A 72089-nucleotide genomic window follows, 5' to 3' on the forward strand; every position below is an offset into this window, starting at 1 on the left:
TACTTTATCTGAATTCCGTGCAAGCGGCTGATCAATAGGGCAGGCAGCAGTCACACAACAAGTCCAGTCACCTATTAATCTCCGCCACCGCTCTGACTTTGCATCTCGGCCACCGAGTTCGAGTCCTTGTTGCAATGACAGACGGGTTTCTCTGTTTCTTTTCTAATCCACAATATGATTTTATCTTTCTATAATTTCAGAGGAGATTAATGGAGTAATCCTTTTTATGAAGTCAGATTTAAATATAAAATTAAAATGACATTGGCATTAGCATAATATAGAAAACCACCAGAGCTAGAAGTTGTATGAGATTATAAAAACATGGCTGATTGCTTCCAGAAACAGCGCCACGCTTGTCCACAAGTTGTGTCCGGTATTGTAGTCCAACTCCATTGTTGTGAAAACTGCAACACCAGACACAGCCTGTGGAGAAGGGTGGCGCTGTTCTGGAAGAAATCAGCCATGTTTTTTATTTTTGTTACATATCATGCAGCCCTTTGAAATCTGGATGCTTTAACTTATTCTAAGTTTAATATGGGGCCCAAAAGATTAAAGGGAACCTGTCACCGGGATTTTGTGTATAGAGCTGAGGACATGGGTTGCTAGATGGCCGCTAGCACATCCGCAATACCCAGTCCCCATAGCTCTGTGTGCTTTTATTGTGTAAATTTTTTTTATTCATAGACATTGGTGGTTAGTCATTAAATGGGGTTGTCTCATCTGGGATATAGGTGGCATATTGCTAGAATATGCCACCAATGTCAGATAGGTGTAGGTACCACCTCTAAGACCCGCACCTATCTCTAGAATGGAACCCCCGAAGTGCACGACTGCCCTCCATTTATTTATATGGGCCTGCCGAAAATAGCCAAACTTCCATAGAAATGAATGGAAAGAACCCCGTACATGCTTGTGTGCTCTCCTTCAATTTTGAGGACGATACTGGAGCTGCTGGTCTACATGGTGGGAACCACACCTATCTTACATTGGTGGTATGTCCTAGCGATATGCCACCAAGGTCTCAGATGAGACAACCTCTTTACAAGACACGTCCACCATTGAACACTATTTTGTGATATATCTACTATATCATGTTAGTCTATGTATATATACATTATTTATCCTGTACTGATCCTGAGCTACATCCTGTATTATACTCCAGAGCTGCACTCACTATTCTGCTGGTGGAGTCACTGAGTACATACATTACATTATTTATCCTGTACTGATCCTGAGCTACATCCGGTATTATACTCCAGAGCTGCACTTAGTATTCTGCTGGTGGGGTCACTGTGTACATACATACATTACATTACTTATCCTGTACTGATCCTGAGCTACATCTGGTATTATACTCCAGAGCTGCATTCAGTATTCTGCTGGTGGAGTCACTGTGTACATACATTACTTATCCTGTACTGATCCTGAGTTACATCCTGCATTATACTCCAGAGCTGCACTCTCTATTCTGCTGGTGGAGTCACTGTGTACATACATTACATTACTTATCCTGTACTGATCCGGAGTTACATCCTGTATTATACTCCAGAGCTGCACTCACTATTCTGCTGGTGGAGTCACTGTGTACATACACTATATTACTTATCCTGTACTGATCCTGAGTTACACCCAGTATTATACTCCAGAGCTGCACTCACTGGTCTGCCAGTGGAGTCATTGTGTACATACATTACGTTACTTATCCTGTACTGATCCTGAGTTACATCCTTTATTATTCTCCAGAGCTGCACTCACTATTCTGCTGGTGGAGTCACTGTGTACATACATTACATTACTTATACTGTACTGATCCTGAGTTACATCCTGTATTATACTCCAGAGCTGCACTCTCTATTCTGCTGGTGGAGTCACTGTATACATACATTATATTAAATATATATCTGCCCACCCGCGCTCCCGTGGCCACTTGACACTCCTTACACATGAGGGAATCGCTGCTAGGTTCACTGGCACAGTCTGTTGCTTTAACTGTTAAATTTGAACACACATATCAAAGGAGTCTGATTTCTAAAAGAATCAGAATAGGAACCTGCGCTGATTGCGGTGTAATCAAGGGTTAAAGAGATATGTATGTAAAGTACTCTGAGTAAATACCTTCTTTGAGAGGACGATGTATCTATCCGTGGAGTATCCTCCTTGTTATATCAGGGAAGCAGATGTCCGGATGGCTTCAGGTTCAACCTTCTATTTATCCTGTACTGATCCTGAGTATTATACTCCATAGCTGTACTCACTATTCTGCTGGTGGAGTCACTGTGTACATACATTACATTACTTATCCTGTACTGATCCGGAGTTACATCCTGTATTATACTCCAGAGCTGCACTCACTATTCTGCTGGTGGAGTCACTGTGTACATACACTATATTACTTATCCTGTACTGATCCTGAGTTACACCCAGTATTATACTCCAGAGCTGCACTCACTGGTCTGCCAGTGGAGTCATTGTGTACATACATTACGTTACTTATCCTGTACTGATCCTGAGTTACATCCTTTATTATTCTCCAGAGCTGCACTCACTATTCTGCTGGTGGAGTCACTGTGTACATACATTACATTACTTATACTGTACTGATCCTGAGTTACATCCTGTATTATACTCCAGAGCTGCACTCTCTATTCTGCTGGTGGAGTCACTGTATACATACATTATATTAAATATATATCTGCCCACCCGCGCTCCCGTGGCCACTTGACACTCCTTACACATGAGGGAATCGCTGCTAGGTTCACTGGCACAGTCTGTTGCTTTAACTGTTAAATTTGAACACACATATCAAAGGAGTCTGATTTCTAAAAGAATCAGAATAGGAACCTGCGCTGATTGCGGTGTAATCAAGGGTTAAAGAGATATGTATGTAAAGTACTCTGAGTAAATACCTTCTTTGAGAGGACGATGTATCTATCCGTGGAGTATCCTCCTTGTTATATCAGGGAAGCAGATGTCCGGATGGCTTCAGGTTCAACCTTCTAGCGTGAGTGATGCTCCGGCCGGCAGCAAGTCACTCGTGTGAGGGAACCAACAGTTTTAAGTCCGGGAATTTCGGCGTGTGACGTCAACGCACTGTGTATGGATGCCTTCAGGGGACAAAAACTATCCTAAGCGTTTCTGAGCCAGTCGGGCTCCTTCGTCAGAGTACTTTACATACATATCTCTTTAACCCTTGATTACACCGCAATCAGCGCAGGTTCCTATTCTGATTCTTTTAGAAATCAGACTCCTTTGATACATTATATTACTTATCCTGTACTGATCCTGAGTTACACCCAGTATTCTACTCCAGAGCTGCACTCACTAGTCTGCTGGAGGAGTCATTGTGTACATACATTACCAATCCTGTTCTGATCCTGAGTTGCATCCTGCATTATACTTCAGAGCTGAACTCACTATTCTGCTGGTGGAGTCACTGTGTACATACATTACATTACGTATACTGTACTGATCCTAAGTTATACCTTTTATTTTACTCCAGAGCTGCACTCACTATTCTGCCGGAAGAGTCACTGTGTTCATACATTACATTACTTATCCTGTATTGATCCTCAGTTACATCCAGTATTATACTCCAGAGCTGCACTCACTTCTGCTGGTGAAGTCACTGTGTACAGTCGTGGCCAAAAGTTTTGAGAATTACATAAATATTGGAAATTGGAAAAGTTGCTGCTTAAGTTTTTATAATAGCAATTTGCATATACTCCAGAATGTTATGAAGAGTGATCAGATGAAATGCATAGTCCTTCTTTGCCATGAAAATTAACTTAATCCCAAAAAAACCTTTCCACTGCATTTCATTGCTGTCATTAAAGGACCTGCTGAGATCATTTCAGTAATCGTCTTGTTAACTCAGGTGAGAATGTTGACGAGCACAAGGCTGGAGATCATTATGTCAGGCTGATTGGGTTAAAATGGCAGACTTGACATGTTAAAAGGAGGGTGATGCTTGAAATCATTGTTCTTCCATTGTTAACCATGGTGACCTGCAAAGAAACGCGTGCAGCCATCATTGCGTTGCATAAAAATGGCTTCACAGGCAAGGATATTGTGGCTACTAAGATTGCACCTCAATCATCAATTTATAGGATCATCAAGAACTTCAAGGAAAGAGGTTCAATTCTTGTTAAGAAGGCTTCAGGGCGTCCAAGAAAGTCCAGCAAGCGCCAGGATGGTCTCCTAAAGAGGATTCAGCTGCAGGATCGGAGTGCCACCAGTGCAGAGCTTGCTCAGGAATGGCAGCAGGCAGGTGTGAGCGCATCTGCACGCACAGTGAGGCAAAGACTTTTGGAAGATGGCCTGGTGTCAAGAAGGGCAGCAAAGAAGCCACTTCTCTCCAAAAAAAACACCAGGGACAGATTGATCTTCTGCAGAAAGAATGGTGAATGGACTGCTGAGGACTGGGGCAAAGTCATATTCTCCGATGAAGCCTCTTTCCGATTGTTTGGGGCATCTGGAAAAAGGCTTGTCCGGAGAAGAAAAGGTGAACGCTACCATCAGTCCTGTGTCATGCCAACAGTAAAGCATCCTGAGACCATTCATGTGTGGTGTTGCTTCTCACCCAAGGGAGTGGGCTCACTCACAATTTTGCCCAAAAACACAGCCATGAATAAAGAATGGTACCAAAACACCCTCCAACAGCAACTTCTTCCAACAATCCAACAACAGTTTGGTGAAGAACAATGCATTTTCCAGCACGATGGAGCACCGTGCCATAAGGCAAAAGTGATAACTAAGTGGCTCGGGGACCAAAACGTTGACATTTTGGGTCCATGGCCTGGAAACTCCCCAGATCTTAATCCCGTTGAGAACTTGTGGTCAATCCTCAAGAGGCGGGTGGACAAACAAAAACCCACTAAGGCTTATTGCACACGACCGTATGGCTTTTTCAGTGTTTTGCGGTCCGTTTTTCACGGATCCGTTGTTCCGTTTTTTGTTCCCGTTGTGTTTCCGTTTTTGTTCCGTTTTTCCGTTCCGTTTTTCCGTATGGCATATACAGTATACAGTAATTACATAGATAAAATTGGGCTGGGCATAACATTTTCAATAGATGGTTCAGCAAAAAACGGAACGGAAACGGAAGACATACGGATGCATTTCCGTATGTGTTCCGTTTTTTTTGCGGACCCATTGACTTGAATGGAGCCACGGACTGTGATTTGCGGGCAATAATAGGACATGTTCTATGTTAAAACGGAACGGAAAAACGGAAATACGGAAACGGAATGCATACGGAGTACATTCCGTTTTTTTTTGCGGAACCATTGAAATGAATGGTTCCGTATACGGACCGTATACGGAACGCAAAAAACGGCCAGTAAACGGGGGAAAAAAACGGCCGTGTGCATGAGGCCTAATTCTGACAAACTCCAAGAAGTGATTATGAAAGAATGGGTTGCTATCAGTCAGGAATTGGCACAGAAGTTGATTGAGAGCATGCCCAGTCGAATTGCAGAGGTCCTGAAAAAGAAGGGCCAACACTGCAAATACTGACTCTTTGCATAAATGTCATGTAATTGTCGATTAAAGCCTTTGAAACGTATGAAGTGCGTGTAATTATATTTCACTACATCACAGAAACAACTGAAACAAAGATCTAAAAGCAGTTTAGCAGCAAACTTTGTGAAAACTAATATTTGTGTCATTCTCAAAACTTTTGTCCACGACTGTATATACTTATCTTGTATTGGTCCTGAGTTACATCCTGTGTTTTAGACCAGAGCTGCATTCACAATTGTGCCTGAAGTCACATAAAATACAAACGTGTTGCTCGACACCCCTCCCATCTTAGTGGCTCTCCTACAATGCATTGGGGCAGTATGTTACATTAGATACAGTTCCTGACCTGAAAACCCCAGTATGAGCTCTTAGCAGACACGGAGACAGCAGGAAATGCTAATAAATTTGAGCTCTGAGGCCAGCAGAATCCTGATTGCAGCTCCAGGGTGTAATATTAGATCAGTACAAGTCATTTAATGTAGTAATAATAATCTTTATTTGTACAGTCCCAACATATTCCGCAGCGCTTTACAATCAGAGATAACTTCATGTAGATACATTTTAGATGTATATGCAGAGGTGAATATATACCTTCCCCTCCCCCCCGTCCTCCTAGATCCATGGAAAGTTAGAAGCTATTTTAAGTGGTTGTCCAGGATTAGGGCTCATGCACACGAGCGTATTATTTTTTCCGTTTCCATTTTTTTTTTTTTTTTTTACAAGTCTGTATGCAGATACATTCACTTTAGTGGGGCTTGAACAAAAAAAAACGTAAATGACTCAGTATGCATTCTGTGTCCGTATGTCCGTTCTGCAAAAAAAATAGAACATGTTCTATTCTTGTCCGTTTTGCGGATAAGGACAGGCATTATTACAATGGATCCGCAAAAAAAACTGATGCAATCCGGACGTCATACGATTGCACACCGGTCGTGTGCATGAGCCCTTAGGAAAAGGGTCTGCTTATTGCCATAAACAGCGCCACTCTTGTCCATAGGCCGTTTCTGGTATTGCTCTTCATCCACATTCACTATAATTGGGGGAGAGCTGCAATACCAGACACAGACTATGGTCACATGTGGCGCTGTTTTTTGCAAAAAGCCATGCTTCCCCCCCATCTCACATGACCCCTTAAATACTACATCAATTTACACGTTACAGCATGTGCAAAGCAAAGAGCCCCCGCGATACCAACATCAATGTGAATTATTAGGTTTTCTTCACCCACTATGGAAAATATGACATTTACGGAGCCGATCATATGTGTGCGGTGCACTGAAATGTCGTCACGTCTTAGCTCGCTGAGATGGATGATCTGGTACACGGAGGTTTTAAAGAGCTATTCCTTGAGCCCCTCAAGAATTACTGCCGCATATGTCAGCTTCTCTCTGATGCTAATCATGTTTTAGTTCCCATAAAATATTCATCTCCCCATTTCAATTAGTTTATATCTGTCTTCCGGCACTTTTACGTGCTACAGTAGTTCCATATAGTCACCGATTTAGAAGTGGCTGTTCATCCTGGGCTTCCTGGTTCTTCAACAGGAAGCAAATCGTCAGTGACGTATGAAACGTACACAGGCAGAGCAGTTTGCAAAGCTTGGTATACATTATGTGGGTCATTTATGATGCTGAAATACGCCCATATTAGGCGTATTTCTGGTGCAGATGTTGGCACAATGGTTAGTTGCGCCCCTATCTACAACTTTTCCCCGCTCACGCCAGGTCTAAAATTGTGGGCATGGGCGGGGAAGGGAAGCTGGCTTATATTTCGAACTGGCGCTGGATGGGCCAAAGTTATGGAGAGGCCGTCACCTCTTCATAATTTCTGCAGATCCACTACCAGTGCAGGGCTTTATTAAGACAGGCGTTGCAAAGAGAGCAGATCCTCTAGGTGTAACAGTAACGCCCCCGTTGCTCCTAGAGGCTCATTTGCATATATTAAAAGATCATTTTTCTCAGCAATGCGGGCACACATGAACATGGGACCGATACAGATACCCTCAGCTGCCAAGCCAAACTGAAAAGTGGACTCTCTGGAGGACATATAAAAGGGTGTCTTTCGATCATTCTAACCTTGAGTAACAAAATTCACTTAATTCTGCAGAGCTGGTGGTGGGCTTGTGCTGACACACAAGTCCAGTCTGAACAAACAGAGCCTGAATAGGCATGGAACAGACTACCCTGATCCCTATGAGGCAGCAGATTTCGGACTATACTAGAAAGTGTAGACTGGGGATCAGCAACCTTCAGCACTACAGCTGCTGTGAAACTACAACTCCCAGCATGCAAACATGCTTGGCTGTTCTCACAACTCCCATAGAGGTGAATGGAGCATTCTGGGAGTTGTAGTTTCAGAACTTCTGGACTGCCGAAGGTTGCTGATCCCTGGTATAGGTTATCTGCAGTCATTTTCTAACCAGAGAACCAGAGGGGATTTTCCTGTTGTCTCGTCTTCTCCTGTCTACTAGTATTGTTTAGGGCACTTGACATGCAGCTACCTTACACCTGATCTACGAGCATGGGCTATCGAATCACTTTGCTCAGCTTGGTTATTTTAAGTAGGAGTTCCTGATTGGTAAACTTTCCTTTAAATGGTTATGCTTTTTGCATTGTAGGTGCGGAGTATAGAGTGAGCTCTTTTGTCTCTAGAAGTATTTCTATTTCTTGTGTTTTTCTCCTAGCCTAGATCTGTGGTGTGTCAACATAAGCTACTTTCACATCTGCAATTTTCTTTCCAGTTTTGAGATCCAGCAGAGGACAATACATTGGGACAAAACTGAAGGGTTTTCCTCCGGTTTTGAGATCCTCTGCCGGATCTCAAAGCCAGAAAGAAAATTGCCTTTGTGAAAATATCATTAGCTTGGTACCTGTAGTCCTTCTGTTCTTACCTTGCTTCTAGCCTTGAAGTTTTGCTGTTTTCCTGAGGAATATGTTAATTTCTGTTAATTGTTAGTTTTTTTTATTTTTATGTCTCTGGGTTCTAAATCCTTCTTGATAGCTTATGGATCAGGATCAGTTTCTGCTCACCATCCTTCTCTAGCCGTATGACATCACCATCATCCATCTTCTCTGTTACCTGACTGATATTTCCTTCATCCATTTCCAATCATCATTCGGTTCCTGTCACCTGTCGATGAATTTACTTCAGAATGGTTTATTTTATAATATATCGATATAGGGAAGCTCTGTTTAGATGACTTGATATACTGACCTCCTAAGGCCATCACTAGGGGAAGCTCACTGTCTGTGGATTTATATAGTAAAAGTGTAACCGCCATATTTTCATCAAAAAATCTATTTCAGCATATGTTACTGCTGCTACAGCATTATGCATGAAGCGATCTTTAGTTTCTTCACATACCACTGTTTTCTCTGAGTTTTTTCCTTAGTTATGGCTGTTTTAACCTCTACAATATAAGGACCTTCTCAAGATGGCTCCTCTGCCAGTTCTCTGAGGCCAAAACTGCTTCCCATACACACTTGCTGTAGCCAGCAGCTCCCTGCCAGCCAATCAGATTAGATTACTGAGAGACACGCCTCCTCACTCTGAAGCCTAATGCAGGCATGCAGTGTGGAGGGCCGCCCCTCTGTCTTCTGTTTACACTAAAGGGAAGACAGACAAGCCCTAGCAACTGTCTTTAAAAGGGAGCAGTGGAAAGGGACAGAGGACATTAATGAAAGCTGTTATTATAAGGTAATTACAGAACTTTTGACAGTCATTGACAGACTAACTCAGGTATACATGCCTAGCTCTAATAAACTGGCAAGTAAAAAAAAGTTAGACTTTAAAGATGACTCATCATCTCTCCTTTTTTTTAGTTAATACTTGCATTCATCATAAGGGCTCATGCACACGATCGTATGTATTTTGGGGTCCACAAAAAACGTCCGTGTGCATTCTGTATTTTGCAGAACTAAACAGTTGGCCCCATAATAGAACAGTACTATCCTTGTTCGTAATACGGACAATAATAGGACATGTTCTATTTTTTTGCAGAACGGAAAAATAGACATACGGAAATGGAATGCACTCGTTTTTTTTGCGGACCCATCGAAATAAATGGTTCCGCATACAGTCCGCAAAAACCCCCGGAACGGACACGGAAAAAAAATACGTTTGTGTGCATGAGCCCTACTATTGTGGAGCAAACTCTGCGTTGTGTCATTCCTCTATTCTTCCTTCTAAAAACGTATCAATAAATTGACACCTGAGCTTTACCATTGGTGTCCCTACATAAGAAAAACTGATTGTAAAGTGTCAGACTAGTACCACCAAGTTGTCAATTCAGAGGAACTGCCTGGTAATGCAGCAAAAGTTGAAGTCAGTGGGAGCTGTGTGAATCTGTATGCAGTGAGCTCCCTCTAGTGGAGGCTGCGGCTAACTCCTATGACAGTAACATGCCAAGAAGAGCAAGTAACTCACTTCTCAACCCTCAGCCGCGATGTGTCCCTCAGCCGCCATGTGTCCCATAAAAATCACACGTCCGGCCTCTAAGGTAGGTACACCACCAGTTGCTGCAGATCTTTCTGCATTCTACTGTCATATTCTGGTGTAAATTAAGTTTATTCGTCCATCAACAACATAAAACTTCCGAGTGATTTCTTCAATGCAGATACTAAATATACAATATATATTTTGGGTAAAGGGGGGGGGGGGGGGGGGGGAATATGAAAAGGCTAAAGAAATTTACTTCCCCCACAAATGTGGGGCTGTCATATATTGGGGGTTATAAAATCCCACCCTAGTTCATTACTACCCAGGAGCTGGATGTTGAATATTCATTACACACCAAGGCAATTTTGTCTTGTGATTTATGCTGCCATCTGTTCATGGCTACCGCCCGTATACTGGTGGAGCGAGTATTTTCATGGTAAATGAAAACAAACCGTTTCATGTCATCAAGTCAGTAGACACATTTTAATAGCGGTATAACGGCATACATGCCTGGATTCAATTGAGTTACACCAGCATTTAAATAAGGTATAAAAATCCATCAAGAAAATCTATGGAATTGTCAGCATCACTTAGAAATGCAAAAAAAAAAAATGCTTTACGACTGAGTATGGGAACCCCCAAGCGGAAATATGTGAAAAAATACATCTTTTCATTTTATTTATTTTCATCACAGTTTTGGTGGTGTCCTTGTCATCAGCATCTTTGGCATATGCAGTTGTTACAGGGTCCCACAGCAAAACTGGAATAGGGTCCCACTTCACCATGACCATCTTTAACAGCAAGTTCAGACCATAGAAAGGTTAATGATTATGGTTATTTTGGCCTCCTGGACCGAAATGATGGAACATTATAGTGATGTCACAGTACAGGGATAATAAACACAGTGATGTCACAGTCCAGAGATAATAGGCACAGCGACAATAAACACAGTGATGTCACAGTACAGTGTGTGACACAGAGAGGGGTTGTGTCTGGCAAGGCAGGTATTTTCCTCCCAGCATGTGTGGCTGGGCTGGTTTCCAGCCAGGTGAGGTAAAATACCGGACTGGAGTTTAAGTGCAGATCTGGGTTTTGGCAACACCTGGCTGTCCTTAAATAGGCAGCTGGGCTCAGCAGAGAGGTCTCTGTTTTTGGGATCTGAGGCTTTGTGCCGTGCTGGAGGGCTGAGAGACGCATGCTGGGGAAACAGGCCCCCTAAGGCTGGGTTCACACCTGAGCATATTCGATAAGCACTTTTTACAGGCGTTTTTATCGGGCATTTGTATCGGGCGTTTTTAATGGGCGGAAACAAGCAAACGCCCATTTAGGTGCGTTCCCGCTGAAGTCTATAGGTGGGAAAGCGCGACAATACGCCCCAAAGAAGCTCCTGTACTTCTTGGGGCGTAGGGCGTTTTACAGCGCGTTCGTACGCACTGTAAAACGCTCAGGTGAGAACCATGCCCATAGGGAAACATTGGTTTTTGCCTGTTGAGCGTTTTACAGCGCGTAGGAACGCGCTGTAAAACGCTCAAGTGTGAACCTAGCCTAAAGCTTGCTGTGGACTTCTGGCAATAGAACTGCCAACAAGTTGATTTTTGTTATGTTGACTTTCTATTGTGTGTGAACTAACACCAAGACTGCAAAGTGACGTTTTGTTTTTTCCTTATGTGTGAATAAACACGGAAGTTTGATTTAAGAACTGGTAATTTGCCTTTGTACTACGTCCGCATACCCTATCTACTAGAGCGAATCCCCACAAGTGATAATAAACACAGTGATGTCACAGTACAGAGATAATAAACACAGTGATGTCACAGTACAGGGATAATACACACAGTGATGTCACAGTACAGAGATAATAAACACAGTGATGTCACAGTACAGGGATAATAAACACAGTGATGTCACAGTACAGGGATAATAAACACAGTGATGTCACAGTACAGAGATAATAAACACAGTGATGTCACAGTACAGGGATAATACACACAGTGATGTCACAGTACAGAGATAATAAACACAGTGATGTCACAGTACAGGGATAATATACACAGTGATGTCACAGTACAGGGATAATAAACACAGTGATGTCACATTACAGGGATGATAAACACAGTGATGTCACAACACAGAGATAATAAACACAGTGATGTCACAGTACAGGGATAATAAACACAGTGATGTCACAGTACAGGGATAATAAACACAGTGATGTCACAACACAGAGATAATAAACACAGTGATGTCACAGTACAGGGATAATACACACAGTGATGTCACAGTACAGGGATAATAAACACAGTGATGTCACAGTAAAGGGATAATAAACACAGTGATGTCAAAGTACAGACATAATACACACAGTGATGTCACAACACAGAGATAATAAACACAGTGATGTCACAGTACAGAGATAATAAACACAGTGATGTTACAGTACAGAGATAATAAACACAGTGATGTCACAGTACAGAGATAATAAACACAGTGATGTCACAGTACAGGGATAATAAACAGTGATGTCACAGTACAGGGATAATAAACACAGTGATGTCACAGTACAGGGATAATAAACACAGTGATGTCACAGTACAGGGATAATAAACACAGTGATGTCACAGTACAGGGATAATAAACACAGTGATGTCACAGTACAGGGATAATAAACACAGTGATGTCACAGTACAAAGATAATAAACACAGTGATGTCACAGTACAAAGATAATAAACACAGTGATGTCACAGTACAAAGATAATAAACACAGTGATGTCACAGTACAGGGATAATAAACACAGTGATGTCACAGTGCAGGGATAATAAACACAGTGATGTCACAGTGCAGGGATAATAAACACAGTGATGTCACAGTACAGAGATAATAAACAGTGATGTCACAGTACAGGGATAATAAACACAGTGATGTCACAGTACAGAGATAATAAACACAGTGATGTTACAGTACAGGGATAATAAACACAGGGATGTCACAGTAAAGGGATAATAAACACAGGGATGTCACAGCACAGCGATAATAAACACAGTGATGTCACAGTACAGAGATAATAAACACAGTGATGTCACAGTACAGGGATAATAAACACAGGGATGTCACAGTACAGGGATAATAAACACAGTGATGTCACAGTACAGGGATAATAAACAGTGATGTCACAGTACAGGGATAATAAACACAGTGATGTCACAGTACAGAGATAATAAACAGTGATGTCACAGTACAGGGATAATAAACACAGGGATGTCACAGTACAGATAAACACAGTGATGTCACAGTACAGGGATAATAAACACAGTGATGTCACAGTACAGAAATAATAAACACAGGGATGTCACAGTACAGGGATAATAAACACAGGGATGTCACAGTACAGATAAACACAGGGATGTCACAGTACAGGGATAATAAACACAGTGATGTCACAGTACAGGGATAATAAACACAGTGATGTCACAGTACAGGGATAATAAACACAGTGATGTCACAGTACAGATAAACACAGGGATGTCACAGTACAGGGATAATAAACACAGTGATGTCACAGTACAGGGATAATAAACACAGGGATGTCACAGTACAGAGATAATAAGCACAGTGATGTCACAGTACAGAGATAATAAACACAGTGATGTCACAGTACAGATAAACACAGTGATGTCACAGTACAGGGATAATAAACACAGTGATGTCACAGTGCAGGGATAATAAACACAGTGATGTCACAGTACAGGGATAATAAACACAGTGATGTCACAGTACAGAGATAATAAGCACAGTGATGTCACAGTACAGAGATAATAAACACAGTGATGTCACATAATAAATCCTGCACCTGCACTTTTACATAATAAGAAAAACTTTCATTGCATAAGAACAGCACAACCAATTTACTAATCAAATGCATGCTTTTACTCAGCAGGATCGACCCTACTATGTTAGGTGCTCCATAAGCACCTTTGACAAGATGACTTGGTGTTTTGCCCCATCTCTTTCTCTATAATCCTTGGGTCAGTTCCGACGGATTAGGCTTCTTTCACATTTGCGGAACAGCCTTCCAACAACAAACTGGACAAACAAAAAACGTTGCTTGCAATGTTTTTATTTTTTGGCCCATTCCCGGGTAGCGGCTGGATCTCAGCCAGTCCTTATTATAGTTAATGGGGCCGCGGGCATTCCGTTAACATCCACCATTGCCGATCCGGAGAACTCCAGCAGACTGTTCTCTGACAGAATGCTCTGCCGCAAATGTTAAACTAGACTTTACTGCGGTGAGGCGAAACTTGTGCAGGTTCTTGGGTCAACTGAAGGATTACTGAGGAGATGGGAAACTTGAACAGGTTCTTTGGTCAGGATTACTGCGGGTAGTACTACAAGGAGGCAAAACTTGCGCAGGTTCTCAGCACCTGTACAGTACCTGTAGATGTGTGGGGCTAGTTCAAATTGGCTAAAAAGAGGCAGCTCTAGGTTGTTTTGGGCATTCCTGGACACAATAAGGATGGGGCCTAAAATATCCTGCACTTCGGGATTCAAATTTTAGAAGACGTCAATTTTTTTTTTGCTTGAAGAGTTACGGGAACCACATCATCCACAGGTAAATGCTGAAGTTTTTGTTTTTGCCCCGAGATTGACTTCAATGTTGGTTAAATGGGATTTGCCCAGGCAGCAAATATGCATATTTGTAAGGAGAAAAAGAAAGTTGAAAATGCTGAATTTCCTCTGCGTCTGACTTCACAGAATTCCTACCTGAAAATATTGCTTCATGTTTGGCCAAAACCTCCATTGCTTTGAAGCAGCAATCTTCCAATTACTTCAAAAAAATCAGGAATTTGTGTAGACGTGCGCTTTTAACAAGGCTTTTCATGTCCTTCTGCATTATTCACTGCTTTACGTTTTCCATTGCTTGCACTTTGCGATTTTTCACAACAAAAGGTTTCTTAGTTAATTTTAAGTGCTTTCCAAACCAGCATTTTTCTCTCTAGCCAGAGAGTTTGCACTTTTAATACTTTGTCTCAGGTTTCTTAATAAAATAATGATTCCGTTAAAGGGGTTGTGAAAAGTTGTTAAATTGTTCTGTGGATAGGGGACAACTTACAAACTTGGCACAACCGCTTTAAATCAAAGCCAAGTAATTGAGGGCTTTAAAGGCGGAATTCCAATCATCTATCAAAAAGTTACATAAAGTGCACTAAAATTATGGACAATCTATCGTATTCTGCTTGTATTTGTTTACAGTCCTTTTTAACCTCTTAAAGGAATTGTCCATGTAAAAAAAAAAACGGCTGGTGCTTTTTTTTTTTTTTTGCAATGTTTTTGAAATTATGGATAATATCTTTAAGGCCTCCTGCACACGACCGTTGTGTGCACCCGTGGCCGTTGTGCCGTTTTCCGTTTTTTTGGAAAAAACGGAAAATGCACCGTTTTGCAGCCGCATCCGTGATCCGTGTTTCCTGGCCGTGAAAAAAAATATGACCTGTCCTATTTTTTTCACGGCCAACGGTTCACGGACCCATTCAAGTCAATGGGTCCGTGAAAGAACACGGATGCACACAAGATTGGCATCCGTGTCCGTGATCCGTGGCCGTAGGTTACTTTTTATACAGACGGATCCGAAGATCCGTCTGCATAAAAGCTTTTTCATAGCTGAGTTTTCACTTCGTGAAAACTCAGAACTGACAGTATATTCTAACACAGAGGCGTTCCCATGGTGATGGGAACGCTTCAGGTTAGAATATACTAAAAGAACTGTGTACATGACTGCCCCCTGCTGCCTGGCAGGTGCTGCCAGGCAGCAGGGGGCAGCCCCCCCCCCCTGTAGTTAACACATTAGTGGCCAGTGGGCCCCCCCCCTGTAGTTAACACATTGGTGGCCAGTGCGGCCGGCCCCCCCTCCCCTGTAGTTAACTCGTTGGTGGCCAGTGGGCCCCCCTCCCTCCCCTGTAGTTAACTCGTTGGTGGCCAGTGGGCCCCCCTCCCTCCCCTGTAGTTAACTCGTTGGTGGCCAGTGGGCCCTCTCCCCTCCCTCCCCCTCCTAATTAAAATCTCCCCCCCTATCATTGGTGGCAGCGGAGTGTACCGATCGGAGTCCCAGTTTAATCGCTGGGGCTCCGATCGGTAACCATGGCAACCAGGACGCTACTGCTGTCCCGATTGCCATGGTTACTTAGCAATTTGTAGAACCATTATACTTACCTGCGAGCTGCGATCTCTGCGTCCGGCCGGGAGCTCCTCCTACTGGTAAGTGACAGGTCCGGCCGGGAGCTCCTCCTACTGGTAAGTGACATGACCTGTCACTTACCAGTAGGAGGAGCTGTCGGCCGGACCTGTCACTTACCAGTAGGAGGAGCTCCCGACCGGACGCAGACCATCGCAGCTCGCAGGTAAGTATAATGGTTCTACAAATTGCTAAGTAACCATGGCAACCGGGACTGCAGTAGCGTCCTGGTTGCCATGGTTACCGATCGGAGCCCCAGCGATTAAACTGGGACTCCGATCGGTACACTCCGCTGCCACCAATGATAGGGGGGAGATTTTAATTAGGAGGGGGAGGGAGGGGAGAAGGCCCACTGGCCACCAACGAGTTAACTACAGGGGAGGGAGGGGGGGCCGGCCACACTGGCCACCAATGTGTTAACTACAGGGGGGGTGGCGGGGGGGGGTCTGCACCCTGCTGCCTGGCAGCACCTGCCAGGCAGCAGGGGGCAGTCATGTACACAGTTATTTTAGTATATTCTAACCTGAAGCGTCCCCATCACAATGGGAACGCCTCTGTGTTAGAATATACTGTCGGATTTGAGTTTCACGATGTAACTCAAATCCGACGGAATATTCTAACATAGAGGCGTTCCCATGGTGATGGGGACGCTTCAAGTTAAAATATACCATCGGATTGGAGAAAACTCCGATCCGATGGTATATTAACTCCTGACTTTACATTGAAAGTCAATGGGGGACGGATCCGTTTGAAATTGCACCATATTGTGTCAACGTCAAACGGATCCGTCCCCATTGACTTGCATTGTAATTCAGGACGGATCCGTTTGGCTCCGCACGGCCAGGCGGACACCAAAACGACTTTTTTTTCATGTCCGTGGATCCTCCAAAAATCAAGGAAGACCCACGGACGAAAAAACGGTCACGGATCACGGAAAAACGGGATCCGTTTTTGTGGACCGCAAAAAAATACGTTCGTGTGCAGGAAGCCTAAAGCTGTCCCTTCTCCTGACATGTCTGTTTTAGTAACTACTTGCATTCCCCATGTAATAACAATTCTGGATCATCTTTTTATACGACTCTGTGGTTTGCCATTCTTTGATTATTCCTACTAGAAGACTGTGAATGAATCGAATAGAGTACATCAAATTGCTACCAGTTGGGAGTGTGTCCCTACACAGCCTTAGGGCTCGTTCACACGAACGTGTGCTGCCCGTTGCCATATTGCGGACCGCATTAGCGGATCCGAAATACACGGGCGCCGTTCCGTGTGCATTTCGCATCACAGATGCGGACCCATTCACTTCAATGGGTCCGCAAATCCGGAGATGCGGAACGAAAGCACAGAACCGAACACTACGGAAGCACTACGGAGTGCTTCCTGCGGTTCCGTTCCGTGCCTCCGCACTGCAAAAAGATAGAACATGCTCTATCTTTTTGCGAACGGAGGGATCGCGGACCCATTCAAGTGAATGGGTCCACGATCCCCATGCGGCTGCCCCACCGACGGTGCCCGTACATTGCGGACCGCAACTTGCGGTCCACAGCACAGGCTTCACATGTTCGTGTGAACGAGCCCTTACACTGTCCAATCAGTGCCGCCAGTGGTACACTGTGCAGGGTTAAACCCAGTTGTATATTGCATTGCAGACTCTTCATAAACTTCTATTAGTTTACCAAGAGCTGGAGTGCCAGACGTTGCTGATCCCTGGTCTAAAATAACAGCCACTTATCAGGGCTATGTTAAAGTACTAAGGAAATTAATAATGCCCATTGGTCGATAGGTTGTAATACGTAATTAAAAAAAAAACTAAGACGTAAAATTATATTAATAAACGATTTAAAAGCCCTAAAATGACACATCTTTCATTGAAATCAATGGACGGTTGATGAAATTTTAATTAATAGATGAGGGCCTGGATTAATGATAGCAGTGCCCTGACAGGGTGTTGGAAAATTTGGTTTCTATACCAAACAGACCAAAAATACACCTCTTAAAGGGGTTCTCAGAGACCGGGAACCCCTTTTTTTATATGGTGAGACATATTTTTCATCACTGAGCTCCTTTCTCTTCCACTTCTGGTCCCTGACCTGCCGTCCAATCAATGGCCTCAGATGTGCCAAGACTATACACGTCACCGGGGCGTTGCTAGGGTCTCAAAAGCTCCGGGGCCCAAGCACCAATGCATATGGCCCAATTCTCTAAGTTGAACAACTGCATTCCGCACCCCCCCCCCTCTCTTCAAACACTAGCACTGAAGACATTTTACTGTAGTTGCTATACAGCAGCACATACCTCTCACATCCAGGGCCTCCGGGTGACGTCTCCTCTGATGTAGATCTTCTCTGTCATCATCTTCTCCATTCGGTCCGGACACTTCTCTCAGCCGCCTCGTCTCTGCAGAGTGTGACGCACAGACATATTAGCTTCCTTACTTTTCTGTACCCCCAAATACTATCCTGAAGAAAAATGAGTGCCCCCATAGTAACAGTACTCCTCATAGTCCCACCAATAGTAATTCCCTTCTAGAATGCTCTCATTAGTAATACTGCCTCCTACAGTGCCCCCAACAGTGATAATGCTCCACAAGAGTGCCTCCATTAGTAGAAGAGCCCTCCAGAATTAATAATACCCTTACAGAGTCCCCAGTATAAATAAAGCCCCCTATTATTCCCCCAGTGGTAATAAAGCTCTCTACAGACCTTTCAGCAGTAATAAGGCCCCCATAGTGATCTTAGTGTAACGGTCACGTACACACACACACAGGGGGGAGGATAGTGACCACTGTGCTCCACCCTCACCCCTGGCCCTGCCTACTTGCCTCACAAGTCCTGATGACAGGGGACAACTGGACGGTAGTCCCTAACTTAGGATACGTGCGGGAAGGTCAGACAACACAAATAACGGATAGCGAACGGACCGGGTCAAAACCAAGAGGACAACGCAGTACAGAGGGATAAGCAAAGAATGGTCAGGAGAAGCCGGGGTCATAAATACCAGGAGAGTCGAGAAGTACCAAAGGAGTCCGCAAAGAATAGTCAGGTGGAAGCCGAGGTTAAAATACCAGAAGGGATGCGCAGTACAGGAGGAGCAGGCAAAGGATCGTCAGGGAACAAGATCAGGTAAGTATACAGGTATCCAACAAACACCAGGAACCTAAATGAACAGGCAACCTGTGACCAGCAGGCTGCCTGTATTTATAGTGGGGAGTGAGGGTCATGTGACGTGGCCAGCGTCACATGACTGACAGACCGACCAGTCGAGCACCGAGTGATCAGCTCGATGCTCAAGGCAGACTTAGGAGCAGGGAGCCTCCCAGCTAGCAAAGCCACCCTGGGAACGAGCTCAAACACAGATCCTTGCTCCCAAAGCTAAGCAACAGGTATGCGGCTGATGGGAGACCGAGTGCGCCTTTGTCACCCCGTGACACTTAGTAGAAATAATCCTGATCCCTCCTATAGAGCCATTATTAGTCCCATGTAAATAACTTCACTCCCTTGAGCCCTAACATACAGTCCCAGTTAAATAACTACAACTCCCAACATTGCTCTGCCTCTCACACTGAGTAATCTACCGCTTCACTTACCTCTCCTCATATAGCAGACCTGACCACAGCTTCTTCCCAGGACTTCTCTTCACTGCTGAGCCACACTCTCCTGCACTGGTCACAAGATGGTGACATTATCCCAGGTCCTTTTCAGCTACTGCATTTATGCAGTGCGGTGCAGCATACTCAAGTTGTGTTTAGAAGTGTTCCTGGGTGATGTAGTGCAATAGACACTAACCTGAGACGCTGACTCTCTGCAAGGGCAGGTGATGGTGGAAAATGTTCGTGACGCCAGTGCCAATTAAACGGTGGCACGCCGTTTGCTGATAGTAGGAATAACTGAGGAACACGTGAGGTTAAAGCAGAACTCCAACTTTAGTAGTCATCATCAATATAGGGACAATAGTGGAATCGCAGTTCCTTTGCATACAGTCGATTTTGCAATACGGTTGATGCAGGCAATTCAGTTACAGCAAGGTTATTTCAGAGTGTTAAACACAGGACTTGAAGTACAGGCAGCTTGCACTCTATTCCTGTCTGATCCTGGAACATAGAAATTCTTCTCCAAGGTCCAATGCCCTGCTCTGGCGTATATCCTTGGTTTTATTCTATTAAAGTACCTCCTCTGTGGACTTAAGTACCTCTTGCTTTCCTTGACTTGCCTCTGTCCCTCTCAGCTTCCTCAGGCTCTAGAAACTTCTGAACTCTAGACTAGACTGACTTTCCCTTCCTTGACTGGGCCTTATATAAACTAGGGCTCCCTAGCTCCCTCTAGTGACTAAGAGCTGGCATGACACCCCTAGCAGGCCTGTACATGCAAGTTTCACAGTGACAGGGAAATACATAACATTACATTACATGACATTTTATAAAGATGACATATACCAACTTCCCCATAAATAAGGAGGGACGACAGCACACCAAGTGACCTTTGGTAGTGACGGGTATTACAGTCCCCGTACACTACATACCCCACTGCTTTAAGCTGAGTATGACCTCGTACTCCATCAGGGCTCGCCCAACTGGAATCTCTACCTGAAACAGAAAATAGAGACATGCAGGCATACATATATGCAATTCATCTGCATTTACATTCAGATCAGGTCCAATTAATAAAGGTGCAGGGTAGTGACAAGGGGCGTCGTTCTCTTCTTCTCAGGATAATGAATGGAACTGGGGCGCTGACCTGGCACAGCGTAACATTATAACCAGGATAGTCCATGACAATGAAAAAGTCCATAATAGAACAGTAAAATAGATAAAACAGTATAAAAGTTTTTGGAGGCTCAAAGAACAAACATGAGTCCGTACCCAGGTTATTTTCCTATAAATCACAGAGGCTCTCATGCGGTGGAGTCCATCTCTGGGCACATTTCCTTTTAAAAGAGCAAAAATCTCAGAGGCTCAGGTTCTTTTGAGTCTGTCTCCGGGCACGGTTCCTTAGTCTCAAGTTGCACAATAAAATGACAGCAAGACAAGTGCTGTAATACCCCTGATCAACCTGAAAAGGGGGTGAAGGGTAAAAGGTGCAACTCAGGAACAGGCACAACTTGGCGTGGGGTAGCAAAAGCAGGCAGGAGGTCCTGGAAACAAACTTGGCTTTGTTGACTTTGTAATTTCAGTGGTTAACACCTACCACTGAGCCGTGGATGAACTGGCAGCAGCAACAAAGGACCAGGGAAACATAGGACTCCTGTCCTGGAAGGGTTAATAACATCATTCTCTGATGAAATAAATCAAAAGGCCTAGCAGGCTGATTCACAGTGGCATATCATAATTACCCGGCTCTGCTGGCAAATATGGCCTGTAGTAGTCCTCTACAGGAGGATGTGCCCACATCACGGTGTTAGGGGGCAGCTGCAGGGTAAAGGGGCCCCTAATAGGTATTGGCCCCATGGGCCTAGGGGTAAACCTTTGGGTGGACCGCACCGGTCCCGGCATGATAATTGTGGGATGAAGTGGAGTTGATACTGCCGCCGCAAGCGGTACGGTGGGTTCTGGGCAGCAACTCCCAGCAACAGGGGGTCTTCTTTGGGGCACAGACGGAGCGGTGGTAGCAGAAGATGGCCTACGGGTGGTGACAGGCACCCTTACCTCGTCCTTCTTTGGCGGCGTCTGGATCCTGGCGGTCGCGATCTTGTGCAGCTCCCGCAACTTCTCCTCCAGCCGGACAATCTGCTCACCGATGCTCTCTGTGTCAGAGTCGCTGTCATCTGCTGGCGCCGCCGGCGCAGGTACAGTCACCGATGGCGCGGACTCGGCCTCTGCAGGTTCTGGCGATGCGTCGGGTCTCTGACCTCTCCGGATGTTCTCAAAGGTATTTTGAAGTCCTTTTAAACTTTCCATCTCTCTCATGGTCTTCTCCCGACGAGGCAGCTCGGGGGAAGGGTAGGGGCTCACCCATTTTTCCAACACGGTTGGCTGCCAGAAGACGTTAGGCCCAATGAAGGAGCTCCGCTCCTGGAAGGCGTGATGGGCCGACTCTGGAGAGCGTTCCGGTTCCCGCTCGCAGCCAGAGTAGTCTTCTTCTTCTTCTGCTTCCCATTCCTCAGGTCCTCGCTTGGGACGGGTCACGGCCGTTGCATAAGGCCCTCTTAGGCTCTCGGCAGGGGTGAACTCCACTTCCTCTCCCTCGCGGAGGCTGTGTTGATAGGAAGGGAGGTAGTCTCTCTTGACAGACCTTCTATTAACATACAGGTCTCTTCCAGTCACATAATCTTGGATGAACCCGTAGCCACGGGTTTTGTCAAAGGACACCACCACTCCCTTTCTCCTTTCCAGGCGGGGTTGGGTGTCGGTGTGTCGTTCATGGATTGTCTTGGTCAACTCTTCATAGTAGATCTTGGTCTTTGTGTTCCGCTTTATAGCGGCCTCCCGGATCTCCGCCATTAGTGAGGACCATTTGAAAGAGGGCTGAAAGAAGTCTCTCCAAGAGCCATAGCAGGGCTCTGGTTCTTTCTCCCGTGGGCGGCAGGCGGGTTTCTCCGGTCCCGGAGAGTAGGCCGGTGGAGCCTCCTCTGGCTCTACACCAATGTCATACATCCTTGGGATTTCAGGCGCGGACGCTGCAGCAACGCTCTGCTCACTTTCCAACATGCTCGATCCTTCTGACGAGAGCGATAGGTTCACGTCCATTACATCAGCCAGCTCCTCCCCTTGCACTGGGAGGCCGCCCCCCAGGTATTCCAGTATATGGAAGGCGGTGTCCAGGCTGGCAGACATGCAAATGTTCAGATAAGCAGTGGCGCCTGACCTTGAACTTCTTCCCGCTATTTCCTCAGAAAGGCGCCAATTTTTCCCGCCTTTTCGGGATGAAGATGACGCAGCAGCTATTTCAGCAGCCTCAGCGGCCATCTTTGAGTAGAAACGCTGTCTATTCACTGACAGCAAGCAGGATGATAAAAAGTCCATAAAACCACACTCCAATGTGGCGATTTTCTTCCTCTGTGTAGCGCAACACTGCACAGCGCTTTTTAGGGGTTTTTGGTACACTTTGGGTATGATTTTCAGTCCACAAAGTCCACTTGAATAAAACAGGCAAATTGTCACTTTGGTCACAGGGCAACTGTATAAGGCACAAAGTTCACGCTTCTTGCACTAGAAAGCGTGCGTATCCTGTTCGTGACGCCAAAAGAGAGCGTTGCTGCGTACTCAAGTTGTGTTTAGAAGTGTTCCTGGGTGATGTAGTGCAATAGACACTAACCTGAGACGCTGACTCTCTGCAAGGGCAGGTGATGGTGGAAAATGTTCGTGACGCCAGTGCCAATTAAACGGTGGCACGCCGTTTGCTGATAGTAGGAATAACTGAGGAACACGTGAGGTTAAAGCAGAACTCCAACTTTAGTAGTCATCATCAATATAGGGACAATAGTGGAATCGCAGTTCCTTTGCATACAGTCGATTTTGCAATACGGTTGATGCAGGCAATTCAGTTACAGCAAGGTTATTTCAGAGTGTTAAACACAGGACTTGCAGTACAGGCAGCTTGCACTCTATTCCTGTCTGATCCTGGAACATAGAAATTCTTCTCCAAGGTCCAATGCCCTGCTCTGGCGTATATCCTTGGTTTTATTCTATTAAAGTACCTCCTCTGTGGACTTAAGTACCTCTTGCTTTCCTTGACTTGCCTCTGTCCCTCTCAGCTTCCTCAGGCTCTAGAAACTTCTGAACTCTAGACTAGACTGACTTTCCCTTCCTTGACTGGGCCTTATATAAACTAGGGCTCCCTAGCTCCCTCTAGTGACTAAGAGCTGGCATGACACCCCTAGCAGGCCTGTACATGCAAGTTTCACAGTGACAGGGAAATACATAACATTACATTACATGACATTTTATAAAGATGACATATACCAACTTCCCCATAAATAAGGAGGGACGACAGCACACCAAGTGACCTTTGGTAGTGACGGGTATTACAGTCCCCGTACACTACATATGTCTAACCGGCAGCCAGGACATTAGAGGCCTGGGACAAAACATCAGGGGCTCAGGCCCCGAATGTTTTGACCTAGCAACGCCCCTGCACGTCACCATGGAGGCCATTGATTGGCTGGTAGGGATGACATGCAGAGAGAGGCTACATCACGCTTCCAGTCTAGCACTGGAACTGGAGTGCCAGTGACAGGTGAGTCTTTTTCTTTTTTGGCCATACAAAAAAAGGGGTTCCCAGTCTCGGAGAACCCCTTTAAGGGGTCAATCGAGTTATAACTAACCCCCGGGTCACATGTGCAATGCTCCACCCCCCGAGGCGCCTATTGCGTCCCAGGTGTAGTAGGAATGCCAAGTGGAGTAGTACGGCCTAAATGTCTCTTTATGTGTCACGGTGCTCCTACCTGGATACAGCAGGACCCCAGGCTTTGGCTCTGTGGCATTAAAAAAGGGAATAATTGAGGGATGTCCAGTCTTTATTGTGAAATTCAACGGCAGCTTTACTTGAATAAACTTTCATCCAAACGATTGGCAGTCTTTCTCTTGGTTCCAGCACGCTTTCACATAAACTGGCAGGCAAACTTGAGTACTCTGCTTTCTGTCTTTCTCTGTTTTACTGACAGGCTTGCTTAAATGCTTTGCTTTATTTCTCTGTGCTGCACTAAACTTTGCTTAAGTCTGGTTTCTGTACTTTTGGTCTGTTCTGGTATCCTTGGTATCTTGGTATCTTTTGCTGTTATTTCTCTCCTGACACTCAGCAAATAACTTATTTTCCACCGAAGAACAATTTCCACTGACTGCTACTTCTTTCAGGTATTCTTAGCTCCAACATGGAGTCTAAACTGGAATAAACTAGAACTGCCACCCTTCCTTCTGGTAGGAAGCAGGACTGGCCCACTTCTGCCCAAAGGGGGAAGAATGGAATGGTCAGTTCCATTCTATCTAAGGATAGCTCTGCCATTTGCACTGCCACCTACTGGTAAACCAGGCACATTACATGAACAAAACAGTTTCATAAAAATCATATCATTGCACAATGTAGAGGTCCTAGACAGAAATACACAGATGACATTCAGGTTAGCCCGTTAAAAACAGTAGGAGTGTTACACACGGACTCATCCAGGGTCAATATCTATCTACTAGGATAACAGTAGATTACAGGATAACAGGCTGAACTGGATGGACAGATGTCTTTTTTCAGCCTTTTAAACTATGTTACTATGTTACTAACAATGAATAACAGCATAAAGTATTTTCCTTGTAGGAATGGGGGAACCTTTTATTTTAACAGTCTCACCGTATCACCATCCCTCACGAGGACTGAAATTAATCAGCTTCATTTACTTCTCCGTCAGCTTTTTTTTTTCCATTAAGATGGGAGGATTTAAAAAAAAAAAAAAATTCCGAAGTGCTTACAAGATCACCCAGAAGAATCCAAAACCTCGGGGACACGGCGGCTGTAATCTGTAGCCCGGTAAGAGGTCAATGATACTGTGTCCGAGACATCTCCTTAGATTTCACCTTGCTTTGTGCTATTCTTTTATTCATAGTTTCTGCCTTTTGCTCTCGATACAATTTAAGGCTCCTTAATAACATAAGTTACTCGGGGCCACATGTGTCACGGGGGCTCGGAGCAATAATACAGAGAGTGTGATTCCCTGCCGTGGGGCTTATAGTACTTTTTATTATGTTGCTTGGAGGCTAAAGGTGCCATGGTCCCTGGGGGGGAGTGATATAGGAGAGGTTCCTTTACATAGCTTTTCTCATAACTTTGTCCAATTAGCTCAGGAGCTGTAGTTCTCAGGCTGGAGCGCAAGGTGACCTCTCCCCATAAAGAAGTGAAAAAATAAAATAAAGGAGACGTACGGTTTTCTAATGCTCTTTGATGTTGGAGCTTTACTAAACCAACCAAAAAAGAAAAAAAATACAGTAAACACTTTACCTCATTAGACAAGCACCATCATAGAGGACATGGGAAATGCAAAGCTTAGCACAATTTAAAAGGCATATGTCAACGCCTACCAGGACGTAAAACGGTCGGCCGCTGTAGATGGGTGCTTGTCTGCAGAGTGTCATGATATCTGTGGCACTAATCCAGAGAAAAAAAACTTTTTTGTGCTATGCAAATTATCCCCTAGGTGCCACAAGGGTTGTACCGTTGCACCTCATTGCTCCGTTTCGGCTATTCCGCTCCCCCAGACAGACCAGACAGTGAAAACATATTCATGCCTGGTCCAAATTTCTGGAAAAATCAAATTCGCTGCAAATTAATTTAAACTGAAATAGTGTAAAAAAAAATAATGCTTACCATTTTCTCGCGTTGGGCCGGTCGCATCATCTTGCTTGAAGTTCTCGGCCGAAATCCCTGTCGCGGTGACGCGGCCTGTCGTGAGCAAACATATCATGTAATTATTATTTAGTTTATTTTTATTTTTTGACTCTCTGTTATTACTATCAGATGCCGCGATCATGTATGAACGCAGCATCTAAGGTCTACAATGGCATTCGCCACTCCCTGTCATTGAACCCACTACTTACAAAGAAAGAAGTAATTCATCACAAAGCAGATTTTTTTGTAAAATTCGGCAAAGCTGGCGAATCTAATTTTTTAATACTGCGTTCATCTCTAGTACTGCTTTTCTGTCTAAAAGCCAGCATTTCGTCAGAAAGCGTCCGCATTGTCTCCGGATTCCGTTATAGTCAATGGGGTCTGGCAGGGGTCGGCAGTAAAAGGTAAACTGCAGCAGGCCGAATCAGTTAACTGGAGGCGCGAACCTACCGAGTCAAAAATCTGAACTCCCAGTCTGGTTCTCACGAAATTCTCCTAGTGTATACACATGGTTAAATTTGGTTAATAAGATCAAGAGATATGAAAATATTCTATATAAGCAAAGAAATACCGAGGAGAAATGCAATAGGATATGGGGGTTTTGGAAGCTTTAAGCTTCCCTGCCTCCACCTCATCATTATCCCTTCTCCGTCTTGTTGATGGAAGGGATAGGAGACGCATTGCAACGGGGAGGGAGGGTAGGGGGAAAAGAAGAAAAGTAATAATGTTGATGATAAACTTTTGTATTGTAATTATGGTAATAATTGTCTGTTTTATCTTTTTCTTCTAATAAAAATTTTGGGGGAAAAAAAATCTGAACTCCCAATAAGTCCAATAAATCTGGCTCCGAGAACCTTCAAATACGCCTAATATAAAAGTCAAAAACATTCCTTGAATCTCACGCCACGTAAATGAGTCGACAGATACTTAAAGAATAAAACGAGCCACTGCAACAAATTCATTAATTACATACGGGAAGAGGATTTATTTCAAAGCCGGTGAAGGAGATGAGAGCGCGGTGCCTCCTCGAGACTCGGCTCGCGCTGAATTCATTTGCTGCAGACTCGGGGACTATCTCCTGTCGCTGCTCTTCACCAGAAACCACTAAATTGGATAAAGTTAGATTTGAAAATACAGTCTGCTTTGCTTTCAAACAAAATCATCCGACACAGACATCCTTTTCAGAAATGTTTTTTTTTTTCCTTTTTTCCTTTTTTTTTTTCCTCACGGCGTGGTAAACATATCAGACTGACAGATTTGTCAAAGCGGATCCCTCTGTGAGCACTAATAGAAGCGTAAGACTGACACGGAGGGTGGAAATCTGCTAAGGCTGCAGTAATGCCAAAAAAATCCCTTCTTCGCTGTTCGCGCAGGGTTAAAACAAAGTTCATTTCCATCCTGTGGGTGAAGTGGGTAAATGACAGCCCAGGCAATCTAGTTAGATGTATATAAGTGTCTACATTGTGACCATAGAGGATAAAGAATTAAAGTGGAATGTATAGGCTTCCAGATGGTACAGAATAATTATAGGTACCAGCAAGATGTAAAAAAAAAATATATAAAAATCTACTTTTCCGGCATTTATTCTAATGTTGTTATTGTGTCTATCCACCTCGATGCCTGTCAGGAATATTATGATCAGTAATAATGTCCTGACGTGAGCTACTAATTATATACTCCTTTATATGTGGAGCCCCAATGATCGGTACCAAATATATAAAAAAATAAAATACAAGCCTCAAAAGATTTGACATGTATCTATTAGACTGTAGGATACATTTAGACTTAATTTTAGATTTGCATCCAAATTGTGTGGACCTCCACAAGGCTGGAAAGGGCTATGGGGCAATTGCCAAGCAGCTTGGTGAAAATAGATCAACTGTTGGAGCAATTAGAAGAGGCTAAAGACGACGACTGTCAGTCTCTTTCGGACTAGGGCTCCATGCAAGATCTCACCCCGTGGGGTATCCCTGATGATAAGAAAGGTGAGGAATCCGCCCAGAACTACAAGGGAGGAGCTGGTCAATGACATGAAGAGAGCTGGGACCACAGTTTCAAAGGTCACTGTCGGTAGAACACTACGCCGTCATGGTTTCAAATCATGCATTGCACGGAATGTTCCCCTGCTCAAGTCATCACATGTCCAGGCCGTTCTGAAATTTGCCAATGACCATCTGGATGATCCAGAGGAGGCATGGGAGAAAGTCATTTGGTCAGATGTGACCAAAGTAGAACTTTTTGGTCTAAACTTCACTCGTCGTATTTGGAGCAAAAAGAAGGATGAGTTGCATCCCAAGAACACCATCCCTACTGTGAAGCATGGGGGTGGTAACATCATGCTTTGGGGGTGCTTTTCTGCAAAGGGGACAAGACGACTTCACTGTATTAAGGAGAGGATGAATTGGGCCAATTATTGTGAGATTTTGAGCAACAACCTCCTTCCCTCAGTCAGAGCATTGAAGATGGGTTGTGGCTGGGTCTTCCAACATGACAGCGACACGAAGCACACAGCCAGGATAACCTGGAGAGGCTCCGTAAGAAGCATATCAAGGTTCTGGAGTGGCCTAGCCAGTCTCCAGACCTAAATCCAATAGAACATCTTTGGAGGGAGCTGAAACTCCGTGTTGCTCAGCAACAGCCTCGAAACCTGACAGATCTAGAGGAGATCTGTGTGGAGGAGTGGGCCAAAATCACTGTTGCAGTGTGTGCAAACCTGGTCAAGAACTACAGGAAACGTTTGACCTCTGTAATTGCAAACAAATATTAACTGATTTTCTCAGGTGTTCAAATACTTATGTTCAGCAGTGCAAGACAAATAAATTCTTTAAAAATCATACAATATGATTTCCAGAATTTTTTTTAAATTCTTTCTCTCAGAGTGGGAATGCACCTATACCGAATTTCAGACCCTTCATAAGTTCTAAGTGGGAGAACTTGAAAAATCGCAGGGTGTTCAAATATGTCTGTTCCTCAGTGTATATACAATCCCCTAAGAGGAATCCTAGGGATATTTGAAGTATCGCAAAGAAATTTCGCAAAGATCAAAATGACAAAAAAATATATAAAATCCTGTTAGTGATCCTCTTGTGAAAGTAATTAAAACGTAACTTTTATTTAAAAAATTATTATAAAATGCCACCAGTAGGAATAGAGTGCTCCCCAAATACTCCGTAAGTGGAGTAAATATCTTAAAACCATCAGCAATTTTTTTAACTTTTATTTTGAGAAATGTGGCCTAAACTAAAAGCTTACTTTTCCTCTCATTTTCCACTTGTGGGGAGCAATGAGAAAATCATAAATCTGAAAGGGATTATCCCATGACTAATGTAAAAAAATAAAAATCAGACATCATATGGTACATGACAATCTCTTTCTAACAAAACTAGAACCAGCCCTGCACCTCACATGGATCCAGAGATCTCCCCATTCATTGCTCTGCTAGATTTATATCAAGCTGACAGCTCAAGGGGAGTGTCATTTCTGCTGCAGATAAGGGGGCGTGTCCATGCTCTGTCCTATCACAGCTCAGGAGGCGGTTGAAGGATGAAACTGAGCATGTGCGGCCTTCTCAGTGAGCTGGACAATAAATTAAATTAAAAAAACATTAGGTGGCACTATATGGATACATTTTATTGAATAACTCACGGGCTATGCTATATTTTTAATTACCAGTACATGCAGTTACAAAAGCATTCAGATCCAAATTTGAAAACTGTAGAATATTTTTCTTGGGACAACCCCTTTATTATAAATTTTTGCATGTCATCATTCCTGACTTAAAAATAAATAAATAAACTGTATAATAAAAACGTGGTGCTAGAATTAAACAAAAAAGTCAAAAATTCTGTAGCGATTTTTTTAATGTAACTTTTTCTAAAACAAAACTCCAAATACCCTGCATAGAGATCTTACAGCATACATCTGTACATTGAATTAAATAACAAAATAGCAAAATAACAAAATAGCAATTAAATAGTGTACAGTAAGCTCCCCCTAGTGGTGGCGGCAGGTACACTTATTTTCATGTAACAGTATGTGTATGCAGCTGATTCGGAGCTCTGTATCTGACTTCTTACTGTTATTTTGGATCTATTTAGAAAAGATAAGCACAGGATAAAATGAAAATTTAAAATTATTCAGCTTACATTCAGAAGTATAACTTGAATATCCTAGGCCCCAATGCACAATGTGTAGCCAGAACTCCAAACATCACATGCCTTTCATAGTATAGCCGCTATAAAATGGACGGAGATGTGGTTGGAAAGCTGTGAGGAGGCCGCAACGCTCACGGGAACACTGTAGCCTCCACTAACAGCTGAACGTTGTGAGCCCCAGGTGTCGGACCCCTGCCGATCTGATTACCTATCCTGAAAATAGGTCATCAATTTCATAATCTCGGACAACCCCTTTAAAAGCCCCTCCCAGCAATTACTAGACCAGGGATCATCAACCTCTGGCACTCCAGCTGTTCTGAAACTAAAACTCCCAGAATCCCAGTTTCACTTCTATGGGAGTTGCAAGAACAGCCGAGTAATTGTGCATGATGGGAGTTGTAGTTTCACAGCACCTGGAGTGCCGAAGGTTGCTGATCCCAGCACTAGACCAAGGAAGCTGAACCTGATTCAGGTGTAATGCAGATACATAGCAAGTGCCTCAAACAAAGTTAGTGTCACAATGTAGGGGGAGGGGGATAAACACCAGAATGACAACAGAAGGAAAATCACCAGGAACTAGGCCTCAAGGCTAAGGAAAGGGAACGTGTGACCTCCTAGGAAACCCTAGACCTAGAACTGACTCCTCTCAGTGTGAATAGACCCTGAAGGTGGGGATATTCATACACTGTAAACCTAGGCCCTAGTAACCCTGAAAATCCCTAGGAGTAGTGACAGGGTCTGAGACTACTGGTTCCTTCCCAGATCAATGAAGCATCGTCTCCCTACACTATATAATAATGAGCAACAGGCACAGTTCTTGGGGGGTATGGCATGCTGTAAATTATATGGAGCAAGCAAAGTTTATGGGGGGGGGGGGGGATAGTATGGTACACTATATAGTAAGCTGCAGCAAGCAACCAGGCACAGTTCATCAGGGGGGTATGGCACACTCTTTATTATACGGTATGCAGTAGTAGGCACGGTTCATGGATGGTATGGCACACTATATATTATAAGTAAGTAAAAGGTATAGTTGATGGGATGGTATGGCACACTATAAATTATATGCAGAAACAGGTATAGTTTATGAGGGGTATGGCACACTATATATTATACTCAGCAACAGGCATAGTTCATGGAGGGTATGGCGCCCACTTAATTTTATGCTCAGTATCGGGCATAGTTCATGGGGGGTATGGCACACCATATATTATATGCAACAGCAGGCACAGTTCATCAGGGGGGTATGGCACACTATAAATTATAAGCAGCAACAGGCACAATTTATAGGAGGTGAGGTATGGCACATTATATAGTAAGCAGCTGCAGGCAGCCAGTCATGATTCATGCTTGCAGGTATTGCATGCTGTATATTATACGAAGTAGGCACAGTTCATGGGAGTATGGCACACTATATATTATACGCAGCAACAGCCACAGTTCATAGGGGATATGGCGCACTATATAATATGCAGCATCAGGCACAATTCATGGGCCAGGGGGTGGAACCAGGGACAGGTAGTGTTCTGGACTAGGGATGGGTCATGAGGGCCCAAATTAGATCCTTGCTATAGGGCCCAATGATTTCTATGTACACCCCTGCTTCACAGGGCCCTGCTAATGAGACAAATCAATTCGTTGGAATCAATTCACTCATCTCTGGTGCATTGCCTTAAATTTAAGTCTCCATACACTGCCGAGTCTCTTCAGTGAGAACCAGAACCCTTGAGCTGCATCTAAGGCATCCCACAAGGCTAACCTGCTCTATACTGATGAGGGGCAAGAAGATCGAAACAGATGTCTACAGTATAGATGGCGTCTCTGCCGGTTTAGCTGCAAAGACTTCATTTGCAATCCTGCAGTAATATTACATTATAATTTTTTTTAGCATTACAGTTAGAATAATGGATGTGGAAGTGTCACCATAAAGATATCCCCTGGCAAGCCGGTTGGTATTCTTATTTGTCACGATGGATATCACAGAGCAGAATCTGAGATTTATTAGCCCTCCAGCCCCCACCCTGCATCTTCACTTACAGCAGCTCCTTGCAATGAGGATTAACTGTATTGAAAAAAAAAAAAAGAGCAAGGAGCAGTCAGGAATATTAACTGGCTTCTTTAATCTGTGCTCATTTTGTGTAGAACTCAGCAAGCACGGGAGTCGAGAGACAAACTAGCTGAATTTCAATTCCTGTTAAGTCCCCAGATAACCAGATGATTCAGAGACGGCTGCACTTATTCAGTCTCTCCAGAGCTGAACAAAACAGCCCATCAGTATCTGCAATGCATTGTATTGTAATTACACTTCTCGCTGTGCTGGGATTAATTCATGGACTGGACAACATAAAATCAAATGTAGATCAATAGATGGTGAGCAGGCGGCATGGTACAGTGTTTCTGATGCCTCCAGGAGATCAGTGTTTCAAAAAGTGCCTTCAATATCAGAGTTTGGAGATATGTCCTCATCAGTTTCGACCATGTTTAACTGCCAACAGCACTGGGTAAGAGCTGGGGAAAGGGTCACAAACATACCCTTTGTAAAGTTTTTATAAAGAGTAGTGTGAATATGAAGTTTTATTCTGCCAGGTTCTGCTCCTGCAAGTGCCCAGGGTGGAGCTTCATTGAGCTGCTACAAAGCCCCTCCCTCTGCTTTGAGTGGTAGCTTTAGAATCTAATCAGGAGATCATCACAGCTGTCACGTAGAGCAGAGGGAAGAGTCTGTGAAGCATCTCAATGCAGAGATCACTTCTTAATAAAGTTCCACCCTGGGCACCCACAGGAGTAGAACCTGGCAGAATAAAACTTCATATTCACACATCACCTGATAATAAAAGCTCCATGAAAAGTTATGCTTGTCCTGCTCTACTAGCACAAACCTATTGCGTCAGCAGTTTAGTATGGTCAAAACTGCTGATAGACTCCTTTTAAATATGAACTCCTGAGGATAGGTCAGGAATATCAGATTGGAGGGGGTCTGATACTGCGCACCTCTGCCAATTAGCTTGTAGGGGCCAAAGCACTCAGGAGAGTGCTGTCGCCTTTGCATGGTATACCAAGCACAGCACTATTCATTGTATAGTATATTTGTATCCTGGGTGGGAACCTCTTTAAGATAAATTGGCATTGTGCTATGTTCTGTTTTTTTTTTTATTGTTGACATGTACATCCATGTATTTTCTGTACCCCGGGTAGGGGGCACTACAAATGAACACCTTGTCATTGTTTTTTATAATTAGCTTTCCATGTTCCTGTTTAGTAAATGTCCTCCTTACCAAGTACTGTATTTATGCAACTGTTAACTTATATTGCATTTGATGCTATGTGCATAGTTTCCAGCAGGTGGCATACGTCTGGCAGAATCGTACAGACACAAATGGAACTTGCAGGGGCTCCTCAGGGTGTATGTTTCATACCTGTTTATCTTTTTTGTGTCTTTTTTGTCTTCAACAGATATAGTACTTGAGATGTTAGTGTATGCTTTCAATAGGATGGTCATGTAAGGGCGGCCTATCTCCCGTATACAGGCCAAGATATCCTTTCATCACTGACAACCACTCACAATAAACTCCACTCCACTGTGTTAGTGAAGCTGGATATAAAATTATGTGACTGGATGGACCAGGGTTAGACTGGCCCACCAGAGAACCAGAAGATCCTTCGATCGGCCCAGAAAAAATATTTGACTGCCTTTGGAGCTAATCACTTGCCACTGGGGTCAAGTTAATTGATTTAAATGGTATTGCAGCCCAAGTCCATTCACTTGAATGGGACTGAGCTGCAAATAGGTCATTTTACTGACATACATGATGTCAGGCATAGGAGGAGGCCTCATCGTTTACTGGCCTCCTCAAACAGCTGATCGTGGGGGGGGGGGGGCATGAGTCTGAACCCCACTGATCAGATATTGATTGGGCATCCTGAGGACGGGCCATCAATATTGTACTCCTAGAAAACCCTTTAAGGCTATATGCACACGGATGCTGGCTGTCTTGCAGAAATTCTGTACGAATTTCCATGTGGAATTATGTGCATTCCTGCATCAAATCCCCACCAAAAAACACGTGTGACTTGCGGTTTTGGTGCAGATTTGATGTGGTTCTGCTGCAGATCTCACCCTAGCAATAAAAAGGGTGAATGTCTCACCATGTGAATTCTTTGTTCGGATTTCAGCCATATGGCAGGTCAATTTCCACACGTAACGAAAAAGTAAAGTTTACATAAAATTTGTCTAATCTCATACATTCTGCCGGCACTGTATTAGGTCGCGGGTTTTCTGCACGAGAATTCGTGTCAGTAGCCTTAGCATACGACCACGTGATCAGGTTTCTGCATGCGGTTTTGGAAGCTAAAACCAGGAGTCAAAAAGGGAGAGAAGTTGTATCTCTCCTGTATACATTCTCTCCTTTTATGATCCACTCTTGATTTTGGCTTTCAAAAATGCACGCAGAAAACTGACCGTGCGGCCTGTACCCTTAGGCCACCTGCACACGTTGCAGAATACGAGCAGTTTTTCCTTGCGGATTCCCGTGCAGAACACTCGCAGAGTATTACAGTACCAGCAAAGTGTAAGAGATTACACAAATCTCGTAGATTTTTTGCATGCGGAAATCGACCTGCCGTGTGGATTTTTTAAAAATTAGCATGCGAATAATGTTTTTGCTTTTATTTTTTTATTTTATGCACTTTTATAGCGCTACTATATTCTGCACCGCTTTACAGACATTAGCATCACTTTGTCCACCAGTGGAGCTCACAATCTGAGGTCTTTGGAGAGTGGGAGGAAACCGGAGAACCTGGAGGAAACCCACGCAAACACGGGAAGAACATGCAAACTCCATGCAGATGTTGTCCTTGGTCGGATTCAAACCCAGGACCCAGGGGCGGACTGGCCATAGACTTTAGAAGTTGGAAGTTTTTGGGGATGTATTTTGTGGTGGACTGTGGATATTTGACTCTGTTGGGGTGGTATAATGTACCACAATATGGTATTGCTGGCCCTGCTTTCCATCCATTTGGACCCAACTACAAAACGGGGCCACTTTTAGTATTTTTTCCAGGGCCACTTTCAGTTCCCAGTCCGCCCCTGCCAGGACCCCATTGCTAACCACTGGGCCACCACGCTGCCCACAGTTGCAGATTTTACCCTTTTCAATGGAAGGATGAGATCCGCAGCAAAACCGCACCAAAAGCAGCAATTAGACGATACGGATTTGGGTGCAGACATGCTGTAGAAAGGCACATAAATCCATGCGGAAATTCGTACGGGTCTTATGTGCGTTTACCTCCACTCATGTGCAGGTGGCCCTAGAGTCTGAGCCATTTGCAAAGGCCTTTGTATCTCGGTGACATTGATTACAGCTTTCTAATTTTTCCCGGCCAGTCTTGGTTGAAAGCCGCGATGCTGCATCCAAAGTGTTTTCATTTTTATGATAACAGCAATAAAGTGGATTCTGGAAGCAACGGTGCGCTGCCAATCAAAATCTCCTTAAAGGTGTTTTAATGTCCACCCACACGTGCGCAGCGAGCAGCGAGGGGCTGTTTATACCACTTTAGCACTGTCACAGTAGGCCAAGGCTTTAATGCTTCCGTGCTGGCCTCCATTATTTATGATGTGATGTGAAATTGATTGCGGCTGAGAGATCCTTACTGGAATAAAATGAGCTTTTCAATTACGGCTGGGGCGTTCATTTTTTGTATTTTTTATTTTTACATTTTTTTTTAATAGCCGCAGGTCCTCCAGGGTTTGGCTGAATACCTCTGCTGGCTAAAAACGCGTCAATGTAGTCCTATTCAATGGGAGGATGTCCAGCTGTTGCAAAATACAGTAGAGGGGTCATGCACACGACCGTTGTTGTTTTGCGGTCTGCAAAGTGCGGATCCGCAAAACACGGATACGGGCCGCGTGCATTCCGCTTAGGCAACTTTGATGGATCCGGCAGGGTTCAGCAAAAACACTTCCGTTACTGATAATACGACATTCAGTATCTGTCATGAACGGATCCGGTTGTATTATCTTTAACATACCCAAGACGGATCCGACATGATCTCCATTGAAAGTCAACGAGGGACGGATCCGTTTTCTATTGTGTCAGATTGTGTCAGAGAAAACGGATCCGTCCCCATTGACTTGCATTGTGGGTCATGACGGATCCGTCTTGCTCCGCATGCCAGGACGGAAAGCAAACCGCGGCATGCTGCTGTTTGCTCTCTCCGGTATGAGAACGGAACAGAATGCATTTCGGAGCGCTCCGTTCTGTTCAGTTACGTTTTGTCCCCATTGACAAAGAATGGGGACAAAACGGAAGCGTTCCGGTATTGAGACCCTATGACGGATCTCAATACCGGAAGATATTAATGCTAGTGTGAAAGTAGCCTAACAGAACAGGCCTATCCTTGTCCGTAATGCGGAAAATCAGAGGACATGTTCTATTTTTTCGTGGAACGGCCATGCGGACTGAGAAGGCACACTGAGTCATTTCCATTGAAAATGGTTCTGCATATGGGCCGCAAAAAAAAATTTTGTCCAAAACTTGCTGACCCCACCCACTTTTAAAACTGGCGAGGGGAAAGAAACATTGCAAATGATTATGTAAATATGATGCTTGCCATAATTTGTGACTTTTTAGGCTACTTTCACACTAGCAAAGTAATATAGTAACTGGAGGGCACTTAATTACCAGAGAACATCAAAGCAGGATGTCAGTAATCCCAATTTATTACCTAAAATAGTGACAGAACTAAAACCGTACTCACATATAGTACAGACCAAAAGTTTGGACACACCTTCTCATTCAAAGAGTTTTCTTTATTTTCATGACTATGAAGGCATCAAAACTATGAATTAACACATGTGGAATTATATACATAACAAACAAGTGTGAAGCAACTGAAAATATGTCATATTCTAGGTTCTTCAAAGTAGCCACCTTTTGCTTTGATTACTGCTTTGCACACTCTTGGCATTCTCTTGATGAGCTTCAAGAGGTAGTCCCCTGAAATGGTTTTCACTTCACAGGTGTGCCCTGTCAGGTTTAATAAGTGGGATTTCTTGCCTTATAAATGGGGTTGGGACCATCAGTTGCGTTGAGGAGAAGTCAGGTGGATACACAGCTGATAGTCCTACTGAATAGACTGTTAGAATTTGTATTATGGCAAGAAAAAAGCAGCTAAGTAAAGAAAAACGAGTGGCCATCATTACTTTAAGAAATGAAGGTCAGTCAGTCAGCCGAAAAATTGGGAAAACTTTGAAAGTAAGGGCTATTTGACCATGAGTGATGGGGTGCTGCGCCAGATGACCTGGCCTCCACAGTCACCGGACCTGAACCCAATCGAGATGGTTTGGGGTGAGCTGGACCGCAGAGTGAAGGCAAAAGGGCCAACAAGTGCTAAGCATCTCTGGGAACTCCTTCAAGACTGTTGGAAGACCATTTCAGGGGACTACCTCTTGAAGCTCATCAAGAGAATGCCAAGAGTGTGCAAAGCAGTAATCAAAGCAAAAGGTGGCTACTTTGAAGAACCTAGAATATGACATATTTTCAGTTGTTTCACACTTGTTTGTTATGTATATAATTCCACATGTGTTAATTCATAGTTTTGATACCTTCATAGTCATGAAAATAAAGAAAACTCTTTGAATGAGAAGGTGTGTCCAAACTTTTGGTCTGTACTGTACATCTAAAAACATGCAACTAAAAACATGCACATATAGCAAAATCGACCGCACAATGAAATGTCCACACAATCCGTGTAGGGCTGCCGTGTCCATATGCAACTCAGGTCAGGTGTATGAGCACATGTATGCAGATTCAATTTGTGTGCAAACTCAGCAAGCAGTATAGGTCAAATTTTCAACCAATATAGTCTTGTCCAAAACTTCATACAAGCCCCATAGGGCAAAGTACATTACCCCTCCTGCGTCCCCTTAATCTTGCTCCAGCCACTTGGACTCAGGTCTATGACGCGGCGTCCCACGTGATACACGTAGCTGTTGTAAGGCTGGTCAGTGCGCTGGGTCCTAAGGTCCGGACCGTATGGTTGTATCTGCACTGGAGATCACTCCCTGGGGGTCCGAGGGGTATGGTGACTTTTGGTAATGTCACCTCAGAGTTCAAATGAAAAGTCCTGTGCTGTCATGAACCAAACCGGACGCGTTTCGGGGATCAAGCCCCTTCCTCAGCAGTAATGCATTTCATTGTGCGGTCGATTTTGCTATATGTGCATGTTTTTAGTTGCATGTTTTTAGATATATGTGAGCACGGTTTTAGTTCTGTCACTATTTTAGGTAATAAATTGGGATTACTGACATCCTGCTTTGATGTTCTCTGGTAATTGAGTGCCCTCCAGTTACTATATTACTTTGCACTTTTTTTTACCGGATTTGGGTGAATCTGTGGAGTGAGCACCGGGTCCTTGTGAAGAGGCAAGGTGAGCCGCTGAACACGATTGTATTGTACTTTCACACTAGCGCTAGGGATCTGGGAACAGCCTGCCGGATATTCTGCATTTCGACATTGCCAAAAACTTGAAAGTCCCATGCACACAACCATATGCATTTTACAAAAAATACGGATGACATCTGTGTGAATTCCGTATTTTGCGTAATTTAACAGCCAGCCCCTATTAGGACAGTCCTATCCTTGTCCGTAATACGGACAATAATAGGACATGTTCTATTTTTTGCGGAACTGACATACAGGAACGGGATGCATTTCCGTATTTTTTTTGCAGACCCATTGAAATGAATGGTTCCGCATACGGTCCGCAAAAAAAACTGAACGGAAAGAAAATACGTTCGTGTGCATGAGCCCTAACTATGATGGGGACCAGCAGAGATCAGCTGCAACCCATCAAATATACTGAGAATCCTCCAGAAGAGAACGGATGCATGTTTTAAGCTGTACAGGTAGCGCCAGTTTCCAGAGTTCAATAATAATGCTTTATATGTCACCACTAGAGGGAGCTAGTTGCATTTCAGTACAGCTGGTACTAAACTTAATGGGAGCTGTAAATCTCTGGATGCAGTAAGCTCCCCCTAGTGGTAACTGTAGGAAATCACCATGAACTTGTGATGAGAATCCTGCAGACATTTCCTTGCTGGGTCCCATAAACAGGCGCACAGTCTGGCTCTATGGTTGATAGGCCTCTGCGACTACAGATAACTTACTTTTTTTTGTTCTTTGATGTCTAGTTCTGGTATCTTATCACAGAATTTTTTTTTCAAAGTCCTGTCTTCCCTGCGGAGGAGAAGAAATCACAATCAGCTACTTGCTAGTGATTTTAATCACACCTCCAATCATAATAATCACAAGCCACATCCAAACCCTCATGAGATGCTGGCGGTGAAGTGCCTGATACATATGCAATGCAATTCATCTAAACAGGTTTTATTGTGCTCTTACCCCCTTACATTGGGGAGAGGATCGTCCAGAACAATCCCACATAATTAAAATGCTCTGCATAACACCCGAGTGATGGATCGGCGCTGGTGATTATCCCTGGCAGACGAGGACAGAAGAAATAGGCATTTTGATTATTGAGATGTTTACCACTGTATCATATTTCAATAGTGAGATGATTTTTTTTATTTTTTATTTTTTTTTATTTTTTTTAGCTCTTGCAGGCTGTGCTGTGCTCTACATAAAAAAAATGTGACTTATGCTGTAGGTATTTACCTCTGAAGGAGGAGCCAATATCTGTATTTACTAGTGTTTATCGAGCAGGCTCGGCCGAACACCAGTTCGGTTCGAGCATAGCGATGCTCGGCATATCGCAGTGTTCGGCCGAATACCGCGTGTGCTCGAGCGCGATGCTACGCAGCCAAAAAATGTGCAGGTGAGTACTGCCACTCACTGTAATGCCGTAGCCATGTTGGTTACTGGCATTACAGTGATTGGCTGGCCGGAACGCGTCATCGGGTGCTATAAAGCACCAGACGACACGTGGTTCGGCTCAGTCTTAGTCAGGGAGAGCTGTGCTGTAGAAGGGACAGATAGTGTAGGGAATTGGATTGAATTTTTTTGTTAGGCAGGGTTGGTGTTAGAGACCCAAAAGTCCTTTTAAGGACTATTGTTGTGTCTGACAGCAATATATATTTTTAGCGCAACCTGCGCTAAATTGCATGCAAATTTTTTGGCCGCTGCATTACCGCCGCAACATTACCTGCGCTACATCTCCAGTATAGCGTTAGCACATCCGAAATATCAGTGACATTCAGTGTCATTTTTTTGCTGCTGGTGACAGCGACATTACCTGCGCTACATGTTTAGTATAACTTTAGCGCACCCGAAATATCAGTGACATTCAGTGTCATTTTTTTGCCGCTGGTGACAGCGACATTACCTGTGCTACATCTCCTGTATAACGTTAGCGCATCCAAAATATCTGTGTCATTCAGTGTCATTTTTTCGCCACAGGTGGCAGCGACATTACCTACGCTACATCTCCTGTATAACTTTAGCGCATCCGAAATATCAGTGAGTCTAATTTATTTGCGCATACATTTACAAAACGTGCGCTACTGTACGTGTGACATTCTTGCAAGCATATATACCATTTAATATGCAGAAGGTGATCAGTAGGGGACGGGGCAGTGGCCGTGATGCTGATGGTGCACGCAGAGGCCATGGCCATGGGCGCAGTGAAACTGTGCCTGCTGCCAGAGCACAAGAAACACACTCATCCACGATACCTAGCTTAATGTCCCAGTTTGCAGGGCGGCGCAGGACACCACTCTCAAAGCCAGACCAGTGCGACTAGGTGGTCGGTTGGATTGCAGCAGATAATGCTTCCAGTCGGTTAAGCACCACCCTGTCTTCCACAAAGTCCAGTCTCAGTAGCCAAGAGTCTGGTCAACACAATCCTCACCCTGATCCTCCTTCCTCCCACCATGGAGAGTCTTGGCAAACAAGTGATCCCGCACTCGGATACTCAGAGGAGATCATTTTATCACCATTCCTTGATTTGGGCCTCTCGACAAGCCCGCTTGAAGAGGGACATGAGGAGATATTGTGCCCTGATTCCCAAACTCTTGAGCATCCACAGTCAGAAAAAGATGATGGTGGGGAATGGCAAATAGTGTTTCACGAGGTGGATGATGATGATGAGACACAGTTGCCAATGAGTTAACCTCAATTAGTGTCTCAAGGGGTTGATGATGAGGATGAGACACAGTTGTCAATCACTGAGGTTGTTGTTAGGTCAACAAGTCAGGAGGATGAGCAGAGTGAGGAAATGGAAGAGGAGGTGGTGGACAATGAAGTCACTGACCCAACCTGGGAAGGTGGCAAGCCGAGTGAGGACAGCAGTACAGAGGGGAGGGATCCGCAGCAATGCAACAGGCTGGAAGAGGCAGTGGGGTGGCAAAAGGGAGAAGGCAGGCCACACCAAACAGGGCCTCAACTGTTCCCCGAAGCACACCCTTGCGGAAATCTCCCTTGCCAAGAGGTAGATGTTCCACAGTCTGGTGCTTTTTTGATGAAAGTGCGGACGATAAAAGAATTGGCATTTGCAAACTGCGCCATACCAAAATGAGCCGTGGCATGAACACTAGAAACCTCACCACCACCAGCATGATCCGCTACATGGCATCAAAGCACCCTAATAGGTGGGCCGAATGCCTGTATTTCTGTATTTCCCTCTGGAGTAGGAGCCAAGATCTGTATTTACAACTGGAGGAGGAGCGAAGATCTGTATTTACCTCTGGAGGAGGAGCCAAAACCTAAACAGTAACGGGATAAACAATAATGACTGGTTTCTTTCAGAAATGGTGCCTCTCCTGTCCATAGACTGTAACCAGTATTGCAGCTCAGCCCCATTTAAGTCAATGTCGCTGAGCTGCAATACCAGACACAACCTGCGGTTGAGAGAGGCGCTGTTTCTGGAGGAAAGCAGTCATGTTTTTTTCTATTTTTATGCAACCCCATTAAATGAAATATAAATACTAATTTACTTGTATACATTTTTGAATATATTATTAAAGGGATATACTATTTTCAACACAGTTCTAGTGCCAGTGCAGTGATTTAATAGATATGTGCATGAAGCGGTCCAGACACCTTTCATTAATTTATCCCTACTTCTAAATCCATACAAATATATAGCTCTATCTCTTTCTAGATCCGGGATCAACAACCTCCCGCACTCCAGCTGTTCTGAAACTACAACTCCCAGAATACTACTTTTACTGCTACAAGAACTGCCGGGCAAGTGTGTATGCTGGGAGTTGTAGTTTCACGGCAGCAGGAGAGCCGAGAGTTTCTGATCCCTGATCTAGACAGTTGAAAGGGAAATTCTTGGAGTATTACATACCACAATGCTTTTCTGGGGCTCTTTGTGTGGGACCCTGGGGGAAGAAGGGGTTAACAATAGCAAATTGTAATGCAACCTGGGAGAGGCAGGCACTGGATGAGCTGCTGCCCACCTACAGAAAGAGAAGAAGGTCCTACAAACATAACATCAGCATTAAAATGATGGGATACCTCCTTAAAGCGTGAACACACGCTAAATGAAAATGACAGCAGGCAGCCTTCCCAGTAGTATCGGTGCAAGCATAGAAGGGTGCCTTGAGTAGCTAGGGGGATCAAGAATAAAAAAAAATAAAAAAATAATCACTGAAAGCCAGTCTGAAGAGAACAGTGAGTAGGTACCTATATAATTGATACACATTGTGTTATAGGGGAATTTAAACAAATTGGATAACCCCTTTAAAGGCTATTAGAGATGAGCGAATCGAAGATGACGAAGTGGAATTCGATCCGAATTTCAGGAAAAATTTGATTTGCACCGAATCCGAATTTCCTCACGCTTCGAGGTAACGAATCGCATTTTTTCCTAAAATGGCTGCTGCACGTTTGAGGACATGGAGCAAGGAACTCTGGGAAGGCGGGATCACCCATAATGCCATGCATGCAGCCAATCAGCAGCCAGCCAGCCCTGTGATGTCACAGCCCTATAAATAGCCTCAGCCATCTTGGATTTTGCCAGTTTCAGGCGTACTTAGTGCAGGGAGAGACGTCAGCAGGCGCTAGGGACAGTGCTAGGAAAAACTTCATTGTGCTAAGAAAACGATTTACAAGTGCAGGGAAAGATTATTCAAGGTGTAGGGAAAGGATAGGGAGGAATCATTCTACAGCATTTATGTTGAACATGGTTCAGTAGGGGAGGTGTTGGGATTCGCTCTGGTAGGTAGGACTAGCGGATGCAGTATAGAGGCAAAGTACACAGTTCTTGAATCAAACAGCGGTGTTTATTCACACATTGCTGTATAACTTAATGCAGATAAGCTGTATCACAAAACGCAGGTGGCTTGGGGCTTGTTCACACACAAGGAAAGTCCATAAACAATAAAAGTCACCTTTTCTCCTGGGTGTTAATTCACACCATGTTAGCAGTTCAGCCTCATCAAGTCCATAGGCGACCTGTTCGCCTTTAGAGGGGCCTGAGTCCTTCAGCCGGGCTCAAACCTCAAATCTCAGCACAGCCCTCGGATCACAGCACACAGACTCCTGAGCTCCACTGTCAGAGGGAGGTAAATCCACCACACCTGGCAGTGCTGGCTGGTTTTTATGCCTGGCAAAACCTGGCCTGGAACATGGGGAGTAGTCACCCACCCAGCACTTTGACTATTCCAAGTAAGAGCCATCCCTGATCAGCTATGACAGCCATGCTAAATCTCAAGGTGTCAATTAGCAATAGCTGCTGCTTATACATAAAATACCTATTCTTACTTCACCGAGGCCAGAAACCTCGGTGAAACATACCTACCATCCACGATGATTCCAGGTATTTTCTTACAGAGGTTACAGCCTGGGTAATAGGAACAATCCTATTACATCTTGCTGCACTGACTGGGGATTCAAATTGCCATTATACAGCTCTGTAATTCCAGCAAACCGTTCTTGTTATTGGGGTGCAAGTGCTGTTTGATACAGCCATTAACAGGGTTTATTACAAGGAAATATTTCTACGTCTTATTTGCCCTTGTGCGGTGCAGTTATATGTTCTAAAGCATTTTTTGACTTGTATAAGTGGGGAAAAAATGGGCATATTAGCCGTTGTGTAGTGAAGTGTGAAAATTACAGCCCTTTTTGTCGTGTATTAGTGGCAAAAGAAAAATATATTTGCCGTTCAGTGGTGCGGTTATCTGTTCTAAAGACCTTTTTTTGTGTGTATTAGTGGCACAAAAAAAGTATTAGCCGTTGTGTAGTGAAGTGAGAAAATTACAGCCCTTTTTGGCGTGTATTAGTGGGGAAAAAAAGGGCTTATTAGCCGTTGTGTGGTGAAGATGGAAAATTACAGACTTTTTTGTGTTGTGTGGTGTTTTAATTTACTTTTTATTTATTTATTTGATCTAACAGTATGTCAGACAGAGACATCTGTAGACATCTATGTGGATTCAGCTGACAACGGTGTAAGAGGAGTGCGCTTCTTCTTGGCGCTAACATCTACCTGTAAGGCTGAGTTCATACTTGAGTTATTTGGTCAGTTTTGGCCCCGTGACTGCCCAAATAAGTGAAGTGTGCAGTGATTCTAAGAGCGACCCCCGTCATCTGCATGTCATACTGACTCACAGTATTATTTCACTACCACAGCAGACTCCCTATGCGTGTTACTGCAAGGCACAGTGTTCTACACCACTGTAAAGGCTCTCTGCAGCCAAGAACTAGCCGTTTTTAACGCAATTTGTCGCAAATAAATTCTGATCGAACCAATTTTTTTTTTTTAATTAGGCGAACTGGCCAAATCAAATTTCTGAAAAATTTACTCATCTCTAAAGGCATTTTTTTAAAATTATTGCATTTTACCCATTTTGAGCTAAAAATGACTTTTTCAATTGGTCTTCGTTACAAATTTGGAGCCCTTTCCTCTGTACAGGGCTGAGATTTTCTAGTAGCAGGATCTGTATTTTCACTCTGTTCCATCAGGCAGCTCAGCTGACGGCTCCTTATCGCTGACCTCTGACCTTATAAACACCCCTTATAGCTCAGTTCTTATCTTACTGATAAGAATGTGGCTTAAATAAGTGTTTATGACCTTTCAGTGATTTAGAGATAAGGCTATTAGATGACCAGCACAAAGTGAAAGTAAAAAGTACCAGTCACGCTGCTAGAACAACAGTTAACTCTTTGTGATAGAACGGCTCAATATTTTTAATAAAGACCAATTAAAGAAATGATTTTGAGCTCAAAACGAGCAAAATGCAATCATAAAAAAAAGTGCTCCCGAAGGTGTACATAGCTTTTAAGTTCAATGTATAAACAGTATGCAGTAAGCTTCTAAGCTCCCCCTAGTGGTTGCTACAGGTAGAGAGAAGTTTTATAGTTTTGAGAGATTTGGAGCTCTGGGTCAGAAGTATAGGTCTCCGGTTGCTTCAAAGCTATATTAAGAATTAATTAGCATAGAAATTTGCACCTGAAAACCACATGGTGCTAAAATGTGAAGATTCAGTTTAGATAGAAAAAAAAAATCTGTGTTTCAGGAGGACGAGAGAACAGGCTGTTTGATGAGATGCATTCTGTAACCTGCTGCTGCTGCTTCCTCCTTCTGCCTTTTTAACACATTTATTAAATCACTCGGGTGACAAGAAAAGAGAAGAAGAGAAAGTAATAGGAAATCTCCTTAACACTCATGTCACTCTTAGAGGACAGTATCTTTAATATCACTTCTTGGAGCTAAGGAAACCGAGGGCTCAGAGGCACTTTTTTATTTCATAAGATCACCTATCTTGACATTGTATATGTGACAAAATACATTCTACTTTATCACCTTACTGCCAGCTAGCAATATTGAGAGAAATTAATTTGGAAAATCAAAGATTAAAAAGTCAGAAGAGCAATGGGAAGACGCCTGAGAGATAAAGTACGGTAAGTTACTGAACTCAAAGGAGAACTTGGAAAAATCCCAATAGAATAAGCTGAGAAGATGTAGACATTTGAAGAGTTCTGCCATATATGCTCCAAACATACTGTATGCAACTGAAAAAGGGAGAAAAGACAAGAAATGAATCGCACATCCAGCTGCTGTGCTTTGATCTCACCCCTGCTACTTTTGCAGAAGACAGCACTAAATAGCGCATGTGTACCGCCTCCTATGCTACATGCTGAATGAGGAACTAGTGTACATTTTGATCAAAAGGCATAAGCCCACTCACCACGCAAAGGTTGCCTCTATGAGCAGGTCCTAACCTAAAATTGGCGCGGCGCTGCACGGCGACCACCGACGCTGCGGCGCCATCCCGGCCAGCGGCGGGACCCAGCAGCCAAGCAGCACCCCTGCTGCCTGACCATGCCATACCTAGCACTGGGCCCCACTAACCAGCCAGAAAAACAGCACAGTGGTCCCCGTGCAGCACCGCACCATGTGAACAGTTGTCAAAGCTCACCTCATCTGAAGCTCTCAGGATCTCCAACTGAGAGCATGATAGGTTAATTTAACCCCTACTGCAGAATACTAGGCTAATTAAAATCACCTGCCGTATGGAAGGTTGGTGGGGCCCAGGGCTAGGTATGGCATGGGTCAGGCAGCAGGGGTGCTGTTTGGCTGCTGGGTCCCGCCGCAGCGTCGCTGGTCGCCGCGCAGCGCCAATTTTAGGTTAGGACCCATTCATAGAGGCAACCTTTGCGTTGTGAGTGAGCTTATGCCTTTTGATCAAAATGTACACTAATGCCTCATTCAGCATGTAGCATAGGAGGCGGTACACATGCGCTATTTAGTGCTGTCTTCTGCAAAAGTAGCAGGGATGAGATCAAAGCACAGCAGCTGGATGTGCGATTCATTTCTTGTCTTTTCTCCCTTTATCATACTGTATGCAACAGTTGCATATATCTGCCATTCAATTCCACTGTAAAATAATGCATACTGTGCTTTATACATTTTTTTGGCATACATTTGGCTAGCGACAGCACCTGGCCACATCAAATTATACATCAGGAAATGCTTCAGGAGAATGCACTGAATATATTTCACAAATGTGATGTTGACAGAATCTTGAAGCGTTCTTTCTGTATATTAAAGATATTGTCCGTGGTGAACAACAGTTTTTTCAGAAATGACCCTAACAAAAGGTTGATGGCAAGGTACAGACGTGGCCTTACTTACTTTCCCTTTTGACTGGATACATGTGTCACAAAATAATCATGATTTTATGATATTGTGTCAGGAGATGCCTATCGTATATTTGTCTATGTGCAGCCACCTAGTGGTTGGGATATTATCTGCAGCCTATGCAGGATTTTGTTAGCATGTTATAATATGCTGTAGTTGAATTGTTTTCATGAGAATTTAGAGGTCCTTATCAAATTAGAGTTGAGGTAAGGGTGGATAGATCTATGTTCCTCTGCAGGGACCACAGGCAATTAGGTACTGTAAAAAAATGGGTTTTCCAATACTTCAGGGTAGGTCATCAATATCCAGTTGATAGGAGCTGATTTTCAGTATCCTGGCATTCCCATTACACAGTGCATAGAAGCTCCTGATTACGGCTCCATCCAATGTATAGTTTCAGGTACCGATGGCTGGTACTGAGCAGCTGATTGGTCTGGGGTGTCGGACCCCCAGTGATCTGATATTGATGACCTATTCTGAGAATAGACCATCAGTATCTCAGTACCAGAAAACACATTTAATTCATAGATCGGCAGGGTGCTCCAGATTTAAAGATGTTTTTTGTAGCTGTTCTCCACACTGGCTAGCAGAGTGCAGTGGCCGGGTTTGGAGTGGCCTCAATGCTACGATAGATCCCCGGGACACCTCCAAGGTGTCACCATGTGTTTTTGCTCTCCGGAAGGGATGGTTAGACATGGGGCACTCCAATGGGAAATAAGTCCAGAAAGTGAGGGAAACCAGTGTGCTTCTTTACTGGAGGTGCTCAAGTGCAAAACAGTGCAGGCGAGGCACTGAGCTTTGCAAGTCTCCTCCAAGGCAGAAGAAGGTTTCTAGCTGAGGAAAGGCCTAAACTAGCTGTCCCTCTCTCTCTCAGAAGGCTGATACCCTGGCCAAAGGCTGATGATCCAGGGTCTGTGGCTCAGTTGTCTGGCTGGAGCCCTGGTTAACAGGCCAATAAACCAGTGTCTGTTGCTCAGCATCCCCATCTCAGCATCTTCTTCTGGTCACTCATGCAGTCTGGCAGAATCTCTCCTACTACTCAATGGTCCCTATCTGCAGACTGGCAGAGTCTCTCATACTACTCACTGGTCCTTATTGGTAGACAACTAGGAGCTCTGACTGATCTCCTTATATACAGTTTTTATCTGAAATAGAACCTTCTAGTGGGAGTATTGGAGTGGAGAAGCACAGCCTAAACAGAAACATTGTTACAATTTTAGTCTGTCATAGACTTGTGTGGAGTTTCAATGCAACTGTATGAGAATGAATAATCAGCTTTTCAAGACATAAACAAGAGAGCTAAACCAGACAGTTAAAGGGAACCTGTCATCAACTTTATGCTGACCTCACTGAGGGCAGCATAAAATAGTCACAGAAAGGCTGATTTCAGCCGTGTGTCACTTATGAGCTAAAAGTAAGTGGTTGCTGAGAACCAGCATCATAATCATTGCAGCCCAGGCCTTGAAAAGAGTCAAATCTACTTGAGAGGAGTCATGGTTATTCATATTTTTTTTTATCAGATATTTTTATTTGTCTTTTTCAATAACATGTAAAGAACAACAATAAACCCCCGAAAGCCCCCCCTCCTCCCATCCCTCTACCCCCCTTCCCATAGTCCTGTGACCAATAGAGTCCAAAGTCCATGCATCTAGCAGTGAGTCCGGCAGTAGATCAACATGCACGATCATACGCATATTGTACCCAATATATATTTACACACATCCCATATACATGTCTCATAAACTCAATATACATAATAGAACATCACCTTGTGTCTTATCCTAAGGGCCATATATCTCTGTAATGCTGCATCCAGGAAAACCAAACTGTCTCAAATTTTTCAATGGAGCCTCTCTTGTGATAAACATACTTCTCCATTTGAACCAAATTGTGTACTCTAGTCACCAGTTCATGTATCGTCGGTGGTGCTTTGTCTATCCAGTGGAACGCAATGTTTTTCCTAGCTTGATATAGGACACGCCCAATAGCCAACTTCTTTTTTGCCATACCCGGCAAAACCTCAAAATATCCTAGTATACACGGTAAGGGTGCAACATCTAGGCTTACATTAAAGACTGTGTTTATTAGTTCTATGACCTCTGTCCAATACCGTTTCAGCCTCGGACAGTTCCACATGAGATGAATTAAGTCCGCATTGGACATATCGCACCTTGGGCAAAGGTCATTATCCCTATATCCCATATTTTTAAGGACCACTGGCGTTCTGCATACCCTGTGTAGTAGGTACAGTTGTGAGACTCTATGCGCTTCACTAACAGCCAACAGCGGGCAATCTCCCAACACTCCTTCCCACTGTTCCTCAGTTAGGGCCGATATGTCGGTTTTCCACTTGTCATACAATTTTAGGGGTGTTTTCTTGAGTTGCAGATCAAGAAGTTCACTGTAATGAAGTGATATTACCCCGTAAGTGGTACCACTAGTCGCTGTAAGATCTATGATACTATGTTTTGGTGCAGGGGCAATTTTTTCAGATGCATCCTGTGCTTTTATAGCGTGTCTAAGTTGCAGATACAGATAAAAGAATTTTTTAGGGATATTGAATTCTTGCTGTAATTGAGTGTATTCTTTCAATGTACCCTCCGAGTACAGCTGAGCCATCCTATTAAGATTATGTGCGTTCCATACCCGTAGTTCTGTAATTTTGTCTAACTCCTTGTACATGAAATTAGGCCATATCGGGGTATACATCGTGTAACCAGAAACCTTTGTTATGCTTCGGGCCTTCCACCACACCTTGTGAATGGTGCGTAAGACACCATATTGACTCCCTTTAGTGTGAAAGGTGCCATCCTCCAGCGCAGACAACAAGCAGGGCCGTCCCAGAAGATATCCCACTATCTTTCCTGAAGTGTTTATCTTCTCTATATCCCCCCAGCCCCTTATGTGTTGTAGCTGGCTCGCTAAATAGTATAGCCGCGGGTCTGGTAAGGCCAGGCCCCAGTTCGTTTTGGGTCGTTGCAAAGTTGTAAGTTTAATACGAGGGATACCCTTTTTCCAAATTAAGTCCCTAAACAGGGCATTTACGTTATAGAAAAAGCGCAGCGGGATCCAGCAGGGTGCATTGTGAAGAAGGTATAGTAACTGGGGCATCAATATCATTTTAATAAGGTTGGTCCTCCCTATCGTGGAAAGCGGCAGTTTAACCCATGTATTTACTTTATCTTTGAACCTATCTAGCAAAGGAGTTAAGTTTAGACTTTCATAATCCCTTATATCAGAGGTTATTTAAACGCCCAAGTACTTAAAGGAGGATACGATCTTGAGACCCATGGCGTCTTCCAAAGTCAGGGCGCCTCCATTAGTTAACGGCATAACCACGGACTTCGACCAATTAATGCGCAGGCCAGATAGTGTACCATAGTCAATAATGATCTGCATGGTTCCCGTAAGGGAGTTTATCCAGTCATCCATGAACAGCAGCAGATCATCTGCATAAAGCGCAACTTTTTTAGTCAGCTCACCATATTGAAAACCACGCACTGAGGTTGCTCGTCTCAGAGCTTCCGCCAAAGGCTCCACCGCCACCGCAAACAAAAGCGGTGACAGGGAACACCCCTGTCGCGTCCCTCTATGCAGTTCAAAGGAGTCTGACAAATTCCCATTAATCCGCAATACGGCTTTCGGGGATGCATACAGAAGCTGTACCCATTCTATATAGTGGTGTCCAAAGCCCATCTTTTCAAGCACTAGACACAGATATCGCCATTCCACAATGTCAAATGCTTTGGCCGCATCAAGAGATGCGACCGCCGCATTCGAGGTGTAGACCTGGCTCGCCTGGATATTTAGAAAAAGTCTTCTGACATTAACAGCAGTGGAAGCATTCGGCATGAAGCCCGCCTGATCTGTGTGGATAAGCGTCGTGATAACCCGGTTTAGTCTGTTTGCCATCACTTTCGCCAGTAGTTTAATGTCCGTCTGCAGGAGCGAGATTGGTCTATAAGAATCCGCTCCTTTATCATCTTTACCAGGCTTCGGAATGAGCACAAATATAGCTTCATTCATCGAGGCAGGCAAGCGTCCCGCTTCTTTCGCCTCTTTGCAAACCTCCAGTAACTGCGGCAAAAGTATGGATGCATATCGTTTATACAGTTCAGCGGGTAGGCCGTCTCTCCCTGGCGCCTTATTACTAGACATGGACCCTAGAGCCTCCTCCAACTCCTCAAGAGTTACTGGGGCATCTAACATATCTTTGTGTTCCCCCGAAAGGGTACGCAGCGGTAACTGCTGTAAAAAAAAACTAATCTCCTCCTCCGAAGCTGTCGTCCTGGACTCATATAGCGAGGAGTAAAAGGACTGCATAATATGGGCTATCGTGTCAGGATCATCTCTTATTACTCCCTCTGGATCCCTGACTGCTGCTGAGCTCTAGAAATTAAAGCCAATATCCTCCCTGCCTTTTCTCCCTCCTCATAATAGGACTGCTTTTGGAAAAAGCGTTTATTCTTTGCATTTTGCAATAATTTGTCATAAAAAAAATTCTGTGCCTCTTTCCACCTTGTCTCAGTATCTGCCATTGGAGCAGCAACATGTGCTGCCTCCAAGAGACCCACCGTGGTGGTCAATTTTTGTATCGTTAATTTGGTTTCGGTTTTTTTAGCATTAATATCCACTATTAACAGCCCCCTCAAATAGGCTTTCATGGCATCCCACACCACAAGTTTAGATGCCGACGGGAGATTAAGGTCAAAATATTCCTTCAGTTTTTCCCCTATGCCCCCCAGATCCGGTAACACATTCAACCGGTGCAGATTGAATTTCCAGACCATGTTTCTCCGTATTCTGGTAGGCTGAAAGTCAGCGATCGCCAGAACCGGAGAGTGGTCCGAGAGTCTACGAGGTAAATATTGGCTATCTCGGAGAAAACTCCCCATACCCGCATTCCCCTTTATGAGGTAAATCTTTGATAAAGAGTCATAGGTAGAGGAGACACACGAATATTGTTTCGTCAGCGGATTTTTCAATCTCCAGAAATCCAGCAGCAGGGATTCCCGCAAAAGCCTTCCGAATGGGAGGAGGCCGCACCCAGGAGAATGAGAGCCTCCTCCCATTCTGTCCATTGCAGGATCAATAGTACTGTTAAAGTCTCCCATAACTATGACTGGAACATCCGATACGTCCGCCATATACACCAAAATAGACTTAAAGGGCTTCTGTCACCCACAAAACCCTTTTTTTTTGGGGGGGGGGGCTTGTTAAAATCCTTATTTAACGACTATTCCCTATATAGGGCTCTTAAAAACCGGCCTCCTCCGGCTGGCCCTGTCATCATTCCAAATCCCGCGCCTGTCTTCATTCGGCGCAGGCGCTCTGAGAGAAGGAGGCTCGCCTCCTCAGCACTCCCTCAGTGCGCCTGCGCCAATGACGTCTTCTCTTTCGGTGACATCATCGGCGCAGGCGCACTGAGGGAGTGCTGAGGAGGCGAGCCTCCTTCTCTCAGAGCGCCTGCGCCAAATGAAGACAGGTGCGGGATTTGAAATTCTGACAGGGCCAGCGAGCGCTCTCCTCCTCCGGCTGGCCCTGTCAGAATTTCAAATCCCGCAACAGGAGGAGGGGGCATTTTTTTGCGGCGGCTACCAGCAAGTAGACGCCCTACTTGCTGGTAGTGAAGCGATTTGCATATTTTAAAAGATCGATTTTTAAGGAAAAGAAGCCACAGACAAAAGTAAGAGCCCTATATAGGGAATAGTCGTTAAATAAGGATTTTAACAAGCCCCAAAAAAAAAGAAGGGTTTTGGGGGTGACAGAAGCCCTTTAAGTACCTGTGGGGAGTAAGGCGGTGGGATATAAACCCCTATTATCACACACGTAAAAGCTATGGATTTGTGTACTAAAATGCTGACGCCCCTTGCATATGTAGAGTACGTAGCATGGTAGCAGTGTCCAGCCCAATGTGGGTTGAGTAACTTCGTTTGATCTTCTAGTAAGTGTGTTTCCTGGATGCAGCATATCACAGGGTGGTGCTGTTTGACACTATCTAGAATAGCCCTTCTTTCATTACCTTCCTTTACCCCTCTGGTGTTCCAGCTGAGGAAGTGAACTATTCCCGCCATGACAGTCGTCTATTCATCAGGATGATGAGACGGATGGGGCCCAGGGGATCTACTGCTAATAAGCACAGTATACTCCTCATGTTTTGCTCCAGGACTCTAACTATGGAACTTCGGACAAGCATGGTCACCCTTTACAAACTCTAACTATTAAAATGGTAAAAAAATAAAAAATAAAACCCTCCCCTTTCTTTAAACTACACTAAAAAGGAAAATTAGAACCAAGATGGCGCTGTAGCCTGAACAGCGGGATCCCACCAAATACACCCGAGTTACCAGGCTCGTGGGGTCAAAGTAGCACCCGTCGTCAAGGCCAAGCACCAGTGGTCAGCCTATCTACCCCAAACGTAGGGCGGTATCAACAGTAATTATAACTGTAGGAATAAACAGAGAACAAAATGTATCGCAGTTAGAAAATATACAAAGTATTACAGACAGTTTAAGCTCTCCTGCAACTCTCGGCTATACTTAATATAGGCACATCATGAGACCGCTGTTGGCCACTGTTGCACGAGTAAAAACAGAGATAAGGAGATGTATGTAGGCAGCTTACAAAATAACATAGCAGGGTCCATAGACTGCACGCGATAGCGAGTGAATGCAGATTCAAAAAGAGATGAACACACAAATATGAGAGGTGTGAACTCCCTGCACTTTAAATAACTACGTTACGTGTGCACTACCACAAGCGACTGTCACGAATCATCCCGCCTTCTATTCTCTCGCAGCTGTTGTTCATGCCTGTCCAACCATTTTATGGCTTCTTTAGAATCCTCAAAGAACATGGTGGATCCCAGCGCTGCCACACAAAGTTTTGCAGGGAAGATCATCGAGTAGCTGACATCAAGAGCCCTCAGTCGCCTCTTTACATCAAGGAACTTCGCTCTCCTTTTTTGGACTTCAATGGAATAATCAGGGAACAGAGACACCCTGCGGCCATCAATAGACATGTCTGGCAGCTCTCTGGCTCTTCGGAGAATAATGTCTCTATCCCTGTAGTGTAGAATCCTCATAATCACCGGTCTGGGGGGTGCACCCGGTGGTAATGGGCGAGTAGGCACCCTGTGGGCCCTTTCCACAGCGAACAGAGGAGTCAGATTGCTTGGCCCGAATTGATTTTTCAGCCAGGATTCAAAGAACTCTGTGGGATTAGTACCTTCTGCTTTTTCCGGTACACCCACCAGACGCACATTGTTCCGGCATGACCAGTTCTCTAAGTCATCTTGTTTAGCTGCCAACACATCCATCCGCCTGGTACATTCAGCGACATCACGTTTAAGAGGATGAATAGACTCCTCCACATCGCCCACACGGTTTTCCAGGTCGGTCGTTCGGTCCGCAAGTTTTCGCAGATCGTGGCGGACTATAGTTACGTCTTCTTTAATGGTTCCTACTTGAACATTAAGAGTATGCAGCGATTTACCACACTCAGTAATAGCGTGTAGGACGTCTTTAAGAGTTGGTTCAGCCACTATATCTTCTGTGTCAGTTAGCTGTGCTGAGGGATCGCTGACTTGTGCAGCTTCAGGGACAGCAGAGCCTTCTTCTGGCCGTGCAGCAGCTTCCCCTTCTCCCTCCTCCTCAGCAGCCTGATCGGCAGATCCCTTGGTGTGAGGATGTCTTTCCCTTGCCCCTTTAGCGGTTAGTTGGGCAGCAGAGCGGGCAAACTTAGCCAGCTTAGCTGCAGTCTCCCTGTGCAGGTCAGACGGGCGGTCTGTGCGGCATGGGGTTTCACTGCCGGCGCCATCTTGGAGCTCGCAGTCGGCCGCTCTCCCCTCTCTCCTCTTGGACATTTTCCACCGGTCAGATCACGAGCGGCACCGAAGGTAGGTAGGTCGGCGCCCCTTCGTCATGGTTATTCATAATCTCCTGCTCTCCCCACCCATCTGCTGATGATTAGCAGTTCTCTCCTAGAGAGAAAGGGAGAAAACTAGGTAGAAGACTGTCAGTCATCAGCAGGTGGGCGGGAGAGCAGGAATTCATGAATAACCAGGACTCTTCTCAGGTGGCCGTGACTCTTTTCCAGGCCCAGTCTGCAATGATTGTGATGTTGGTTCTCGGCAACCACTGACTTTTAAATTTTAAATGACAGACGCTGAAATCAACCCACCTGTCTCTACTTTATGCTGCCGTTAGTAAGGGCAGCACAAAGTTGATGACAGGTTCCCTTTAAAAGGTCAGTGTGTCTGTTTTTTTCCCCCCAGCAGCATGTTTTTTGCTCAGTATTAGTTGGCTGTGCATTAACCCTTTCCACAGTAAAGCGCAGCTATAGTGTAATAACAGAGCAAATAAACAGGATATATACAACTTTCCAAAGTCTAAAGTACCCTTGCTCCAGGGCACTACAAAAGGAGGGTCTTGAAAATAACCCCCTTAGTTTTCTGCCCCTTTAAATGAATATCTGAGACTTAAAACAATTAAATGTAACTAGTTCCCTTTTCTTATGGTTTGATCTTGATATTATAATGGAGATACTGAAAAAGTTTCTTTCATCTCTTAGAGCAATGGAAAGTGAAATAAAGGCTGAGCGTTTACATTCATCTCTGTTCCTCATACGTTAACATTTTACATTCTGACTGTAGTTGCCTTTTAATTGAAGTCAGTCATGATAAGGCCCCTCTTGTCTGCGTACATCCAACTTGCTTGACAACAGGACCAATGCCATGAAGTCTGGCTGTGCTCCAGACCTTTACCCTTCAGAGGCGTGCTAATATTTATCTAATTACACTTTAAGGTCTGAGTTGCTGAACAGTACTTTAAAATCAATGGCAGTTCAGATTCTGGTCAAAAGTGAGCAAATACCAACGCCGTGTCAGCATTACCATGAATAAATAGACTTTAATAACTGCAAGGGTTCAGGTTTTATTCCATCCACACAGAGCTTTACCGTTAAAGGGGAGTGTCTTTCTCTTTAGAGGACCAGGCATGTTTATGCAGCACATGGGTAGCCCATTGATATCAAAAGGATATGTATAATGCTTTTTGGCCCCTGTGGTGGCGCTGTAAGGCCCCTTTCACACGGGCGTTGCGGGAAAATGTGCGGGTGCGTTGCGGGAACACCCGCGATTTTTCAGTGCGAGTGCAAAACATTGTAATGCATTTTGCACTCGCGTGAGAAAAATCGCACATGTTTGGTACCCAAACCCGAACTTCTTCACAGAAGTTCGGGCTTGGGATCGGTGTTCTGTAGATTGTATTATTTTCCCTTATAACATGGTTATAAGGGAAAATAATAGCATTCTGAATGCAGAATGCATAGTAAAACAGCGCTGGCGGGGGTAAAAAAAAACCAAAAAAATTAAACTCACCTTAGTCCAATTGATCGCGGCCCGGCATCTCCTTCTGTCCCCTTTACTGAACAGGACCTGTGGTGAGCATTAATTATAGGTAAAGGACCTTTGATGACGTCACTCCGGTCATCACATGGTACGTCACATGATCTTTTACCATGGTGATTCACCATGGTAAAAGATCATGTGACGTACCATGTGATGACCGGAGTGACGTCATCAAAGGTCCTTGACCTATAGTTAATGCTTACCACAGGTCCTATTCAGTAAAGGGGATAGAAGGAGATGCCGGCATCGCGATCAAGTGGATTAAGGTGAGTTAAATGATTTTCTATTTTTTTTAACCCCTCCAGCGCTGTTTTACTATGCATTCTGTATTCAGAATGCTATTATTTTCCCTTATAACCATGTTATAAGGGAAAATAATAATGATCGGGTCTCCATCCTGATCGTCTCCTAGCAACCATGCGTGAAATTCGCACCGCATCCGCACTTGCCATTCATTTCTATGGGGCTTGCGTTACGTGAAAAACGCACAAAGAGGAACATGCTGCGATTTTCACGCAACGCACAAGTGATGCGTGAAAATCACCGCTCATGTGAACAGCCCCATAGAAATGAATGGGTCAGGATTCCGTGCGGATGCAATGCGTTCACCTCCCGCAACGCATCCGCGCGGAAAACTCGATCGTATGAAAGGGGCCTAGGGGAACTGAACACTTGCTGCAAGGTTCTCCTACATATAAGAGCACAAGCATGATACTCTTTGATCTGCTGATTATTTGGAGAGGGAGTTGTCCAAAATGCTATTCCAAGAGGTCTTTAAAGATGGCAATTACTGACATGCATCAATTTCTAACATTAATCTGTTTTCCCTTAGTTCTAATAGCAGCACAGTAATGAGGTATTTCTGCCCCCGTATACTGGTAGGACAAATGGAATTTTAATTAAACTAAGTAAAAAAAAAACACCCCCATTAAAGGCTGTGGACACCTTTAGAAGCAATATTTTTTTATTATTGCATTGTACTCATTTTGAGCTTAAAGGGCTTCTGTCAGCCCACTAAACCGTTTTTTTTTTTTTGTTTACTAATAATCCCTATACTGCGATCTCTGCATACATAAGTTAAATAATCATTTTCGTTCAGTAGAATTTGATAAAAAGCTATTTTTATAATATGTAAATTACCTTGCTACCAGCAAGTAGGGCGGCTACTTGCTGGTAGCCGCCGCATCCTCCGATCCTAATGACGCCCCCTCCGCATTGTGATTGACAGGGCCAGCGGACGGGATCGTTCTCTGCTGGCCCTGCCTGTTTTCATTCAATATCTGGCGCCTGCGCCGCGGCCGTACCAATCTTCAATCTGCGCAGGCGCACTGAGAGGCGGCCACTCGCTCGGTCGCTCCATCCTCAATGCGCCTGCGCCGATGACGTCACATCTACACCCGGCGCAGGCGCATTGAGGAGCGAGCGGCCACCTCTCAGTGCGGGGGTAGTCTTCCTAAGCCGCAAGCTCACCCCAGCCAAAACCAGGTACATTATAGTGGAGAGAGAGTGCCTGACTATCAAGTGGGCACTCGAGTCTCTCCGCTACTATTTGTTGGGGAGAAAGTTCCGCCTGGTGACCGACCGATCCCCTCTCAAGTGAATGAGCCAGGCCAAAGACAGCAATGCCCGGATCACCAGATGGTTTCTGTCTCTGCAGAACTTTAAGTTCTCGGTAGAACACAGAGCAAGCCGGTTACAGGGAAACGCGGATTCCCTGTCCCGGGTGCATTGTCTAGCGTGTGTCCACCCCCTCAGGGTTGAACAAAGGGGGGCCGGGGTATGTGACACAGTGAGGGGTTGTGTCTGGTAAGGCATGTATTTTCCTCCCAGTATGTGTGGCTGGGCTGGTTTTCAGCCAGGTGAGGTCAAATACCGGACCGGAGTTTAAGTGGCGATCCGGGTTTTGGCAGCACCTGGCTGTCCTTAATTAGGAAGCAAGGCTCGTCTCTCTTTTTGGGATCTGAGGCTTGATGCTGTGCTGAAGGGCTGAGAGCCGCATGCTGGGGAAACAGGCCCCCTAAAGCCTGCTGTGGACTACTGGAATCAGAACTGCCAGCAAGGTGACTTGTGTTATACAAACTTTCCATTGTGTGTGAATTAACACCAAGACTGCAAAGTTACGTGTTATTTTGTGCAATTGTCTGACGTTTTGAGTTAAGAACTTGTATTTTGCCTCTGTACTGCGCCTGCTTACCCTATCTACCAGAGCGAAACCTCACAATATATATATATAATATGATGTAATAGATATAGAAATATATAAATAGATAGATCAATTAACCACTCGTCCATCTATATAACAATAAAAAATTTTATAAATAAGCAAGTGACAAATATATGTCATACATACAATAACATAAAATAATACTGCAATAAAAGGTTTCCAAATAAAAGACCATAACTATTACATATAGTCAATTAAGCATGGGAAGTTCAATAATTACTATATTCAAGTGCTTCATTAAGCCCGAAAGGAGCTAGAGTGTTAAAGCGGAATATCCAAAACATCTCTTTTCTGCATAATTGCCAGTATGAATAGGGAATCCAGTCAATTGGTGTTAGTGATAACAAGCTTGGGTCACTCTCATGTTTAATAGAAAAGTGCTTAGCTACACTATGTTTTAAATATTTTCGATTAATATTAGAGCGATGTTGGTTCAGTCTCTCCCTAAGTGTCTGGGTAGTGCGGCCAATATACTGGAGGCCACATGGGCATTGGAGAATATTTATCACATAACTGGAACCATAATTCATAGAGTGTTTAAGCCAAATTTTTTCTCCAGTATTTGTAATCAGTACTTCATCTATGTCATGTGAAATTGTGTTACAGCATTTACAGCACTTGTGTGAACCTATTTTATCCTGATGGTTGGGTCCACAAGTATGTATGATAAGTACGAATGTACGTATGTTCACACATTAGCATCGGCCATTTTTCCTCCACACACCCACATACACCTCTCCTCTTCTCATGTATAGCATTAGGCACCTATGGGTCCCTCAAGACTGGGAGAAATGATAGATGTACATACCCTATTGCTATAACACTGAGTAGAAATCATCCAAGCTATGAGAAGCGAGAATGCGAGAGGCAGCACTTAGGTGCCTGGTACAGGAAGCGTCATGCAGATTTGGCAAGTCGTGTTATTTTCTTGTGCTTTTTTATGACATGTTTGACTGCCCCATGCTGTACTTCTTTTCTGGAATATTCCAGAATAGAATAAAATAGGACATTATGTCAATCATAGCTTTTCTACTATGATAAAATGTTGAAAACTGGAACCAAAACTCTTAATGGGAAAAACCATAACAATGAGATCAAAAGATGGGAACATTGATGATACTGACTATAAGGAAATTGTTTACAGGGGGCTCTAAAATCTCACGCTTCACCTCCCCACCCCTTCCTGTTGCATCAGAAAACACAACCCAAACTGCGTAGAAATGCCGTGTTTTTGCAAACCTGTAACTCTCTGACTGGTGCACAGAACAGGCTCATGTACAGCTGGAGCCAACCCTGAGCTTACAGGGGTTTTCCAATACCTACATATCAACGGCCCTTCCTCAGGATTGGAAGCCAATATCAGATTGGCAGATGTTCGAAACCCAAACACCCAGTTGACTATAAAGTAATAAAGTAACTGGAGGGCACTCAAATACCTAAGAACATGCAAGGCAGGATATTGGTAATCCTAATTTATTACACCTAACATAAAAGGCTAAAATCCTACACATATATAATCTAAAACATACACATATTGCGAATATCAAATAACATACAGCTGTATAAATAACCGCACAATCCAATGTCCACACAATCAGATGTTGAACTCAATATATATGGGGCTGCAATATAGACACGCAGTCTAGGTCAAGTCTGTGACCGCATGTACTCGCCCGATGGGGCGTGCAGATCGAGTATATATGTCCGCACTCAATCGCCCCTAATATGAATGACGTGTCGAATACTTTACACAAGCCCCGTAGGGCAAAGTACATTACCCCTCTTACGTCCCCGTAGGAAGATCCTGCTCCAGCCTCTTAGTCTCACACGGCGTCCCGTGTGGTCTATAGGTCTCAAACGCGGCGTCCCACGTGACCTGGCTGTGTCCCACGTGATACACACAGCTGATGGAAAACTGGAAAACTGGTAAGTGCGTTGGGTCCTAAAGTCCGGACCGTCTGCCTGTATCCGCACTGGAAATCGCTCACTGGGGGTCCGAGGGGTACGGTGCCTTTAGATAATGGCACCTCAAGATTCTATTAGAATGTCCTTTGCTGTCATGAACCAAACCAGACGCGTTTTGGGGATCAAGCCCCTTCCTCAGCGGTAATCGCTGAGGAAGGGGCTTGATCCCCGAAACGCGTCCACATCGGACGAGTACATGCAGTCACAGACTTGACCTAGACTGCGTGTCTATATTGCAGCCCCATATATATTGAGTTCAACATCTGATTGTGTGGACATTGGATTGTGCAGTTATTTATACAGCTGTATGTTATTTGATATTCGCTATATGTGTATCTTTTAGATTATATATGTGTAGGATTTTAGGCTTTTATGTTTGGTGTAATAAATTAGGATTACCTATATCCTGCCTTGCATGTTCTTAGGTATTTGAGTGCCCTCCAGTTACTTTATTACTTTGCATTTTTTTTATCGGATTTGGGTGAATCCGTGGAGTGAGCACCGGATCCTTGGGAAGAAGGAGGGTGAGCCGCTGAATACGAATATATTTGGACCCAGTTGACTATACTTGACAAGAATCCCAAATTTTCAGGGACTGTCCCCAATTTTCATAGACAGGGCTGTACTGGATCAAAAATTAGCTCGGCTTGTAAAGCTCCTCCCACAAGTGGGCAGTCCTAGGTGGTTGGGGGGAGGGGGGGTTCTTACTTGCCCCGAAGTTACCAATTGCAATGAAAGTGACTATGGTAGATGGAGCCGGATGCAAAAGGCTCAATCCAGTGACTGTGACTAAGTATTGTAGTTCAGCTGCCCATCAAGTGAACGGGAGTTGAGCTGCAGTACACCGGCACCAGAAGCTACACAGTGGACAGAACCTTCCATATCAAGTACAGCTCCCAGCTGTGGCAGATGCCCAAAATAGCTGATCAGTGGGGGTACAGGGTGTCGGACCCCTACAATCTGATATTGATTACTTATACTGAGGAACAGCCATCAATATCTAAGACAAGAAAAACCCTTTAATATTTGTTCCCCTTAACAGAATATAAAATATTGTATTACATATTGTATATATTACATATATTGCATTATATAATTAATTAGCATTTACATTATATTGTATAAATGAAATTATATATTTTATATATTATATATAGTGATGAACGGGAGGTGCCATATTCGATTTCGCGATATTTCGCAAATATTCGATTGAATATTCGTCTTATATAAATCGAAATTGAATATTCGTCATTATGACTATGGCTAGGCTAATATGTGTATTTTACGAATATTCTATATATAGCTATAACTTCGTCTTTTAGAATATTACGAATATTCTAAAAGACGAAGTTAGAGCAATATTACGAATATTCGTAAAATACACATATACACTGTACTTTAGCTAATATAGTGCTATAATCTTTTTTTTTGTCTAATTTTTTTTGCCTCTTCTGAACTTCAGTTTTGGAAAATATGTACACTACTAAAAAAATTACTATAGCACTATATTAGCTAAATTACAGTCTATATGTGTATTTTACGAATATTCGTAATATTGCTTTAACTTCGTCTTTTAGAATATTACAAATATTCTAAAAGACGAAGTTAGACCAATATTATGAATATTCGTAAAATACACATATAGACTGTAATTTAGCTAATATAATGCTATAATCTTTTTTTTAGTCTAATTTCTTTTGCCTCTTTTGAACTTCAGTTTTGGAAAATATGTACACTATTAAAAAAATTACTATAACACTATATTAGCTAAATTGCAGTCTATATGTGTATTTTATGAATATTCGCTATATTGCTATAATATATTCGTAATATTCTAAAAGACGAAGTTATAGCAATAGAGCGAATAAATTCGTTATTTAGAATATTCGTCTTTTTTTTTTTCCAATGTGTACTGTTATTCCACTTTGGCATACTGCTCCTCGACAAGCGTCCCCGTAACCATGGGAACGCCTGTGGGTTAGAATATACCATCGGATCTGAGTTTTCACGATCTCAGGGAAAACTCAGATCCGATGGTATTTTCTAACCCACAGGTGTTCCCATGGTGACGGGGTCGCTTGTCGGGGAGGAGTATGCGAACAACTGTACAGATAGGAAAAAATAATGCCAAAATTCTAAATAACGAATATATTCACTATATTGCTATGTATTAGTTTTTTAGAATATTGGTCATTTTATTTTCCATATGAAAACATGATTCCCCCCTGCTTAAGATGCTTGTGGGCCAATGGCTTATTGACCCACAAGAAAGAAGCAGGGAGGAATCATGTTTCAGATGTTAAAAAATGACGAATATTCGATATAACGAATATATAGCACTATATTCGTAATATTCGCAAATTTACGAAGTTACAATATTCGCGATTAATATTCGCTATTCGAATATTCGAACTCAACACTAATTATATATTTTAAATATTGTATGTATTGCATTATACAATATATTGTACATATTCTATGTATGTATTGTATACATTGTATTATGCAGTATATTGTATGTACTGTATATATTGCATATTGTATATATTGTATCATGTATTGTATACATTGTTTTATACAGTATATTGTATATATTGTATACATTGTGTTATACAGTATGTTGTACGTAATATGTATTGTAGAGGGAAGTCAGGTGGGCGTATATATAGAGATTATTGATGAACGAGCATCACTATGCTCGGCACATGGCGGTACTCGGCCGAGTACCACATGTGATCGAGCGGCATGCTCGAGTCTCCTCCCCGCAAGTTTCGCGGCTGCTAAGCAGCCAATAAACGTTCAGGTAAGTACTGACATCACTGTAATGCCAGTAGCCATATTGGCTGCTGGCATTACAGTGATTGGCTGGCTGGAACGCGTCATCGGGTGCTATATAGCACCCGATAACGTGGGTCCGGCTAATGGCGAGTCAGGGAGAGCTGCGCTTAGGAAGGGACAGATAGTGTAGGGAGATTGTGATCGCAATATATTCCAGTGAATAACGTTTTAAAGACCCAAAAGTCCTTTTAAGGACTATTGTATGTGGGGGCAGCAATTTAACTGTGCAAAGTAGTACTCAATTATTATTTTTTTATACTTTGCGAAATAGCGATTATTTTGCTATATAGAAGGTGTCTGCAGTGACTTGTGACATCTGTGCAGCAATACCTTCTGTGTGTCAGGGGCAGAGATAGGAAGAATGTTAGTGAAAACAATATTTTGTTTCCCATAATCAGCATTTTTGCTGTCAACGGTCTAATCCGTGAATTGTGTGATCTGCGCTTCAACACCTTGTGTGGTTGTCAGGCCCAGATATAGTGAAAAATATTAATATAAACTAAATCAGAAAACAGTGTCTGTACTGCAGATTCCAATAATCTGGGCCTAAAATAGTGTCCATATATTCTGTGGTGTTCTGTGACATATACAGTACGTAATCCGAAAACTGTTTCTATAGGGCAAATTCCAATAATCTGGGCCTAATATAGTGTCCATAGTCTGTCTGTTTCTGTGACATATACTGTCCTGCATCCGAAAACTCTTTCTTTAGGGCAAATTCCAATAATCTGGGCCTAATATAGTGTACATATTCTGTGTGTTTCTGTGACATATACTGTCCTGCATCCGAAAACTCTTTATTTAGGGCAAATTCCAATAATCTGGCCCTAATATAGTGTCTATATTCTGGGGAGATGGTCCAAAAGTCCTCCCGGTCTCACCGTGCGACCCTCTTTCCGTAGGCGTTGCTGGGCCCCCCAAACTTCAGGCTTTACAAAGTCTCTCAGGCTCCCCTCTCTCTCAGGCTTCCTCAGCCTTTCTCCCTTTCTCTCATACACAGAGGGTTGTTTTATCCCTCCTCGATTACAGCAGCAGGCCTCACCTGCGATCACCTCCAGCAGAAGACAATACAATACAGTAGTGAAAAGGTGTGGACTGGCAGATCCCACTACCAAACCTATCCCCCAGTCCACATGAAATCCAGCCCAGAACAACTTTGAGACAAAACTGTCTCAGCAAACTACACTTTGCTGAAACCACTGCAGCTTTCTGGATTTCAGTTATCTCACCTGGCTGAGGTATCTGGGTGGGATATACACGCCTCCCAGCACCTATACTGTACACATCACCACAAAATCTATATATATATATATATATATATATATATTTATATATATATATATCGTATTAAATATAAAGTAATGAATTTGATGCTTCATATTTTCCACTCATTAACCAGTTCCCTTTAATTGTGTAAATGAAATCTTATCTTTCTGTTTATTACATTTGTGTAAGGGGCTTACGGTAGTACAGTGAAGAGCCCTGGGAAAGCAGGGAATGAGTGCAGTCGGTTGTGGTGTGCCGAAACCGAGGACGAGGTAGGCCTGAGAAAGAAGAGGGCCCACCCAAGGAAAAGATATGGAAGAAATGAGTTGTAAATGAGTGGAGTGGTGGGAGGGTCAAAAGCTCAGACCTCAATGATGCAGGAGCCAGGTAAGGGGAGTGCCCTAAATAGGCTGGAGGCGGACCTCAGCCCCTCCCACAAATCCAGGCAAGCCTTAATACTTGTGTAAGGGGCTTACGGTAGTACAGTGAAGAGCCCTGGGAAAGCAGGGAATGAGTGCAGTCGGTTGTGGTGTGCCGAAACCGAGGACGAGGTAGGCCTGAGAAAGAAGAGGGCAAAAATGGAAATAAACCAGTTTATTGTAGCCAATTGATGTATCAATAGCTTGACCCGACATGTTTTGGAAAGCCACTCTTAACTCTTGTGTTGGATTGGGAATGTATTGCGCGCAAGCGGATGACTCCCAGCGCCCCAATTCCCCAATGACATGAGTGAGGATGTTGGCACTGGAGGCCGTGAACGTGGCTCCAATGCGAAAGGAGTGCCCTGAGTAGTTGGCTGCGTTGAGGCCTAGTTGTGTGAGGGATGACCCGGCATGGGTCATGAAGGTGGTGGTGGTGAGTACCGAACCATGTAGTTGAAGTAGCAGTTGAGAGGGTAGAACTTGTGACGCTGATTGTAAGCATCCAGGACCCTGACTGGACACCATCTGTTGTGCGTGGGGTAATATGAAATGTTGACGGGTAAGTGCTGACTATTCTTGGAGTGAGGTAAGGACAGGATGTAGTGAACCATGTGTTTTGACACGTGGGTGACAAGAAGACAAGGTGAGGTTCGGGTCGTGGAGGCTGTAGTGAATTTCCTGGAACTCAGGAATCCGTAGAAGGCCAAGTAAATTGCCGTTTTGATGATGGAGTTGGCATCTGTTTCAAGAGGCGTGGCGTCCAGTAAGTCGGATAATGCTTTGAAGATATGATTGATTATGGGTAGCCTCTGGGCTGGACGTGCGGGTTCCGTTTCCTGAATCCTCTGAGTATGGATTTGATTTGGTGCGAGGACATGAAGCTGATGTTATTGGGGTGTATGATTAGCATATGATGTTGAAATGCCGGTGAGATATAGTTTGATGGTGTTGTAAGACATTTGAGTTTGAGGTGGCAAAAGAAGCCAACCCCGGAAGAGACGTCATGACAAAAGGGTGCGTGATGTTGTGTTCCAACAGGAACCTGTTGAATAGTGTGAACGCTCTGTCGTATGTTCTATGTGTATTGTCTGATAGTGCTAAGTGGGATAAAGACTGGCTATGCCGCATGATGCCTTCTAATCGAGAATGAGCTGTTTGAAATGATGGAGTGATGGAGGCTGTGGGTGACGCTGATGGGAGAGCTTGATGAAATGCCTGAAATTTGACGCGAGACAGATTGTCAGCTGCCGTATTGCACACCCCCCGGGACATGGAAACAATGTAAGAAGAAATTATTGCAAGTGGCCAACCAAGGAAGTCTCCGCAGAAACCTGACGATTGTGAGAGATTTGAAACGATCCTGTTGATGAACTGGCAGGTCGTATGGTTGTCTGAAATGCACCGGACCGACATGTTTGCCCATGAATGACCCCACGCTACGGCAGCCGCCACGATGGGGTAGATTTTGAAAAGCGCTGAGGCAGTGGAGAATCTCTCCAAACCCCGGACCGCAGGAGGCCAGCTGCCCCTCAGCCAATCGTTCTCAAAAATGGCCGCGAAGCCTGTGGTAGATGCCGCATCTGACCAGATAGAGGGGGAAGAGTCCGACGGCTGAGGGAGAAACAAGCTCCCGCCATTCCAGGTGGACAGAAATCTCCCCCACATGCCCAGACCTGCCGCAGCGTGGGCATCCAGGGACAACCCGTGCGAGTCGTGTAGGAAAAAAGGGGAGAGGTGCAGGAGCCGTGATATAAATGAGCGACCCTGAGGTGGATGCGCATGGCAAAGATCAGGGAGCCCAGCAGGGACTGCCGTTCTTTGCGGCTGCCGGTGCTGAGTTGAAGGTAGTTGTCTATGTGGGCGAGAATGTCCTGGATCTTCCCGGATGGCAAACTGGCTTGCATTGAGGCTGAATCCAACTGGGTATCCAGGAAAGGTGATGACCGTGTCTGGCCCTTCTGTCTTCTTGGTGGCGACGGGTACCCCAGGTTCCTCCTCCGGTATTATGTGCGCCGGGCTGACTTCTTGGTCCTCCAGGCTAATGATCGACGTGATCACTGGCAATCCGGCCGGCACCGGTGACGCTGCCGGTGGTGGCCCTGCCAGGGAGAGGGTCGCGGTGACCGATTCCAGCCTCTCCAACCTGGCGTTGACTTTAGACATGGATGACATTTAGAGAGGACAGCATGGTATGTATATCCCCTGTGCTGGACTGGCTAGGTCCTTCCCCTGCCTCCCTGTTATCGATTGGTGTGCGCAGCAGCCGGAAAAGCTCTGCTCTCCTTGCCGTGGCGGGGAAGGGAACAAGCCGTCACCTTAACTCCTTCGTTATGCGCGGGATTGTCCAGGATCTGATAGGTGCTGGACTGGCTAGACCGTCTCCCTGGGTAGCAGTGACGGATCTAGCAGGGCTGCCAGGTAGGGAGAAGTTCTCTATCCCTTTCAGAGACATGGTAAAACAAAACAGTTGATTAGCTTGGGGAAACACAGGATCGTGCTGGCAAGCTAGCTAGGCCGGATGGCGAAAAAATTATACTTGCATGGTGACAGATGAGGCCCTGCTAATTTGCCAAGCGGCTTGAGAGGCTCTACCTATGATTTGGCGCGAGGGGTTAATGAGGCCACTTGTGGTAGTGGCAGGAGCGTTGGCCTCTCGGTGACTGTAAGACAGGACTAGGGGAAGGGAGTGACAGGTGAGGCCCTCTCTATGCAACACGCGAGGCGGCTTACTAACGAGGTGGCGCGTTGGGCGGGTGCCTCTGTACGTTTGAGGCGGGGTGTCGGCCTCGCGGGACCACTAACTGCTGGCGAAGCCAAGAAGGGGGTAACCTAGTGGGATGATGGTGCCCCTAAAGCCAGCACACTGACCCTAACGGGATTATTCGAAATGTAAGGAAGACTTTTGTTAAATGAGCAGGTGAACGTACCTGGTGGTAAGAAAATTCTCCGGATACACGGTAGTGCAAAATACAATATAGGTTGACCGCCTGAAAAAGGGGGAGGGTAGACATAAAATAGTGTGATGAAATGTGACAATGTACATGGTACATATGCATGACCCGGAGGATCATGACGGTTGTTCATGAAATGATAGCTTGCGCCTGGTGTGAGAAGAGACCAGCGCGTGGCGCATGGCCATGCACAAATGGGAATGTGCGTTTTGCAATCCAATGGAACGTATTGGTCTGTGTCCTTTAATTTTTTTTTTTTTTTTTTTCCTTTATTAGTAACCAGACGATAACTCCTCCCCCCTGTTTTTTTTTTTATTTTTATTTTATTTTTTATTATCGGGACCATCCGAAATGTAAGGAGAAAATCGTTTAAGAGCAGGTGTACGTACCTGGTAACAGAAAGTAGTATGACGAGAGTGGACTGTGGTATAAACATTAGCATGACCCGAGAGGATCATAACATGAATATGCAATAATGCAGCGCCTGTGCGGGTGATGTGCGAAATGAGGCCTGTGATTTATTACGTGGCGGAGCGTGTGATCGTGCGGACTGTATGGATTTCCCGTTTTTTTTATTTTTATATTTTTTTTCATTTTATTTATTTATTTATTTATTATTATTTTTTTTTTTTTTGACCCTGGGGCAAAGTGGTGGGTTTATGTTTATGTGTGGGGGCTGTTTGACCTAATGGCGGTGGGGTGTTTTAACAAGGAGGGTTTGTGTGCAAGGCAAAACAGGCTGGTTATTCATGAAATGACAGCTTGCGCCGGGTGTGAAAGAGACCAGTGCGTGCCGTGTGGCCATGGCCAGGCGGAAAGCGCGTGCCTGCAATTTAATGGAACATTTTGGACCGTGTCCCTGCAATTCCCACCTATTCATTGATTATGATGCAATGAATAGGTGATGACCCATCCGAAGGGTAGATCATCGTTAACAAAAAGGTGAAGAACCCCTTTGAGACAGTCACTTTGCCGCTGAGTGCGTATGGGAAATTATGCCCTTCCAGCCAGACGAGCATTTATAAGATCATGCATGATTTTGGACAGGAGGGCCTGGCTCATGATCTTCCATGTTTATTCCAAGGTGTTAGATGGCGTTTCCCTTTCTTTTATTGGGGCTGCTGGGGTGTGTATGACTGGAGGGGCGTGCTGGAAGGCTCCCCTGCCGTCCGACGGCGGCCCCCCGCAACAGATGCGGCGCGCACGGCCGCCGGGATACCGCGCACGCGCCGACGGAATCGCCGCGCATGCGCAGAACCCCGGCCGCGCACGCGCAGACCAGGCACCAGGACGCGGCCGGGCGCCATCGGCCGCGCGGCAGGAGAAGCGGTAACCAGGCAGGCGGCGGCGGGGAGGGGATGTCAGGACAGCGGTGAGCCCAGTGGAGGTGAAATGAATGGGGGGTGTGCAGGTTGCACCGCCGCTGGCCCCCGTGACTGCGCACGTAAATGACCGGGGGATGGGGGGGGGGGGGCACGAACGTGTAGGTGAAGTGAAAGTGAATCATGTGGAACATACTTGGAAGATTTGTGACTGTGTGTGAGGAGTGACATTTGGAGCATGTGAAATGAAAGCCATTTATTTGTGAACCCATTCGTCCGGAGTCGTCGTCCCCCCCACGGCCGCCGGGACACCGCACATGCGCCGACGAAATCGCCGCGCATGCGCAGAACCCCGGCCGCGCATGCGCAGACCAGGCCCCAGGACGCGGCCGGGCGCCATCGGCCGCGCGGCAGGAGGAGTGGCAACAGGCAGGAGGTGGTGGGGAGGGGACGTCCGAAGCAGCGTGCGTGCGATGGTGTGAGCAGTGTGGCCCTTTCAGCTGCGCAAGGTCATGTGAGCAAGTGTGTGATTTTTTGGGCCCTGCTGTGACATGAAAGGGGGGGGGGGGGGCATGAATGTAAGTGAGTTGCAGGGTGGTTTGCTGAACTGGAATGGGAGGAAACCCAGGAACAATAACCTGGGCTGGCTTGCTGCAGGGTGGTGACTGGAGTAGAGCTGCTGTGTGGTCATGTCCCCTGTGCCTCGTAAAAGGCACGACAGACATGAAATGCAAGTGACTTGTGAGCGAGAAACCGTGACATGAGTGAAATGATTGTGAAATGGAATGGTACAGGGGCAGGCACCGGGACGCGGCCGGCAGGAGGAGCGGCGGAACAGGAAGGAGGCGGTGGGGAGGGGATGCTTGTGGCAGCGGTATGCCCAGTGGAGGCGGACATGAATGGAGGGTGTACCAGGTGCACCGCAGCTGGCACCTGTAGCCGTGCACATGAACATGAGTAGGGGGGGGGGGCATGAATGTGGATGATGTGGGGTGATATGAACTGACCCAGAAATGGGGAATGAGCCCGGAACCACCAGGGTGCTGACCGGAGTGTTAGTACTGTGGGAAGACGCCAGAATAAGACATGAGAGAAATGAGATGCCGGTGATTGATGCGAGAAGCCGTGACATTGGTGCAGCGTGTATGAGATGAAACAAACCGAAATGGGGGATTAACCCAGGAACCATTGGCCGCCTGCTGCAGAGCTGTTGACCAGAATGGTGGTACGGAAATGAACCGGTACAGGGGGCAACCGCGCGCCCCGGCTGTACCGTATGGATGACTCAGAAAACCCCTGCCCGCATGCCGCAGGGGTGTTGACCGGAGTGGTGATACGGTGCAGATAACTTATGCATGAACAAGACATGACAGAAATGAAAAGCTGGTGACTTGTGCGAGAAAGCCGTGACATTAGTGCAGCGTTTGGTGAAATGAAATGAACAGAAATGGGGGATTGCCCAAGAAAACGACTGCATGCTTGTCGCAGGGGGCCGACCGGAATAGTGGTACGGTGTGGACAAATTGAGCATGAACAAGGCATGACAGAAATGAAATACTGGTGACTTGTACGAGAAAACAGTGACATTGGTGCAGCGTTTGGTGAAATGAATTGAACCGGTACAGGGGGCAACCGTGAGGCCCCGGCTGCACCGTATGGAGGACTCGCAGTCTAACGGGCAAACGTGACCCACAGTGAACCGAGTGAAGCCGGAAAAAATAGAACCGAAATGCTCCAAATCCAGAACGGATGGCAACGAAAACTCCCAGAAATCCAGCGACTCGCAGGTAACTCTCCAGGAACTCCACAAGCGACCTCCTCTCTCAAAAGCTCAGACCTCAATGATGCAGGAGCCAGGTAAGGGGAGTGCCCTAAATAGGCTGGAGGCGGACCTCAGCCCCTCCCACAAATCCAGGCAAGCCTTAATACGTGTCTGCTCCAACCATGTAATT

The sequence above is a fragment of the Bufo bufo genome, chromosome 7 (assembly GCF_905171765.1).
Source record: "Bufo bufo chromosome 7, aBufBuf1.1, whole genome shotgun sequence".
Taxonomy (NCBI): domain Eukaryota; kingdom Metazoa; phylum Chordata; class Amphibia; order Anura; family Bufonidae; genus Bufo; species Bufo bufo.